At 39.6% G+C, this 51,502-nt stretch overlaps 1 protein-coding gene across 1 annotated transcript; it reads left to right on the forward strand.

Moving 5' to 3' along the window:
* Positions 1–21,971: 21,971 nt before the first annotated feature.
* On the forward strand, positions 21,972–38,987 carry LOC133458220 (peripheral myelin protein 22-like). Its single transcript, XM_061737926.1, has 5 exons — positions 21,972–22,088; positions 22,872–22,962; positions 25,038–25,152; positions 28,744–28,884; positions 35,632–38,987. The coding sequence occupies exons 2-5, from the start codon at positions 22,888–22,890 to the stop codon at positions 35,790–35,792; spliced, it is 492 nt and encodes a 163-aa protein (XP_061593910.1). The 5' UTR covers positions 21,972–22,088; positions 22,872–22,887; the 3' UTR covers positions 35,793–38,987.
* Positions 38,988–51,502: the final 12,515 nt, after the last annotated feature.

The following is a 51,502-nucleotide window of genomic DNA, read 5'->3' on the forward strand; positions in this document are numbered from 1 at the left end:
TTGTAAAATGACAGAAAATTGAGTTCCCTTTTAAACCTAAGATATTTTTTTAATGCATCTCTACTGCTCCAGATCAATGCATAAGCTATATAATTTAAAGAGAAACGTTTTAGTATTACACGCCTTAATTTCAAGATCGAATTTTGCCTACATTACTCATAATCCAACATTTAGGAGAACAGCTCTCAGCTCACGTTATATTTTAACACGCAAACAAAACTGAACCCAATTTATCATAGGCTATGAGAGGATTTTCCAAAGTTTTAAATCCCCTTTTACCTGTAAAGTCCGCCTGATACTCATCCTCAGAGTCCTTCCTTCCCGCAGTGACTTCTCCAACAATCCAAGGCGTCAAGTTGGCACCACTTTTATCGAGTTTCTGTTCCCTGAAGTTTTCTAATTGCTCTCCGTGTGAAGTGAACTCAGGCTGGGAACCTAAAAGAGCGGATCAGTGGGGATAAATTATATGATATGATATGCATACTTTATTACAGACTCAAAAGGTTCCATATAAAATACATAAAAATGACAGGTCACACATTAAAATACATGCAAACATCTGTTCCAATGTTTCCATAGTCCAGATGTATATACCTTGTATCACTCCATTTGATGTTAGTGAGTGCAGTTATTAGACAATTTTCTGACTCATGGAGTCGACACATACATTTAAACATAAAATTCCTCAGCAGAGCATGGAAGGTGGGGACATAACAATTAACAAATAAAGCGCTTGTATTTGTCCATGCTGGAAGCTTAAGGAGGATCCTGAACGCATCATTATATGCTACCTGCAACGTCTTTGCCTTCCAGGCTGGTGGTGGGCCGTTTCAACAGAAACTGCTCCTGCTCAGCTCTGTCCCGGTTAGTCGAGGCTGCTGACGGCTGAGCATCTCTGGCTGGTCCCAAACTCAGCGAACAGCACCGCTCCAGCGTATAAAAGTAAATAGTAGCTAGTAATAAAAAGAAACTTAGTTCTGACTTTGCCTTGTAAAACATCACCGTTGGGTGGATCTCTTCTGGCTGAAACGGGCGCGCTGAGGGAGCAGCTGAAGCTGGAGGTTAATTAAGAGACGTCGAGCAACAGCCAATTAAAAAGCCGCGCCTGCGCAGATGAGGGGGGGGGAAAGAAACACGATAAATTCACTCCTCCTATGGAAACCAATTTCCGCCAGTAAAAGAAAAAAATAAGATGAAAATGTAGCCTTAAAAATAAAAATATATTTAAACATAACATAAAACATAATTATGACTTTTTATCTCATAATTTCGACTTTATCTCATAATTTCGACTTTCTATCTCATAATTTCGACTTTCTATCTCATAATAAAGTCAGAATTCAGACTTTTCTGTAGAAATGTAAAAAAATCTCCTCTAAAAAATTAGTTGTTTTAGATTTCTGAAAAAAGTCATAATTCTGAGATTAAAGTCAGAATTCTACGACAGAGTATTAGGGCCAAACTAAGACAAAAAAAAATTGGAAATTACGAGAATAAAGTCATAATATAATGAGAATAAAGTCGTAAAATTACGAGAATAAAGTCGTAATGTTGCGAGAATAAAGTCGTAATAGAATAAAGTCGTAATATTACGAGAATAAAGTCGTAAAAATTACGAGAATAAAGTCGTAACATTACGAGAATAAAGTCGTAATGTTGCGAGAATAAAGTCGTAATATTATGAGAATATAATTCATGAGAACTCTAACAGGAAGAGCTTCTTCTCCCTGTGTTAAAATGAGGAATATTGAGCATCTTGTGAAGTTATATTTATATATTTATAATATATTACGACTTTATTCTCGTAATATTATGACTTTATTCTCGTAATTTTACGACTTTATTCTCGTAATATTATGACTTTATTCTCGTAATTTTACGACTTTATTCTCATTACATTATGACTTTATTCTCGTAATTTCCTTTTTTTTGTTTTTTTGTTTGGCCCTAATACTCCGTCGTAGAATTCTGACTTTTTTGTAGAATTTAAATAAAAATCCTCTCTCACAACAATAAACTTTTTTATCATAGTTTCCGTGGGAAACCATGTCAGAGATAAAAAAAATAAACAAATAACTGGTGTCTCTTTCTTTTGAGTTCCTTCCATCTGTAGACATATTGTACATGAGGATATACTCTATATATGTATATGACCAGATAATGAAGTCTAGACAGAGCCAATTAACTTTTTTTTTTACAGTCTATAACCTACAAAAGAGAATTAGGGCCACTGAAGAAAAACAAAATTGAATTTTGAGAAAAAAAGTCAGAATTCTGAGTTTTTTGTAGACATTTTTAAAAAATCCTATCAAAATTTCTTTTGATTTAGATTTCTGAAAAAAGGCAGAATTCGAGTTTGGGCGTGCACACAAATAAGAGTTGTGGGAAATACACAGGCAAATCATATTTGTGGCTTATCGTTTTGAACTTAACCACAACAATAAACTTTTTATCATAGTTTCATTGAGCAGCCATGTCAGAGACAAAAGATAACAAATAACTGGTATCTCTTTTTCTTTTGAGTTCCTTCTGTCTGGAGACATACTGTCCATATGAGGATATACTCTATATATGTATACACTGAAAAAAATAAATCTAAGCGCATGTAAATATAACATATTTAAACCTGTGATATTAACAATTAAAAATGAAGTTTGTTGCTTTACATGAATACATCTAGTTTTGAACTTAATCTGCATTTATTTTAAAAAACAAGACATTGAATTAACCAGCAGTATTTATGTGAATCCCAGGCAATCTCTTCATTTACACACAAACAACAAGCAATGATCTTGTTTGTATTTACCGTTCCTTTAACAATTTTAATCTATTGGGCAGATTGACCAACGTTTAGATGAAACATGCTTTATTAAGTAGAACAACCACAGTAAAAAAATATCTTGCTTGATCTACTTTAAAAAATTAAGGCTACTTTTTCGCATGAGATTTTTATGTAGATCAAGAAAGACTAGTCTTTGTATAAACTACTTAATTTTTAGTATGTACAAAATTCATTTGCAAGTAAAGTCAACTTAATTTTGATAAATAATAAGTAAACTTAACACAATTAAGTTGACTGTACTTGCAAAATGTATTATTTACATACAAAAAATTAAGTATTTTATACAAAGAATAGTCTTTCTTGATCTACATAATAATGCCATAATACTCGTGCAAAAAGTTGCCTTAATTTTTTTAAGTACATGTAGATCAAGCACAATATTTGTAACAGTGTAGGACCAGATAATGAAGTCTAGACAGAGCCGATGAACTCTCCGATGAATTTTCAACAGGTTCAGTTCAGAAACTCCCAGCCAATCAGACCTCCCATCCTGTCTTGACCCACAGCTTTGCCGTCCCACCTCAGCCGTCTCATCCTGGGCCTCAGTCATGGATCTTGCTGCTGCTCCATTGTTGTCTCCTATCACATCAGGAGATGCCGGGTCCCCCCCATCACCTCCCCCTCTGCCTGTCTGTCTCCACCTGTCAGGTGATGAGGCAACCGGAAAGACTGAGCAGTAACAATGCTGCAGGTCCGGATGGCGTCAGCCCCAGAGACCTGAAAACCTGCTCCAACCAGCCTCTTTTCAACCTTAGTCTGAGCCAGGAGAGAGACCCATTGGAGTGGAAGATGCCATCATGCACCTTCTGTAACGAAGCCACAGTCATCTGGAAAAAGCAGGTAGCCTTGTGAGGATCATGTTCTTCTATTTCTCCAAGGTGAGTAACACCATCAAGACTGCATTACTACATAAGAAACTCCAAAAGACACAGGTGGATGCCTCCACAATCGACCAGGTGGTCAGCAGCACAGGAGCAGCACAAGGGACTGTACTCTCACCCAGTACTGGAGTTGAGGGGGGATGAGGGGGGATGGCATCCCCCCCTGAAATAAAAACGGTCAAAATCATCCCCCCCTATAAAACTGCCATCCCTCCTTTCCATCCATTATGTCATTTCATCAATGAATGTGGTTTTACTGCTATTTCAACATTTAGAGTCATCACCAGAAAAATAACACCAGAAAAATAACTTATTTGACAATTTTCATCTGTTTCAAGTAAATTTTCACTTGAAATAAGTTTTTTCTCATTACAAGCAAAAAAATCTTGTTCCACTGGCAGATTTTTCTACTTATTTCAAGTGAAAATCTACTTGAAACAGGTGAATAGTTTTTTTTCCAGTGATGAGTCTTGTTTTAAGTGTAATGAGATTTTTTTTTACTAAAATGAGACATTTTAACTAGAAATAAGACAAATATTCTTATTAAGATTTTGAGTTTTTGCAGTGATCCAGTTTACTTATCCTGTGAAGGACAGAGTCATATTGATAAGTTCAGAAAACTGTTTTTTATTGTTGTGTTTTGATTTATTTGATGCAAGCCCAGTGGATATTTAAAGCTTACAGAAGGCTGCATTTAACTGCTGCTATGTCATTCCTGCAGTATTTCTGCAGGTGTTCTGGTCACTGCTATTATTTGTAATATATTATATTATTTGTAATCAGCACAAATTATCTGTCCCCATATGATAAAATGATTTATTTATTTTTTACAACTCCTCTTTACGCTGTCCACCTCCTCTCATCTGCAGAAATACTCAGATTACTCTGTAGTTGTGGGTGTATCAGTGAGGGTGGACCATTGTGTGGCATGGTGGGAACAATAATCTCCTCTCGAATGTGAAGAAGACAAAGCAGATGATTGTGTATTTTATGAGAGCCGGGACTAATATTCTTTCCATCCTGGAAGAGGAAGTGGAGGTGGTGGAGGAGTAAAATACCTTGGTGTTCACCTGGACAGCAGCCTGGACCGGAGAAATAACAGAGACGTAACTGTAATGTCCAAACTGTGTTTTCTAATTTCATAATTTTCAGGTTTATAAATCTGTCTGTTAAACTTCAATCTAGAAAACAACAGATTGTGGAATAACTTTTGATCAAATTGCAGAAGAAGTGACATAGATCAGTGTTCCCCAACCTTTTCTGTACCAGGACCGGTTCAATGTCTAACAATATTTTCACAGCCCAATCTAAAGGTGTAGCTGATGAAAACTAAATAAAATGACAACATCGGCATTAAAAACTGTGGTATTACTATTATAATAATAATAATAATAATGATGAATGAATAATAATAATAATAAAACATCATTTTCGAAAAAAATAAAAAAAATAATGGAAATTGTAAATTACCTTTAATATCAGTATTTCTATAAATGTGTTTTTATGTTTGTTTTCTCATTAACGTTATTTAAAGCCAGGCTTTTATTTTGTTATATATTAAGGAGACCGATATTTTGAAGGCGAGACCTTGTAAACATCCGGCGCTTCGGACTTTAACGGTAAAAGTTTAACGGCAGTAGAAAGTTTGTCTGAAAGACTAAACGAGTGTCGGGAATGCTAAAGTGGAGCCTAACTGACACAAAAAGCACCTGCTGATGAGGATTTGTGCAGATTGTATGCCGTATTTATGTCCAGCTTGAGTTTGGTCGCTCATGTATTGTGTTAAAGGAGCTTGAGGCAGGATTGAGGCAGGATTTATGAAAAAAATTCGTATACGTTTTAAGTTTTCTAGTAATAATGTCAGATGAAGCGTTACAAACCAAAAAGAATGAGCCCTCTAGTGTATCTCTCCTTTGCCTTGAACAGGCTGTGTGCTGCAAAATGTGCTGCAATTGTGACGGGAATTTCCCGCGCTGTCCTGCATCAAATGACGCTGCATGCGCGTTCTCCCCGTTCTCCCGTGCTGGCTGCAGTACCCCCGACGGCCGTCGTGGCGAATGGTGGCGCTAGAGAGTCTCATTTCTTAAAAGGAGCCTAAAGCTCCTTTTAAGGAGCTTGAGGCTCCTTTTAAGAAATGAGACTCTCTAGCGCCACCCTTCACCACGACGGCCGTCGGGGGTACTGCAGCCAACAGTGAAGCCGGCACGGGAGAACGGGGAGAACGTGCATGCAGCGTCATGTGACGTCACATCCGCAGGACAGCGTGGGAAATTCGGGACCGAATTGCAGCACATTTTGCAGCACACAGCTTGTTCAAGGCAAAGGAGAGATACACTAGAGGGCTCATTCTTTTGGGTTTGGAACGCTTCATCTGACATTATTACTAGAAAACTTAAAATGTATACGGATTTTTTTCATAAATCCTGCCACAATCCTGCCTCATGCTCCTTTAAACTTCAATCTAGAAAACAACAGATTGTGGAATAACTTTTGATCAAATTGCAGAAGAAGTGACATAGATGATCAACTGGTTTGATTGCAGCTGCAGAGACTGTTAAATGCCAACATGACTGTGGGGTCTGCAGCTTTTCTTTATTGTTTTGTCGTAGTTGTCAGGCTGAATCAATTTGATATTGGTTTTATTTGATGTATTTATTCAAAACTTCCTACTCTTCAACAACATTATAGATTTCTTGCCAGCCTTGAGGGCGTCCCCCAGGCTGAGGTCGGGGACCACATCGGACATGTAATGCATTTGGTTTCTGCAGCTTTGTTTGGGGAAATAATTAGCAGTTCTTGGTCTTTTATGGTAACAAACACACTTTTTCTTTTTTTTTTTGCTACTATTTTTACATAACAGATCAGTCGAAATCTTTATTTACATCCCCATTCTGAAAGGTTTACAAGCGGGAATGCAGTGATAGTATTAGAGCATTTGTTCCTGGAAGATAAAACAGTTTCAAATTAAGTCCCGTATAACGTCTCTCCACACGCCGCCAAACTGAGAAATGGATATTAGTCTATTCGTTTTGCACAGGCCCACATGTTGTGACTGGAATAGAAAAACGCAGCTGACTCAGAAAGGGCATAAAAAGGGGAACCAGCGCCGCTTAGCATCCATTCACAATTCGCTGTGAAATGAGAAACCATCAGGGGTCACACGTAATAGCTCTGAATTACTGCCAGGAGAAAATGCTTCCTCCAGTCCATTCCCACACTCTGACAATAATACAACTCTCAAATGATTTCATCTCGACACTCTGCTACTTCCAGCACTCAGTTAGTGTTGCACAAATTCATGTCAAATGGATTTTGTGGGAAATGTATTCACACTTTAAGAAAGTGGGTTCAGTGATCTACAGGAAATGCATAAATGCCAGACTCTATCAACATCAACCTGCGGTGTGTGTGCGTGTGTGTGTGTGTGTGTGTGTGTGTGTGTGTGTGTGTGTGTGTGTGTGTGTGTGTGTGTGTGTGTGTGTGTGTGTGTGTGTGTGTGTGTGTGTGTGTGTGTGTGTGTGTGTGTGTGTGTGTGCATCTAGTCCTGCACATAATGATTATTTTCATCACCAATTTGGCCACTGATGTTTTGCCAGTTAATCTAATCAAGTAATTTAACTGTACACAAAATGCCAGACTGTATGAAAACCATTACTGGAAATAATAAGATGACATTTTCAAAGGGCCGATTTTATTTGATCACGAAACTCAAAGAAATGCCATCTTCTGTTATTGATATCAAAGCAAAACTCTAACATGGAATTATTTAGTATTTTGCACAAACAATGACTAAGAGTGCATTAACACAACAACAGCTGACCTTTACATCTGATTTGCTTTGTTAAAGAAAGAAAAAGTATAGAGAACGGGGGATGCCTATGTTCAGAAGTGAACCTTTGTGTATGTATTTACATTCACACTAGGGATGGGCGGTATGGACTAAAACATTTATCACGATAATTTCTGGCATTTATCCCGATAACGATACCAATTCAACTCCATCTTTGTAACTATAAATCTATCTCGCTCTCAGATCCGCCGTGTTTGTTACACAAAAGCGTCAACGGGAATTTATCCTTTTTTCTTTCTTTCTTTCTTTCTTTCTTTCTTTCTTTCTTTCTTTCTTTCTTTCTTTCTTTCTTTCTTTCTTTCTTTCTTTCTTTCTTTCTTTCTTTCTTTCTTTCTTTCTTTCTTTCTTTCTTTCTGGCTCATTTCTTTCTTTCTTTCTTTCTTTCTTTCTTTCTTTCTGCCTCATTTCTTTCTTTCTTTCTTTCTTTCTTTCTTTCTTTCTTTCTTTCTTTCTTTCTTTCAGGCTCATTTCCTTCCTTCCTCCCTTCCTTCCTTCCTTCCTTCCTTCCTCCCTTTCTTTCTTCCTTTTTTTCCCTTCCTCCCTTCTTTCCTTGTTTTGTCCCTTCCTTCTCCCCTTTCCTTCCTTCCTTCCTTCCTTCCTTCCTTCCTTCCTTCCTTCCTTCCTTCCTTCCTTCCTTCCTTCCTTCCTTCCTTCCTTCTCCCCTTTCCTTCCTTCCTTCCTTCCTTCCTTCCTTCCTTCCTTCCTTCCTTCCTTCCTTCCTTCCTTCCTTCCTTCCTTCACGTACGTTGTGTGTGGATTTAACACAGAACTATAAATCAGCTTTACACAAAAACGTCATCAACAGGAATTTATCGTTTTTACCGCGAGATGACAAATTCTTACCGTGGACGTGAACGGTAAAATATCGCCCATTCCTAATTCACACATGTGATGTCTGCTTTTACCTCAAGAATCCAGAGGCTCCACTGTGTCTCTATCAACCCAAATCAACTCTCCAGCAGCATTTGGTTCATGACTGATATTACACCTCTCCTCAAAGTGGCTTACCCTGTTTCCCCGTAAGAGCTCATCAAACTGATGGCTGCAGCCATGTATGAATATTCCCGATTCCCCCGTCAATAAGTGAGCCGGCAGCCGGGAGGTTGAACGTAATTGCAGCTTCGCTGCCGCAGCTGAGCATCAGCACCTCCAACAGTACGCCCGTTGATAGGGCTATAAGTTAATAAAATACAATAAATCTCCATTATGCTTTACTTTAGCTTTTCCTTTCAAGTTAATTCAGTTTAATATCTGACAGAAACACATGAGATGTTTGAATTTTGCTCATCTATTATAGGAATAATAGCAGCCATTATTAGTAGAGAAATAAAAGTGAAATAGTTTTAGTTTCAATTTGGGAGAAAAGGACCAACTTGTGTACGTGTGCTCGTATCGACTCGTTTATACGGTGACGACTTGTTTGATTCCTGGAAATATGTTTAGTTCATGATTTACTGTCATCGGAGATCACATGCGGAAAACTGACACTAAAACGTGCACTTCATTGGTTGACCACTAGATGTCGCCTCCAAAACTGAGTAGATGTCCTTGTTTAAATATCCAACTTTACAGCAGGAATAACTATATATTCAGCTGGTTTTGACTGCTGCTGCTAGATTTGACATCCATGACCGATATGCAGAGTTTAAACTGAACAAATTCATTCAAAATTAGTGTTGTGGTTCCATAAATGAGCTTCCGCTGCTTTAGCTACTTAGCGCTTTCCCTCTTAAAGGGGACCTATTATGACATCTAATACCTATTTTAAACAGCCCTTGAATGTCTTAAAAACAAGCTTTTGATTGTTTTTGCTAAATAAATTAGAAATTCAGCTTCTGAGCCATGTCTTTATCTTCCCATTCTCTAACCTCATTATCTATGCAGGATTCTGAGTGGGTGGGGCTATGATAATGAGGCTCTGTGCTGATTGGCTGCCTGAATGACACGATACAGCGTTATTACACCGTGTCCTAACTGCATGCGATGCGAGCGTCAGCGACAAAATTAATTCCATTGCTTTATTTTTTATTGGACTGTCCTAACTGGCCGCAGCGACGCGGCGCGAAGTTTTGAGCTGAACATTTGTCGGACGCCCTGCTTCTATTTTCTTCCTGTCGCTCGCGTTGAAAGCCGGTTAAAAGCGCTGTAGGAAACAGTCATGGATGAGGAACGGCTGATCCAGTTAGTTGAAATGAGAAGTTATCTCTATGATTCCTCCTCATTTCACTACAAAAACCTCAATAAAGTGGCAGCTGCTGGAGGGAGATGGACAGAGAACGTCCGATGTCACACAGTGCTACGATAGTCGGACGCTCTCATGCAGTTACGATACAGTGTTTAGTTGTGGGCGTGGTTTGCATCTTGGTTACGTAACGAAAGGAAGCAGAATCTGAACGGCTCGTAGATCCACGTCACACTGGACGGCTCATTTGGGCGGCTGTACAGACACTGCAGAATTTGGTTGCTTTCCTCCTTCTCTGAGTTGGCAGGCTGAGGGGAGACCACTTTATATATGTTAAAGCAAGAAAAAACCTGTTTTTCATAATAGGTCCCCTTTAAATGAAACATTATGGGTTAGCATTACCAAGCTAAAAGAGCTATCTTGCCGTAACTATGGTAATGTGGGCAGGTACCACATATCGACTGTAAAAATGAGTGAACAGGTTATCCGTGACATCATCGGCAGGTTTTCTGAAGAGCAGTTTTGCTTCTTTCTCCTCATCCTGTGTGGCGCCATGACAGTGGGCAGAAACAAACAGGACCCCCCCCACAACTTATGTCAATCAAAGTTAACCATGATCCACCAGCTCCTTCAGCCGATCTACGCTGGCGCAGTTACAGAGCTGCCAGCGGACTTTTACAGTGGAACATCCCGTCTCGTATGTTGTCTCAGCCATAGCTGGGGGTCACTACGAACAATGACTGATAAGGAAGAGATAATGGAAAGCCATTTACTAAGATGACTGCCAATCAAAATGCTTCACTCCTTATTATACATTAATTTATTGCTTTTTTTTATAAATTCACTTCTTGCACAGTTGTCATGGGTGTGAAATCTAACAACGGAGACCAAAATGACCAGACTTGGACTTTCGGATTTGCATCAGAAGTGAAATTTTGAAGCAATGACAATGTAGCACAGCAGTGAATATGACATATTGTTAAGATAAAGAGATAAATATATTTACATAGTGCAGATGCAAAAATGTGATGTGATAGCATATAGTCCACGTGTAATGTATGTTTCACAGCACTATGGCAGAAAAAAAAAAAATAAAATAAAAAAAAAATCCTTCATACCAGGCTGTAAAAATGTTTATTTGTGCATTAAAGTTCAATGGAGACTGATTAGCTGTAGAAACCGGCCCCCTGGTGGTCAGATAATCAACTGCAATCTCCATTACTTCCCGGTTGACTTCAACCTTTTCTTTTTTTGTCATTAATTATTGTTAAATAATCAATGGCACTGCAGCAAAGAAAAGTCATGTTTTTGTTTATCTGAGTTTGTATTTGACTGATTCTAAGAGAATTTTAGCGAGAGGTTCTTACCTTTTGCGTCAACCCATGCATGTCGTCACACCAATATCACGGTTAGTTGCAGATCACGTGGGAAATGCTCCAGTTTTGGTAATTTCGTGTTAAATCTCAGCCAAATAAACCACATACCACTGGGAATTGTGCTTTTTTTTATTTGTATGAAACACTGTTGTGATCTCTCTGTTTTTGTTTTATAATTCAAAGCCCCCGGTGGTGAAAGAGCAGAGGATTGATGTGAATAAACCCACCGCCGTCGTGCTCAGAACAGAACCTGCTCAGCCCGTGTGATGTTCAGAGCGACCAGAGCGTGACTGATATTTATGCTCTTCTTAAGAGCTACTTTGTAGAAATGATAAAACCCATAATTACTCCAACAGTCTTTTATCCAAGACAGGCGACGCAACACTCCGCTTGAAGAGCGCAGTCTGCTGAGTAATCCCCGAATAACACCGTATTATTTGACCTCGACTGATAATAATAGCTCTCTGACAATTTCTGAAATGTGACAGCTGAAATATGATAGTTGACGATTATCTCTCTCCATCCTGTTTCGAAAGTCATTGATATTCATTCCTGACATTTATTATTCTACTCATTGCTACCTTTTTTCTTCCTCATCTCCCTGCGGCTGGTGTAACAGAGAAAAACCAAATGTTTTATAGCCTACTTATGAGGTGGCAAAGGCCAGAATATTGGAAACACATCTCCGGCAGAGGCTCCTGACCATACCCAGGATCTGGATGGCTGTGTGACGCTCATTTACATCCCATTCTTATGCAGACACATATATGTATATTTACTGGACAGTCAAGTATGCAGGAGATGAGGTGTGCACGCACATATTTGGAAAGCAAATGGAGAAATTACAGTTTTATGGAGAGAGTGGCTGTGATCCTGAAGGGATCTTATCCAGGTCAGACTTGTTGACATATACCGTATTTTCCGCACTATAAGGCGCACCTAAAAGCCTTTAATTTTCTCAAAAACCGGCAGTGCGCCTTATATATGATCATTATGGTAATTTCTGTTACTGTAGTCAGGGGGATTGTGGGTAATGTAGTTGGTGTCGCCAAAGTAATTGCGCTAAAATTGCAGAAATCGTCACAGACGTTCAAGACGACAGCAGCGACGCTGACTCGCATAATGGCGACTTTGACGAGACGGAGCAAAGCTGTTTTTTTATTTTGTTAATAAAGTTTGACATACGGTAGTTTTCTTCTTGTTTTTTTTTTGCATTTGCTGTAGGATTTTGTAGCATTTCCTGTAGCGCAGCTCCATCAGGTAGATACGTAACTCAACCCCAGCCACTATAGTACGGTATTTTACCATATATTTAGTGTGCCTTATAATGCGGTGCGTCTTATATATGGAAAAAGTTTTAAAATACGTCGTTCATTGAATGTGCGCCTTATAGTGCGGAAAATACTGTAAACCCAGATCATCAGCTAAAGTTTAGCTGAAAAGTCTCGTTCATGCCCGGTCTCTGTTTTCACATAAACTTTTGCGCTGTAGTAGAAGTGTGAAGAAGCAATTCACCAAAACGGCGGTAGCTACAAGTTCTGTAGGGACCTTTTTTATGATTACATGAAACTTGTTGGTTGAGCGTTTGCATTTCGGTTTCGGTGGGTCGGTCCGTTTGCACTTGAGCGGAGTCGGACTTACCATCTGGCAAAACTAGGCGGTTGCATAGGGCCCCAAGTTCCTGATGAGCCCCGTATAAATCCTCATACACTTATGGTTAATACAGTTTTTACTTATTTGTGCATATTAGTTATATTTATGATTAAAATCTTCACGCTAAAATGCCAGCAAAATGCGTATCGTATTATATGTGTTCCGGGCCTCCCTTCAGTGTCCACTACGTTGGATCAGTTTTAAATTTGAATTTGATGTATGTGATCCATCCTAATTATTCTATCAGAGAACCTGCTGCTAAAAAATACTACATGAGTATTCTGTTAAAATGTATATGGGTCAATGACGAATAAGGATTTTCAACAGGTCAATTTTGAAATAATAATAAAAAAAAAAATCTATTGCAGTAGTTCAAACATACAGAGTTTTTAAGTCAAGATGAATTGGCACCAGCCTTAAGAAAGATCATGTGGTGCAACCATGATTCATATTAAAATAAATTAATTTCCTTAACATCTTGACATCTTTTTTTACAAGTTTTCAGTATTATACAAAAATGGTTGTTTTTTTAATGGTCGCGCCACATGATATTTCATAAAATGGACATCAGTCAAATTTTGTTTGTATATTATGATGGAAATATAAATACAAATGTGTTGCAATCTTACACACTACAAGACAGTTCAGAAATCATGCCAGATCGGGCAGAAGATTGATTTAAAAACATTTAGAGTTTATTTCAAAAAAAGTTTTCAAAACAAGAGTCATGGTCGGACGGTCGCACCACATGACATTTAGACGCTTAAAACAACAACAAAATCACAAATAACTAGTATTTTTTGTAAAATTCAAGTGAGTCCATATGTGGGACAGGTAGGTCATATATCTGGTATTTTTTTATCCATTTAAACCTTTTTTGAATTGAAAAGAAAATAGAAAACATATGCGCTACGTCATTGACCCATATATCTGTATAATTGACCTGTTGCTTTGTGTGTTGTCTTTTCATTTCAGAGGGGCCCATGCCTCCCTTGTCCTTGGGCCCCGAATGTCTTAAATCTGCCACTGACTTGAGCAAGTCCAGCAGGAGAGACTCGGTGGAAAAGTGATACGGTACAGCGGACCAATCACAACTCTTGGGGACAAATATTTTGAAGAGGGTTGGTTCGATTGCGAAGCCGTCGATTTGACGGAGAAACATAAATTAAACTTTAGTCAAAGTGCAGACGTCAACCTGATTGAATCCTAATTCATACTTCTCTCTTGAATTCACGGTGTTGTGACACGGAGCCTCTTCCACTCAAACCCCCGTCCCCAGAGCGCTGCATCGCCTGGCATAGACTAACAATACTATCTACGTCTAATTTGCTGCCGCTATTTCTGCTTCATTGTTTTCAAGTCAGGTGGAACGATAGTTTGCTTCAATGTTGAGACAAAAAGTGGAATTACAAGCTATTTACTCATGGACATACTTAGGATTGCTCACTTTTTTACCGTATATTTAACATTTTTATCAGACAGGCTTAAAAAAAATGTTATTGTTTGTTTGATATAGTATTTTCCCGATAATAATAACACCTAATATGGGAAGATGGTTTTTCACACACAAAAAACAGGCATAAAAAGAGGTAAAATCAACTTTTGCATAAATGTAGAAAACTGAAACGTATTTAAGAAATTAAAGCAGTTTGAGTATAAACTCTTTGTTTCAGATGAAAACAGAAAAAAAAAAACAACCGCCAGTGTGTAGATCATAAAATCCTGATTAGATTATTCTCTATTAATCCCAAAACAGGGGAATTCCCTTTTCACGGTAGTGAAAAGATAAAAATAAGCAAAATATGCAATATACCCTTTACACAGAAGGATAAGCAATCAACTATATGTTTTTAATAATATACAATAAACCTTATGAGTGAAGTAAGAGATATGTATGCAAGACCCAGGAACTTGTAGTTCTCCACTACAGTGATGTCCAAATCTTCATCAAATCAATCACCGACTCGTCCGTCCTGCTGGTGTTCAGCTGCAGCTGGTGGAGCCTCGATGACCTGCTTGTACTCCGGCTCGTTCCCCTCGGATACTCAGCCAGCGATGGCGATGGCGGCGTCAGAGCACTTCTGGACGTGGCATTTTGTGGAGTTGTGTGTGAAGTCGGAGGTGTTAAAGTTGAAAAGGTTGAAAAGCCTGAAGGGGGGCCGGAGCCTCAGATACTCTGGTCTGTGGGCGAGGTGGTCTGATGCCCAGGCAGCCAGGCGTTGGTTTCCCCGCTCCTCCCATCTTCACCCTCAACGGATGGACGGCGTTGAAAGCACTGTGAAAAATCAAAGAACATGACCCTCACAGCATGGGCCTGAACGGGTCGGGCTCCCTGTGGCACGCAGTCTTTGGCCCCGTTTACACGGAGCAAAAACGGTGGTGTTTTCATGCGTTTTGGCCGTTCGTTTACACAAGAACGAAGCTCAAAGTCACCAAAAACGATCATTTCTGAAAACTCCGGCCAAAGTGGAGATGTGCAAAAACTCTGTCTTCAAGCGATTTAACTCAAACTCTGAGTCAGTTACTATGGCAACTGAGCCTCTGAACCTAACCTGCTCGCTAGCAGGTTTACTTCAATAAAGCCTGAGTTTCTCTCCGTCTCCTCCCTCAGTGGCGTCAATTCAGTCAATGGGCCTTTACACAATACGCATCCGTTTTCTGCACCACGGACAGCAAGCGGCAGAGTTAGAGAGCAAAAAAGGCGTATCTGACAAACGCAACGTATTTTATTCACTATGTCAGTGCAACAATATCACAGGGACATCCGAGTTTAACTTCAAACAGTTAAAGTCCAAATGCAAAAAGCAGAGGGAGGGAGCAGAAGAGAGAAAGAGAGAGAGAGTAAAAAAAAAGTCAAATATTTCTCTTAAACAGATTTATAAGAGGGTAGGGTGATTTGATATCTTACCTTAAGATGACCTTGCATAATTAATCCATCAGTGGCTACAGCCTCGTTAATATCTTCTGCTGCTGGAGCAACATTGGACCATCACTTGCCTTCTTACTTTTTTTTTTTTTTTTTTTTTTTTTTTAAATTGCGTGGTTGTCTGCTTCATTTTCATTTTTGTAAGTTAGTAACACTGCAGAGCGCGCTAAAAACCAGATTGATAGCGACCACTGTCGTCAGGGACGCTGGGACATCACATTTCAAGATATGAGGGGGGTACAAGTGTTGGGAAAGATAACTAGTGAAATCCATCATGTTGTTCTGATATGCATTTGTAGTTATTTTATATGTATTAAGTAATAGAATAAATCAATACAAATAGACACAGAGTAATTCCATAAATGTATGAAAAAAAACAAAACATTTACATTTTCCCCTGAAGCCGAGGTGTGGCGGCTGCCCCTGATCTAAATGACAATAAAATTTCATTCAATACCATTCCACCACTGGTTTCATCTGTAATATTATAAGACAGTGTGCTTAAATGTTAAATGAATACTGCATTCAAACTTACACATCGACTGCAGCAACTTTCTCCCACGCCAATTCTCTCCTCGTGTTTCGTGTTTTTTTCCTAAATATGCTCTCATACTCGCCATACGCACGTATTAACACTTCTAACTCCAGTGGCGTGAAGTATGTGGATCTTCAGATGCAAACTAATGTTTCCTCAAAGGGATTTTGTAAATTGAAATGTTAAATAAAGTTTAAAAAAGAAAAAGTATGTTGCTCTTTTGTTGTTGCCGGTTGCCATGGCGAATCGTTGTATCAGGGCTCTATTGACGATGGCTTTTTATATCCCTCACGCACGCGCTTAGCTCGAGCTTAACATACTCAGAGTTGATTGAACTAACTCATATCAGCTGTTCTGGAACCGAAAACTCTGACTTTCCTATCTCAGGTTAAGTCAACTCGGAGTTCAGGTTTAAACTCGGAATTTGTTGAACCTTCTTCCTGGAATACCCCTCTGGTGTAGAAAATGGTTGGATGCTTATGGAGCACAAAAACAGTTCAGCAGACCAGCCCACTGGGGTCGAAGGAATCAATGATAATCAACTAGAAATATCTCTTTACGTCTCAGAGAAGAAACTGTCACGGGTGTGGTGGATTTGGACCCAGATGCAGGAGACCACGGAGGCAGGATTTCCAAAACAATGTGATTTATCAATAAAAACAAACCAAAAGCGCTTGTTATGGCAATCTATCCACAAAAAATGCCATATGAGGGATTTTGAAGCCATTTCCAACTCATGCTGGTTCTGAAAGAAGTGGTCCGACAGGGAGCTGCGTTCAACACGTTATTTTGCATGTGAAGCCTCAAAAAACACCTACAAAAAACCTGGGTGCTGACGAGCCGGTGTAGTATCAAAAACAACAAACTAATAAGCTGCTGGTGATAGAACAACCATACGGACCCACACAAACTCTTTGTTCACGGTTGAAAAACTGTGTGGCTTCCAGCTCCTAATTCCCCATCTGATCACCTGTGTCTCCCTTACTTAACCTCTGATTGCCAATCACCTCCCATGCCCACAGGTGCGCAAGTGATGTAATGACAACCTCCACCCACACACACACACACACATAGCAGAACTCTAAATTGGTTACAACAGCGCTGCAGAGCAGGATTACAAAAACCAGAACATGAAAATGGAGGAAGGAAACCGTACGGACCAGCAGGGAGCAAGGGAAAGACAAGACAAGATATACACAGAAGGTCTAGCGAGACACATGTGCAAACAATCAGGGCAGATGGGAACCAGGGAAGTTAAATTGTACTTGAAATACAAAGACACGGGTTTCAAAATAAAACAGGAACTAAATACCAAAACTGTGACATCATCTAAAATGAGTGACAGAAACGATGTGGAAAACCGTGTTGATCAGGAAGAACGGCTCTGAAGTTCCTCTCGTGTTACTGCAAAACAAACTTAACATACAGTCGAGAAAAAAGGGCACTCTTTGAATATTAAGGTTTACATATCAGAACACGATTAAAAAATAATCTGGTCTTAACCGGCACTTAAACTCATTTATTTAACAAAAAACTGAGCCGAAATTTGGAGGCAGTGCGTGAAAAGCTAAGAAAGACAGACATTCTCATTCTCAGAGAAGCAATCTTTTTGTGCTCGTCAATCAAGGCAGAGTCACAGAGGCCATTTCCAGAGAAAATGCAGTCAATCATCTCGCAGCGAGAGATTATTCATGAGTGGAAAACATTCAGCGCTGTTTTCAGTCTTCACAAGTTCACAACAAGGTTAGAGAGGCTCCACGAAGGCCGGAAGCTCAATCCCAGACTCTCCAGACCTCAGTTAGTGTGAAAAGTGGCTTGTTTCATAAGTCTGAGCTCCTTCTCTCTAAGAAAACATAGCTGAGTGCAAAAAACTGCAACGATGTCTGGAACAAAGTCCTTCTGGGCATAACGCATGGTGACATGTTTGGAAAACCTCAAATGTGAAGCCTTCTCTCTGCCAGCGAGTGCTTGGGCAATATTAGGTCATGTAAGAAAACAATGATCCGTTGTAAAGCCCTCAGCAGTATTTAATAACAACAGAACCACTTTCTTCCGTCTGTATCATTACGAGATGAGAATATTGATTCACAACCACAGATAACAACCTCTTTGAATCATTCTAGTCTCTGTAAACTCTTTTCATTTTATTCTCTTGCGTCAGACTGAAAACATCATCTAGGGAGACCGACATTTCATTTCACAGTTTTGCTTGAAAAGCCCCATCAGTGTGAAAGTGCAGCCGAGGAGCAGATGAGCTCCCCCGGGGCCCCGAACGACGCTTCGTGCCCCGCCGTTTTTGGAGAAGTCATTCTATCCGCATAATGAAGCAGGAAGGAGTGTGAGGGTAAAAAAAAAAACACACTTTCACTGCAGGACATGTCACTTTGCTCGAAAGTTACATTTTGCCGCCATGTGGGAAAGTTTAATGAGGAAATCCAGAACACATGTGAGCTGAAGCTGATCAACGTGGAGCTCCTTTTAGAGAGCAAAAGCAGATCCAGATAAAACCTCTGACAACCAACGACATATATGTGTCATTACTGTGTTGTTATCATCCTTATTTGTTTAAAACAAAACAAAAAAACAAACGTGTGTGAGCAATACTAAGTACTTATTGTGTCATAAGATTGAAGAGGTTGGGTTGGAGCAGGTTCTGTTGATCATCAGCCCTTGTTGAGCCGGTCATCAGTACGTGTGTAAACCTCTATCTGTGCAACGTTTTTTGGAGTTTGCTGGTCTGTTTGTGCACAAGATGCCAAGAGGGAAGGACATCAGCAACTTTCCTCTAGGTCAGAGGTCGGCAACCTGCGGCTCTAGAGCCGCATGCGGCTCTTTAGCGCCGCCCTAGTGGCTCCCTGGAGCTTTTTCAAAAAGGTTTGACCTTCGTCTTCCTTTTTTTCTTCTTTTATTTCTTCTTTTTTTTCCTTTTTTTCTTTTTTTCTCTTTTTTTTCTTCTCTTTTTTCTTTTTTTCATCTTTTTTTCCTTTTTTCCCTTTTTTCCTCTTTTTTCTTCCTTTTTCCTTTCCTTTTTAATCTCGACATTTCGACTTTTTTCTCAAAATTTTGACTTTTTTCTCGACATTTCGACTTTTTTCTCAACATTTCGTCTTTTTTTTTTAACAAAATTTTGACTATTTCCTCGACATTTCGACTTTTTTCTTAACATTTCGACTTTTTTCTCGAAATTTTGACTTTTTTCTCGACAATTCGACTTTTTTCTCAACATTTCGACTTTTTTCTCGAAGTGCATAATGAATAAAAAAATCTTCCCCCAGTTATCGCTAATATAGAAACATCATGTGTTGCCTTCATTCTAAGGCTTATACAAGACTTTTCATTTTTTGCGGCTCCAGACATATTCGTTTTTTTGTGTTTTTGGTCCAATATGGCTCTTTCAACATTTTGGGTATCCGACCCCTGCTCTAGGTTAATCTGCAGTGTTTTGTCTGAGTGAACTGGATCAGCTTCAGGAACAACTCAAAAGGAAGTCCAGTCGCCTTGTTTCAAGGGTTTGGGGGTAACCGTAACCTGATAACGGAGTCTAAACAGCATGGCACGACCCGCCATGCCATGGAACCTGAAACAAACAAGTCGCCATAACAAAGCAGACAGTCGTGTGGATTTGACCCCTTTGGCAGTCTCCCTGTGAAACGTAGGTCCTAACACGACCCTGACATACTCGCCGTGTCTCGTGCCTGTATGTGAGAGCCGCTTTCTGCATAGACATAAATTGTCACCTCTTTTTTTCCACCTTCCAGGGTTGACAGAAAGGAGTAAAAACGGAGAGACCGCTTGTATAAGTAAGGACTATCACCCAAAAGAGGAAACCTTTGTCTCCACCAGGCATTATTATTCATATTCACTCACTTTAAATAACTGAAAAATGTTTAATTGGAAGAAAACTTCTTATTTTTTTAGGAGAAGATGAAATCAGGAGAAAAATGAAATATTATGGTCTGATTTTAGGATAACCTGAAAAGTTGAATGAACGCAGCTCGAACCTCATCCTTTCACATCAAGGAAATTATGACGTCACCATGTTGTGACATTTGATCGCAGTTATTCAGAATGACATCATAATAGTAAGAAAACAATGATAACGTTTACACACAGTGACATAAATATTTGTAACTGTCCCTGTTCGCCGGCAGGAGCCGCTCTTCCCTCCAGGGACGAGCTGCGCGCTCCCGACACTTTTACCTGGAGGATCCGCTGCGCGCCCCCGACAGCTCACTCTCTCGTGCGCATGCACGCTTACACGACGCTCCTACAGGACTGTCTCAGAAAATTAGAATATTGTGATAAAGTTCTTTATTTTATCTAATGCAATTAAAAAAAGCAAAAATGTCATACATTCTGGATTCATTACAAATCAACTGAAATATTGCAAGCCTTTTATTATTTTAATATTGCGGATTATGCCTTACAGTTTAAGATTAAGATTCCCAGAATATTCAAATTTTTTGAGATAGGATATTTGAGTTTTCTTAAGCTGTAAGCCATGATCAGCAATATTAAGATAATAAAAGGCTTGCAATATTTCAGTTGATTTGTAATGAATCCAGAAAGTATGACATATTTGTTTTTAAAATTGCATTACAGGAAATCACAATATTCTAATTTTCTGAGCAGTCCTGTATAACATGAAGAAAGCTGGTGGCATCTTTACACAAGTGAATCCCCAAAAACATGAATGAACTGAGAATGTTGAAAGAAAGAGGGACCAAAGTTACTCCTCAAGAAGGAGAGACTGATCAAGTCATAATGTAGGTCTCTAAAGTTGGATCTGTGCAGGTACTAAATGTTGCTCACCTGGTTTTATGTTTACCTTTTGGATTCATTGCTGTTAAATAAATAATGGTATGAATAATTTGGTTAAGTTACAGACACTCACAATCATGTACAGCTTAATGTAAAGCATTACCAGAAAACCTACAATACATGTTTACTTTTAGTTCAAATAATGAAGATAGTCGTAAAAAATTTAATTTTCAACATCTATTTGCCCGAACAACTTTAAAGCAGATGAGTTTTTCTGTTGTTGGAATTAAGTTATGGGATTCATTACATTATGATTTAAAGGGCTGTATAAACATATTTCAGTTTAAAAAGAAATTTAAAGAGAAAAAGATAGCAATATATAGATGAAATAGTTAAAATATATAATATATGCGTAGACAGACAATCTATCTTTGATTTTTTTTGTTATTCTTTCTTTATGATATTAACTAAGTAATTGTGCAGACCATCTGTTATTATTGTTCAATTTAGTTTTGAGGGAGGGGCAGGTATAATAAGATTTTCTTCTTCCTGCTCCTTTCTGGTTATGGAATATGCTTTTGATTGTGTTGTCATTTTCCTTGTTTGTTTTTTTTGTTTGCATATTTCCATGATCGGAATAAATAAAAATGAAATGAAAATGAAATAATTGTGAGAAGTTGTGTTGTTCCAAGACCAACCAGGGCACCAAACAAAGAAAACATATGCGTATAATTGGGAGAATTGCTTCTCCATGGTGACATAGGTAAAGTTTTATAGGAATAAAACCATAAAGAAAAGACTGTACACATCTCTGGAGCTGGTTGTTTTGGAGATGGACGCGCCTTTACGCGCAGACTCCAGCGGAGCCGCATCACGGAGGCGTTTCCTCATCCGGACCGAACTCTAAGTGGGGTAAAACAATATTTGAAACTTTCTGGGTGGGGCTTAGTGAGAGGAAAGAGAAGGACGGGGGTGAGAAAAAGGAGTTGGTAGTGTGTGTGGATCAGCAGAGGCTGGGTGGGTCCACAGAGAAGCGTTTCCACACAAACTCCCGTGCACGCCGCGCGTTAAAGGGCTTCCAGGTAACAATTACACACTTTCTTCACCTTATACAGTTATTTCACGGGCAGGTTAGTGTGTGCAAGTCTGATATGTTTTATTAGTGTATTAAAACTGCTTAAAAGTTAACTGAAGAAAATGAACTGAGCGCAAACAAAAACAAACCTAAAAAAGTTTTGAACGGACGCGCCTTCAGTTGGATGAAAAAAGTTGTGCTCTTTTTTTCTCTTAGTTTTCTTTTTCTTTTTTTCATTTCCAAGTAATTGACTAGAGTATTTGGCCAGTGTGTGTGTGTGTGTGTGTGTGTGTGTGTGTGTGTGTGTGTGTGTGTGTGTGTGTGTGTGTGTGTGTGTGTGTGTGTGTGAACAAACGCAACAAACGCGCCTTTCAGCGCGCCTTTCCCGACGACGGGGTAAAAATCGATGAAAACCCACCAGATAAATAACCAGAATCGCAATTTACTGGCGTTTCAACGACTTGGGATCCCGTCCGAGTCGCCCCACATGTATGAAAACACGTTTATAGCGATGTTTTGAAGCGGAACCACCGGTTTTGTGGACCGTGAAGCGTCTGGATCCAGATGTGCGTTATAGTCGGAGATCTGGCTCCGCAGGGACCAGTTTGGACTTGAATGCAACGGTTTCCCTCCTCTCCCTGTCCGCCTCCTCTCCTCTTTTCTGCAACCATTATATTTGGAAACTATAAACTGATATCCCCTCGTGTAAAATGCTTGTGTGTTACATAATTCTATGCGTGGAGAAATACAGTAGATGCCTCCGCGGATCCTTAATTCCTGTGGTTATCAGTTCTCACAGGGCCACAATGTTGGTGCTGGCAGGGATCGTCGTTCTGCACATTACTACCATCATCCTGCTTCTGGTGGCCACCATCGACAATGTAAGAGCACATTTCTTTATTTTCTTTCCTTATTTAAGCAATAAGTGTGGACTTAAGTGTGAACAAAGGGTTTTTTTTTTATCAGCTACAAGTGCCAATCAAGAGCTCCCACACGGAGCTGCAGTTGCAACACAAACATGTCAGGCAGCTCTGCCAGGCATGTGTGCAAAACCACAAGGAAATAACCAGGAGTTAAATGTCAAAATATGAGTTTGCCACCCACAATGCAGCAGTTCTCAGACCTCCACAAGAAAAGGTCCAGCAATGCCTAGAGGAACACCGACCCGGTCTGCCCACACCGGCACATGTTCATGTAGTTTATGTAGGGCCGGTTCTAGAATATGATGAGTAGGGAGTAGGAATGGGTGATATTTTACTGTTCACGATAAACCGTCAAAAAAATTCCCCACGGTAAGAATTTGTCATCTCGTGGTAAAAACGATAAATTCCTGTTGATGATGTTTTTGTGTAAAACTGATTTATGGTTCTGTGTTAAATCCATGCACAACGTACGTGAAGGAAGGAAGGAAGGAAGGAAGGAAGGAAGGAAGGAAGGAAGGAAGGAAGGAAGGAAGGAAGGAAGGAAGGAAGGAAGGAAGGAAGGAAGGAAGGAAGGAAGGAAGGAAGGAAAGAGGAAGGGAAGAAGGAAGGAGAGAGCAGGAGGAAAGAAGGAAGGAAGGGAAAAAAGTAGGAAGGAAGGAAGGAAGGAAGGAAGGAAGGAAGGAAGGAAGGAAGGAAGGAAGGAAGGAAGGAAGGAAGGAAAGAGGAAGGGAAGAAGGAAGGAGAGAGCAGGAGGAAAGAAGGAAGGAAGGGAAAAAAGTAGGAAGGAAGGAAGGAAGGAAGGAAGGAAGGAAGAAAAGAGGAAGGGAAGAAGGAAGGAGAGAGCAGGAAGAAAGAAGGAATGAAGGGAAAAAAGAAGGAAGGAAGGAAGGAAGGAAGGAAGGAAGGAAGGAAGGAAGGGGGAGAAGGAAGGGAGAAAAGAGGAAGGGAAGAAGGAAGGAGAGAGCAGGAGGAAAAAAGGAAGGAAGGGAAAAAAGAAGGAAGGAAGGAAATGAGCCTGAAAGAAAGAAAGAAAAAAGGATAAATTCCTGTTGATGATGTTTTTGTGTAACAAACATGGCGGATCTGAGAGCGAGATAGATTTATAGTTACAAAGGTGGAGTTGAATTGGTATTTTTTTATCGTAATTTTTATCGTTATCGGGATAAATGCCAGAAATTATCGTGATATATTTTTTAGTCCATACCGCCCATCCCTAGTAGGGATGCATCTCAGATCAGAGGGGGTGCTCATGCCTGGCACGTTATTCAACACTAAATTATGCATTTTCCCATAATTTCAAGCGGAATGATACTAGCAAAACAAGCATATTTAAAGTGTATTTCAAATGCTTTATTGCAGCAATATTGCTGCAGAACAAAGAAAATGCTACATTTAGTCTGGACTACCTCACCCATCAGACAATCTAGCAACAGATGTTTCTTACCCTGAAAATAAAACATAGAAATTCAAACTAATTTTATCTATACAGCTGAAAACCATCACTAAACATGACAGTCATTTCAAGTGGAATGATACCAGTCAAACAATAATATTTAAAGTGTCTTTCAAGTGCATTTTTGCAGCAATATCGCTGCAGAACGCTACCTCACCCATCAGACAATCTAGCAACAGAAAATAAAACATAGCAACAAAAATAAATATAACCATAAATAAACAGGACTGTCTCAGAAAATTAGAATATTGTGATAAAGTCCTTTATTTTTTCTGTAATGCGAAAAGGTCATACATTCTGGATTCGTCGATTTAACCCGGAACCATAAATCAGGCTTAACGCGCGCGCATTTGTCAGTTTTCTTTTCGTCTTTTCACCTGAGCATGCAAACACATAAACTGAGGGTTCAATGCTTATGCACCCTCATAGAACCGGGCCTGAGTTTATGCATGTAAGACATGACAAAGGGAGAAAAGAAGGACTTCTGACATCAAATCTGCAAAACTCTGACTAAATATTGCATTTACAATACATGCTTCTTGATATTGTTATATTTATCTGCCTTTATTCTTCCCTTCAGGCCTGGTGGATCACCAAGACTGTGTCAACAGAGCTGTGGGGCACGTGGGAGTTGAAAAGCTCAGACTGGCACTACTTCAGCCTGAGAGGCTACCCGGAGGGCTCAACGCAAGAAGGTCTGACTTATGGAGTTTAAAATACGTACGGTTGTGTGAAATAGAGAGAGCAGCCACTTCAAGACCCAAGGTTTCATGCACCAGGGCAAAATATAAATAATCTGGTTCTCGTGAGTTAGATAAATACGACCCAAGATGAACAAAAGTATCATGTTTTACAGAGTTTACGAAGCCGGCGAGCCTAAAAAAACTGAGCTCAGCGTTGCTGGTTTCCGAGGATTTACAGGTGAAGCAGCAGCCAGGTGCTACTTGTGAACACCTTTACAAAAGCAAAACATTTGGGAAGTATTCAGGTGTATATTAACACAACACCAAGCAGGAAAGACATAGCAAAGATCTTAAGAATTACATTTTCTTATTATTTTTGTCGGACTTTGGGACGTTTTTAGGTTTTTTATACCTGACCCGACACAAACACCATCTTGTGACTCTGATGAAGGCGAAAGGAATTGCCGAAACATGTCAGGTATTTAAAAAACAAAAGAAAAATTCTTGTCCAACAAAAGGAATTAGCAAATTAAATTGTAAAGCAATGGAAAAAATTCACTTTATTAAATCAAAGATGTTAAGAGTTTATCAGGTATTTTCATAAAGCGCTGGCAGGAGAAAGCCCCGTCTGACGGCAGAGCTGCGTCTGAACGAACCCCAGGACCTCTGGGAGGCCGTGCTTTGGACCAAAGTTGAGGTGTTTGGTCACAATGCACGATAGGAATGGGCAATATTTTACAGTTCACGATAAACCGTCAAAAAAATTCCCCACGGTAAGAATTTGTCATCTCGCGGTAAAAACGATAAATTCCCGTTGATGACGTTTTTGTGTGAAGCTGATTTATGGTTCTGCGTTAAATCCACGCAGAAGGAAGGAAGGAAGGAAGGAAGGAAGGAAGGAAGGAAGGAAGGAAGGAAGGAAGGAAGGAAGGAAGGAAGGAAGGAAGGAAGGAAGGAAGGAAGGAAGGAAATGAGCCTGAAAGAAAGAAAGAAAGAAAGAATGAAATGAGCCTGAAAAAAAAGAATGAAATGAGCCTGAAAAAAAAAATGAAAGAAAGAAAGAAAGAAATGAGGCAAAAAGAAAGAAAGAAAAAAGGAAATGAGCCAGAAAGAAAGAAAGAAGGATAAATTCCGATTGATGAGGTTTTTGTGTAACAAACATGGCGGATCTGAGAGCGAGATAGATTTATAATTCAAAAGATGGAGTTGAATTGGTATTTTTTTTATCGTCATTTTTATCGTTATCGGGATAAATGCCAGAAATTATCGTGATACATTTTTTTAGTCCATACCGCCCATCCCTAATGCACAACATCATTCACACCAGCTGTCAAGCACGGTGGTGAGGAGGAGTGATTGGGGCTCGTTTTGCAGCCACGGGACATGGACACCTAGTTACGGGTTCTAACAGCACTTATCACGGAGGAGCGTGATCAGGAAATGGAGTTGTGGGGGGATGGCATCCCTCCCTCAAATAAAAACGGTCCAAATCATCCCCCCTGTAAAACTGCCATCCTCCCTTTCCATCCCTTATGTCATTTCATCAATGAATGTGGTTTTACTGCTATTTCAACATTTAGAGTCATCACCAGAAAAATAACACCAGAAAAATAACTTATTTGACAATTTTCACCTGTTTCAAGTAAATTTTCACTTGAAATAAGTAGGAAAATCTGCCAGTGGGACAATATTTATCTTCTTATTACAATCAAAAAAATCTTGTTCCACTGGCAGATTTTTCTACTTATTTCAAGTGAAAATACTTGAAACAGGTGAAAATTGTTGGTTTGTCCAGTGATGAGTCTTGTTTTAAGTCTAATGAGATTTTTTTTTACTAAAATGAGACATTTTAACTAGAAATAAGACAAATATTCTCGTTAAGATTTTGAGTTTTTGCAGTGATCCATTTTACTTATCCTGTGAAGGACAGAGTCATATTGATAAGTTCAGAAAACTGTTTTTATTGTTGTGTTTTGATGTATTTGATGTAAGCCCAGTGGATATTTAAAGCTTACAGAAGGCTGCATTTAACTGCTGCTATGTCATTCCTGCAGTATTTCTGCAGGTGTTTTGGTCACTGCTATTATTTGTAATATATTATATTATTTATAATCAGCACAAATTATCTGTCCCCATTTGATAAAATCCACCATCCCCCCTTTTTTTTTACTGAGCGTGATGTACTTTAGTAAATCAATTCCTTTCGCAGGTAAACTTGGACAAAATCCTTCTTTTCGAAAGTCAAAAGCGTTGGCTGAAATAGTTGGACAATGATTTCAAAAATCCAGCAAAACCACAACAGAAATGCTAGAAAAAGAAAAGAATCAAGGCGTTGCAACGGTCCAGTCCAGTGGTGAACCTTAGGACGGCTTTACCCGCCAGAATCTCTGCAAAACAGCAACGAAACATGTAAAACAAGGTTCTGAGAAACTGATTCCGGCAACAGTAACCACGAGTCACATCAGCAAGCGACTGAAATGATTTACTGTAGTTCTCCTAAAGCTGTGTTTGATCTTAAACTTGCTCTGCGTCTTTAAGATCGTCTGATATGTGAAAACTTCATAATTGAAGCGATATGTGAACGATGCCACATGTCCTGATAATGAAACAAAACATCAATGAAACACGGAGATCTAGCCCCTCCCTCCCACGAAACAGCCAATCACAGGCCTGGACCCTCCCACCGGTTCTGATTGGCTGAAAAACATTTGTTTTGGTTTGGTGCAGTCGGCCCCCCCTCTATTTGTTTGGCTTGTTTTGTTTTTTACAGTCTACTCAAGATGGGGAATTACCAAGTTGTTAGGAGATACTGGCTAACCTGGAACCGCTTACCCCACCTTTAAGAGGGAGCGGTGTCATTAATACAGATATTAGTGGGTTTAATGGATTAAATATGCAGAATTAATTATGTGAAAATGATATAGAGATCCAACAAATCCATTATTCCTTCAGTTGCAATTGTTGAAATTTCATGAATTAGTAGACTATAGTATTCTGCAAATTATGTTTAAAGCTCATAAAAAAACGTTACCAATCAACATTCAGAAAAGATTTAAAAAAAGAGAAAGCAAGTATAACTTAAAAGGAACAGAAATCTTTAAAAAAAACAAGATTCAGGACTAAATTGATGGAATGTTGTGTTTTTGTGAAAGGAATCAGTTTATGGAACAATCTGAATAAAGAAAACAAAGAATCCAAATCAAACATTATATTCAAAAGAACAATTAAAGCCTGTACGTTAAGGAAATATAATGAAAAATGTTAGTTAAGTTTGATTAACATACCCATAGCCGGCGGTAATTTTATTTTATTTTTTTATTTATTTAGTTGTTTTTAAAAATTTTAATTTATGTTATTTGTAAATTTATTTCTTGGGAAAAAAGGGCAGATTAGATAACATTCTTCTTCTTTCTGCTCCCTTTTCATTCACAATTTAGAAACATTTGTGTTTGTATTGTATTGAATTGTTTGTTTTATTTTTGAATGAAATAAAGAATAAAATGAAATGAATGAAAATGTGTTATGACCCTAAACGTGTTTCTGTGCTGTAGCTGAACAGATTAACATGTTTCTCACCGTGTGTGTTGTATTTTCCTGCTGCAGAGTTCCTCCAGACCGTGCAGGCCACTTCAGTGCTGGCCTGTATCTTCACCATCCTGGCCCTGTTTGTGTTCGTGGCTCAGCTGTTTACGCTGCCCAAATGCCAGCGGTTCACCCTGACCGGTATTTTCCAGCTGATCGGCTGTAAGTAACCTGGAGTCACAGGAAAAAACACATTCTTGTTTGTTTGTTTTCTCAGACTGTTGTAGTTTTGATGGATCGGGTCCATCCGGGGATGGAAATGCTCGACCGACTGACGACTCAATCCTCTATCCAAACATAATGTGAAGAGTTCAGACAAATAGAGCACTTGATATGACTGAAATAATAATAAAATACAGCAAAGTTGACATCTAGGTGATGCAGTGTCAGACAATTAGTTCAGCGCTGGGAACTTAGTGACTTTGGTGCTATATTTAGTGAGTATTCAGACTGAAAAATAGTAACTAGTTACCGTTATTAGTTACTTCATTAAAAAGTAACTCAGTTAGTAACTCAGTTACTTTGACCAAAAAGTAATGCGTTACTATGAAAAGTAACTTTTTAGTTACTTAAAAAAACAACATTATTTTAAATGCTCCCATTAATGCCCCTCTAGCCTTCATTTCAGCAGGTACTGTATGGATTTACATTGTGCATCGTGTTCTGCATTCTAAACAGTCTCCCCGCTTCTTCACTTCCTGTGTCAATAACGTTGGTCGCTTAGCAACAAGCTGAGAACGGCCAATGAGCTTCAGCAGCAGCTCAAGAATGGGAGCCTTTGAAGAATCATTAATTACAGGGTCAAATATAACCAATGGTGGCATGTCGGTTTATAAGAATCTTTTTGCCCAGAAGAAAAAAGAGCGACAACAACGACCTATAACTATTTTCTTCTCTGGTAAAAACACACTGCACCGCGGCTTTAGGAGAAAAAGACGCTACAGAGCGAGTCGGGATGCAGCGGATCAGAAGAGCGGGGAAATATGTGCGAGGCGGTGCTGATCCCTGCAATTTGAAGTAGAGTTGTCCCGATCCGATCACGTGATCGGAAATCGGGGCCGATCACGTGATTGCAGACTCGATCCGGACTCGGACGTTATGAGCCGATCAGGAATCGGATATATATATATATATCAGGGTTTCTGTTGTCCAGTAATTGCCGGATTTTGTCCGGTAAAATATGCCGAAGTCCGGTATTTTATAATCTCTCCGGTCAAAATGTCCGGTGAAAATACTCACTGGCGCCGACATCCACGTGTGCGTTGATTTATGGTTCCGCGTCGCACCGACGCAGAGTCTACAGCGTAGGGTTCGCAGCGACGCGCACCCTACGCCAGACCCTACGGCGTAGGCTCTGCGTTGGTGTGACGCAGAACCATAATTCCGGCTTAAAAGTAAACATGCGCCCAAGTACCCGTGCATGACAGGCAGACACACACGGGGAGAAGAGACAATTTCTTTAATTTTTATTTTTTTTTAAAACTTTATCCTTATGAACGCAATTGTTATATACGGTAGTCCAACTTTCCTTATTTTAATCAGAACACTTTCTTTTTTCCTCTTCGGCGTGGAGTAGTGGGCTTGGAGCGGCAGCCATCGGTTAGTTTTTTCTTTTTAGATCCGAGGCTTTACATAGATGGTGGCTTCCGCAACTTTCAGGCGCTTTTTCTGCGCAAGCAAGCTTTATAGATGAGACCCCAGGACTGAAGCGGAGCTGCGGCGCCGACATTATGGTTCCGCGTCGCGGAAGGCTCTGCGTTGGTGTGACGCGGGACCATAAATCAACGCACACGTGGAGTAGTGGGCTCGGAGCGGCAGCCATACACCGCATGCGCGCAGAGCACGCCTGTTTGTTTTGAAGCTGAAGCAGCCCTATGCTAAAAAAAAAAAAAAAAAGAAAATAATTTTTTTTTATACTGACTTAAGAATGTTCAAGCTGCCTACCTCCTATGTGCTCAGTTTACAGTACACATGTTAAAATATAATAAAAGGGTCATCCTGCATAATTTTCTTTTCTCTTCTTCATTTTTTATTGTTTTATAAAAGTATCGGATCGGGACTCGGTATCGGCAAGTCCTCAAAATCAAAGGACTCGGACTCGGACTCGGGGGCAAAAAAACCTGATCGGGACATCCCTAATTTGAAGCCTTCTATAATAATTATAAAAAGAATTTCACTTATCACAGGTTCTTTTTGGAATGTAACCGCTGCGAAAAACCAGGGATTACTGTAATGACAATATCTCCACATTGCGAAACTCGCCTTCTCTTGGCTCATGACCGTCATGTTTTTGAATGTTCACACACTACGTTTCCTCCGGTCTCCGCGTGTGGGAAAAAAAGCTTCACTATAGCCAGAAATAACGGAGTAACGCACCGTTTGGTAGCGGTAATTGAGCAATAGAGTATTAAGGCTGAAATATGCTTCTGCGTCACACCAACGCAGAGCACACGCCGCAGCCGTGACGCCATGCTGAACCCTTCAGACTTCTCCGTCACTCCATTTGGTCGTGGTGCAGTACCCCCCGCGGCCACTAGTTAGCGATCTTTTTCTGAATGGTTTATCCGACTTTTTCCGGTCACTGTAAATCAAAGAGATAAGGACAACTATTGTGCAAAAAACAAAAACAAAAAAAATCACATATAAACGAAGAAAAGGGCTAACAGTCAGGGCCCGGGCAAGTGCCGCCATCTAACTTCTGGATTGAGGTCAACCCGGAAGTAACAAAAATTGCCGTTCCTCAGCTGGCCACCGGAGGCTGGCTGCTGCCCAATTTAAAATGCTCAACATTACAGCAAAAATAAACATATTTAGTCAGCTCAATTTATATAAAGCCTCACATTTATATCTAATTTAAGGCGTAGCCTTTTGATTGACAGTTTGTTCAGCCAGCGGTGAGTCATTATCACTTCCTCATCAGTCGTCGTCATGCTACACAACCAAGCGTCGGGTAAAAGCAGCCGTAATTCCTGATTTTGCCTCAGAAGCATGATCTAAAATGAAATGTTCTGCTGTAAACATCTGTCAGCTGCTCTGCCGCTCCTTCGGTGGGGATCGGCTGAGGTAGCTGGTAGCCACAGCTTGTAGCCACAGCTGTCTTTGATTGACATGCGGCAGCACCAGTCGGCTTCCCAGGCAACTCGGCGCCCTACGAGCAAAAAGAGGCTTCAAAGTGGCTCCTCAGGACCTTTGGGTCACATGAGCGATGCTTCGTCGTTTGCGTTTTACAGCCTATGGGGTCGACTTAAAAGAAGAAAAAGGAGATAGTTTAAAGAAGATAAAATAAACTATGAACATTAATGCGACTGAAAATGGGGCGTGGCCTCCTCTGATAAAAGTGTTTCAATGATCCATTCACACGACGTGTTCTCTAATAAAGTTTGTATTTCGGATGTTAGAATAACAAAATGAAAATTAAAGCCGCAAGCAGCGATGAACGGACCCTCGTGCGTGCAATTTTCTCCAATAAAGGTCACGGACTCAAAACTCAAAACTAAGGCCGATGACACCACCCACGACTCTTTATTTCAAACCATTCAAAAGTTATGGCAGAAAGTAGGAACTATCAAATATGGACCAATCAGATAAAGGGGGGGCGCGTTTTTTGGCATCTATCGTGGCCACGGTAACGCTTTTGACTGAGAAAAGTAATGCCCATCGTCGCAGGATCGAGACGCACATTTTGATGTATAAAATATATTTAAAACATTTATAAAAAAGATATATGTACACACCTGGGTGGACATTACGGTTCAGGCCGTATTAACGGCCGAAGAAATGGCATAAATTGCGCCAAAATTACACGATTAATTCAAAATGGCCGACTTCCTGTTCGGCTTCAGCCATGGCGCCAAGAGACTTTTCTTTAAGTTGCGACATGATTTTTTTATTTATGTTTATTTGATATGGACATAGCAATTACATTGGACAAACCAGATGCATTGTTTAAGTGTTCTAGCACAAGTGCTAATTCGCAACACTTGTCCATAGGAAGCTTTTGAAAAGAATAAAGAGCAATACAATATTAAGATAAGAATGGGGGAAAAAAAAAGAAAATAAATAAAAATAATAAAATAAATAAATGAAAAAAACAAACAAACAACAAAACAATTAGGGAATCAACGAAATACAAACAATTTTCAATTAGAAACATAAAAAGACAACAAAGCAAGCAGTCAACAAGTTAAGAACTATTCATGTGTACACTGCTGATTGGATTTCAACCACTGATTGAGTCCTTTGTTAAAAGCTTTTGTATTGGTCTCTAATTTGAACTCAGTGGGTAGAGTTCCAAAGTTTTGCCCCCTTTACAGAGAGAGCAGACTGGCAGAAAGAAGTGTTGCATTGTGGGATGAGACAGTCACCACTAGTGGATGCTCGTGTGGTCGCTCTGCGAGAGCTGTGACGCCTAATGGCTACGTCAGAGAACAGTGTTGACACATGATTATTTAAACATTTAAAGAAAAATGTTAAAATACTGAGGTTAATACAATTTTCAAAAGTGAGGAGGTTGTGTTTCCTTAAGATGCGGCAATGATGCCATTTCATTGGTTTTTGGTCCATGATTTTTATTGCTTGCTTGTATATAGAGACTAGGTTTCATAGTGGTTGTGGAAGCCTGTGACCATGATGTGATGCAGTATGATAAATGAGAAAGAATCATAGCATGCATGTATAGTTTTGCAGCTTGGTGAGACAGGTTCCTTCTGATAAAACGAAAACAGTTAAGATTTGGTTTGACCTTGTTATAGATGTACTTAACCTGACTGTCAAATTTCAAATGTTTTTCTAGGATAATACATGATACAGGTGTGTACCGATTTTCGTGCATGTACGTCAAACCGTATTGTGGGGCTTTAGGCACGATGTTTTCTAGGGGGCGCTGTTGAGCCATTAGGCCACGCCCATTAATGCAAACCATTAAATATCACATTTTTCGCCAGGCCAGGCTTGCGTGCAAAATTTGGTGACTTTTGGTGCACGTTTAGGGGGAAAAAAGGCCCTCATTTCGTCGGAAGAAGGAAAATAAAAACATAGTAAAACAAAACCTCTGCCCTTTGATGTGAAATGCATTCTGGGAATGCTGTCACAAGACTCCACTGGATGCGTCCTTGATAAAAGGAGCGGAGCAGGAACCCGTCCAGGGGTGACGAGCGTACTTGTCTCGATAGGAACTGTTCTTCTACTTCAGAAGAGCACAAGTCCAGACAAGTCAGTGCGGAGAAATCAAACTCTGCCGTTAACAGTCGATGAGGTTGATGGTTATCAGCGCCGTTATAATGAAAACAAAACACAATACAGACGTGATGGTTTTTTTTTTTCTCAACTAATTGAGTTGAAGAAGCCTTTTCCAGTCGAGCCAGCTGTCCTGCCTCACCAAAAAAGAAGAAAAGTAAATAAAGTCACCTTAGATGATACTCAACTCCAAGCTTCAGGCATATTTAGAGGTGACGACAGCAGGACTCTGAGAAAGAGTCGCTCGGGGAGCGGGTATTGTGCAGCAGCCTGGTCCTGTCCTCTATGACTGCACACATCACCTGGACAATATGATGGAGACTTTCAGCAGCTCTGCAACTCTTGTTGTGTTAGTAGAAAAACAAAATTAATGCGACTCAGGAAGAAGATGCATGTTTTGTCAATACAGGACTGTCTCAGAAAATTAGAATATTGTGATAAAGTCCTTTATTTTCTGTAATGCAAAAATGTCATACATTCTGGATTCATTACAAATCAACTGAAATATTGCAAGCCTTTTATTATTTTAATATTGCTGATCATGGCTTACAGCTGAAGAAAACTCAAATATCCTATCTAAAAAAATTTGAATATTCTGGGAATCTTAATCTTAAACTGTAAGCCATAATCAGCAATATTAAAATAATAAAAGGCTTGCAATATTTCAGTTGATTTGTAATGAATCCAGAATGTATGACATTTTTGTTTTTTTAATTGCATTGCAGAACTTTATCACAATATTCTAATTTTCTGAGACAGTCCTATACGTGTGAATGTGAAGCCTAACGAGAGCTACAGTTAAGGCGACTAGTGATGTTCCATACCACCGATTTCCTTTCCGATCCGATAGAGTAAAATTCAGGCTGGTATCGGCGATACCGATTCGATACCGATACATTGTGCAAATACACCTAATATTCCCGGTACATCTAAAAAAATTGGTGTATTTTAGATAGTTTAAGACATCAGAGTCACTTATTTAGCTATTTATTTTAAAGTATACTGAGGTAGAGGCCTCAGTATACTTTATATTTATACTTATATAATTATAGTATATATTTATATAATATATTTATAAATACTTTGAATTTAAAATAATAAAGATACACACAATTATCGACTTGAAATTGCATGATTTATAATTATAGTAGCCAGATAACACCGTACAGTATATCAGCATCACTGAAATAAACCTGATGCTTAATCAATCACAACGATATGCAAATATTATTCATATATTTATTCAAACAAGGCCGTTATAAACACAAAACTGTAATTAAATACAGACACACATGCAGATGCACCAAAACATTAAATCAAATGCAAAATACAAATAGTTTGCAAAACTGTACATTAACAAGAGGAAGAACTGGACCAGATTCTGTCACCTTGGTGCAACGGCATCTCAATTATCTGAGTCCGAGACCAAAGACTGTCAAGACCGGTCTCGTCTTTTTAAGATTTTTTTGGGCTCCAGTGGCCCTTTATTCAAGCTGCAGATATGAAAGGGGTAGAGAGAGATCGGGGATGACATGCAGCAAAGGTGCGCAGGCCGGGATTCAAACCTGCGACCGCTGCAGGAGGACTGTAGCCTCAGTATATGAGCCGCTGCTTAACCCACTTCGCCACCGAGCGGCCCTGTGAAAAACCTTACCAGATCTTTCCTCTCCCCAGGCTTGTGTATAATGATAGCTGCCTCCATCTACACAGCTGAGCTGCACACCGACGACGCGTCAGGAGGGTACGGGCACTGCTACGTCCTGGCGTGGGTTTCCTTCGTCCTCAGCTTCATCTTAGCCATCACCTACCTCATCCTGAAGAAGACGAACGAGTGAGACGAAAAAAAACGGGCTGCTCCATCAGTGGGAAGTGAAAGTGCAGGATTTAATCTTTAAACATCCTAACGCCACCTGCCGCCATAAATGTGTGAAATATTCAAATGCTAAGAAGAGCCATTTTTTTTTTTTTTTTTTGTAAGTTTTATATAAAAAGTTCAGGAATGGGTTTGAAACAGACGTGGAGATGCAGCGGCATTAAAACACAAACATTTATTTGTGTTTTTCTAGTTACATTTAGGATTCAAGACATACTTCTAGCAACATCATTTTGCTAAAAGTTTAACATCTTGAGATCATTTACTTGCCATTTCGTCTCCCTCGCGTCTGCTCCGACCAGCAGATTATTATTTTAAAGGAACATTCTGGAGTTAAAACAAACTTTTAGAAGGAAATGAGCGTTCACTCTCGTTAGGGACCAAAACAATTTGGTCAGAAGTAGTTTTGAGTTAAAGCGGATTTTATTTACAACAAAATGGCTAATAATGTTAGTTTTTAAGGTAATGGATCCAAGAATAAATATTGTACCTTTTTAGGCCTCTGACCCTTCATTCATTCATCCATTAACTTCCACTTGTCCCAGTTTGGGTCGTAGAAGCAGCATCCTCGTCTCGTCTCGGCTCACCACACGAGACCAGCAGAGAGTTTGTCTCACTGTATTTGCATGCATCAATCTACCTTCTGATCGGCCGTTCCTTCCTTCCTTCGCTCGGGAAGAAGACCCTCAAGATACTTCAAGTATTCCACTTGAGGCAGCGCCTCAGTTCAGACCTGGGGACGATGTTTCACCCTTTTCCGCCTGGAACAGTGTGGATGGAGCCCCTGCAGACGAGCTGAAGTCATTTTAAATGTGCACGTGTGCACAAAAATCAATCAGAAGGACCGCTTGTGCTTCCCTGTCCGGCCTTGTCCGTAGAAGCTTATGGAGCTAGAACAGTCTCATAATTCGCAAATGCACACACCGTTTCACAAATGCACAGGACAAAATTCACAAATGCAACACACCGATCCGCAAATGTACACACCGTTTCACAAATGCACAGAACAAGTTTCACAAATGCAACACACCGATCCGCAAATGCACAGGACAAGTTTCACAAATACACAGAACAATTCACACGTGCGTACGACAAGATACACAAATTTATTTTTGATGCACACACAAATATAACCTGATTTAAAAACTTTTTTTTTTGTCTGTGAGCTGCGCTGGATTTGCGTGTGATTTTTGAGACTCCCCTGACGTGACTCGATCCACAAATACGTTTTTTTTAACACGGAAGGATCTGCAACCAATCAGATGTCTTCCTTTGTTTCAGCCAATCATAAGAGTGCACCCCACGTAGGGGACGCAGAGCAGTGGATAAAACATGATTTACTCTAAACCAATCAGATTAAAGGGGCGGATACACCTGCTGTTTGAACTGCGTTCGCTTAGAAAAGTGATATTTCGAGTTGGTGGAGTAAAGATAAATAAACAAGACAGCAACATGGGATGGAGAGGAGACCACTGCTCTGCTTTTCTTGTGATCTCGGTAAAGAAAACAGCGCGATCGGAGATGGTTTGTCAGGCCGTTCAACCAGAGCCGTCAGGAGACTGGAGAGCTCTAGTCCTGCCGATGCAGGTAATTGATGATGCATGCACGGTGTGTGCATTTGCGAATTATGAGACTGTTCTAGCTCCATACAAGCTGACGATCGATGTGAAGAGACGCTGAAGGAGACGAGTTCGGGGCCTCTGCTTTCACTAAACTGACTCAGTACTTGTATATTTATGGAAGAAGAGCTCATGAACACTCCTGCGTTTCCGTCCGCTGACCGGTTCCTGTGACCCGGGTGGGCGACAGGGCAGCGTCCTGTACAAACAGTCGTTTTGCTTTACCGCCTGTACACATACACACCTAAAATGACCTTGCCTGTCCCCCGGGAACCCAAACACCTCAAATACAAGTCGAGTCCAAAGCAGGAATGTATTTCGACGTGTCTACCGCCTCCTGTAACAAGATTACAGTATTTTCTGGACTATAAGCCGCTACTTTTTTCATAGGTTTTGAACCGTGAGGCTTATACAAAGGTGCGGCTATTCTGTGGATTTTTCTTCCACCACTCCGGGGGCTCTAACCGGAATTAGAAACTAAGACAAAATAAATGCAAAGAAGAATACGCTACTTCTTCTTTAGCAGATAGAAGCAGATTTCAAACAGATAAATAAATACCGGTTATTTTCTCTTGGTTCTGTCCCGTTTTAATCAGCAAAGTTGCTGCCGTGTTAAAAGACACTGTTAGGAAAGGATCTATTTAGGTACATGTACATCATTTACAGTTCAAAATCCTTCTGTTCATGTAGTAAATATCTAATCTAACAACATAAATATCTGTGGCTTGCATATCTTTTCTTAATTATTTTTTTAAAAATAGAGAAGATGCGGTTTATATGCAGGTGCGGCTTATAGTCCAGAAAATACGGTATTTACTATTTAGTTGCCAACACGTTCAGTTCTCACTCAAAACAGCTTTGACTCTCATTGTTTTGGACTCCAACTAAAAGGTTAGGCTTGTTTTAACTCCAGAATATTCCTTTAATCTCAAAGCTGAACTTACATGTCTCCTTATTCACTGAAAACGGTCAGATTTGGAGGTTTGCAGTCAGGAAGAGGAGCGTGAGGAGCTGGGGGTGTTTATAACCCGTTTCCAGATGTGTCACGGACCTGACTGGCAGCTGGCTGTGACATCACAGTCCACTCACGCAGCACTTCATCCGCGAGCTGCGAGGAAAAGCATCAGTTCATTCCCGAACGGTCTCAGTTGGAGGATTTGATGGGTTTAAGAAAGTATAACTGAGAGAAACTGCAGTTAAAAAGTTCCTGAGATGAACGTCTGGATGCCACAGGCCGTGATCAGTGTTTAACATTTATCTTTATTTTACATCTCAAGTATACTGTATGCATTTCTATTTTATCGACATTTTAACCATTATACCCTGTATCTTTATGCGTGTTTCGTAACCATGTATTACTCTGCGTCGGTGTCTGGCTGCTATGAGGACAAATGTACAAGTGAACACTAAGATGATCCCGGGACGGGAGAAAATGCTGTTTCCTTTCACGACGTGACAGAACTTTGCATTCAAAACCTTTGTTTGTAATTACGCTGGAACTTAATGTCATTTATTAATAAAAATTAATTAAGACTCAGCTCATGTTTGATATAATTAAGTAATATGGTTCAGTCTTACAGCTTTCAGTCAAGACGAAGGATATAAATTGTTGTCTTTTTAAACGAGGTAGAGTTGCGTGAAGCACAGGGGGGGGGGTATAGTTAGAAATGAACCCCCAGCTGTGTCAGTCTGGGTAATTATAAAGATTTACTGATTTAAACCAAGCAAAGAGCAGGTTGTGTACTACCTAAAAACAACTTTTTACCCAGCATCCCGTCTGCTCCAGTTGTAACCCTGACGGTAAAATAATAATCTGGGATTACATTTAAAACAAGCCCACATCTGTTATAAAAGTTTAAACTTTTTAGGGACCAAAACAATGTGAATAAAAGCAGTTTTGAGTTACAACTCATCCGTTTGAGGCAAAACGGTTCACAAGTAGTGCAGATAGAGGCGATTTTAACTGTGCAAGTAACTGTGTATAAAGGCTGTTAGTAGCAGCATCTACGTCTGCTCACCTTAATCACACAAACCGTCAATAGACGACTAACGCCTGAAACAGAAGCCATTAACTCTTTTATTTTGATTTGATTTGATTTGATTTATTTATTTATTTTTGTACATGTAAAAAAAAAAAGAAACAACACTTCATGAGAACTTTAAGAAAACAAAACAACAAAACAAAGAATTTAATCCTTTAAAACTTGTTATCTTGATTTACGTGTGCCAAAAAAGAAGTAGGAAGAAGTGTAAACTTATTTAGTCCTACCCCATTCACTGATCATTTAACGTGTATTTAAAAATATTCACACACTGTACTCACACTGCTAAATAACATTATTATTATTATTAATATTATTATTATTATATACTGTAATTATACTCACACATATACTTATACATACATACATACACATAGTTGAATATTTCTATATATTTGTACCACATGCCCATATAAATATTTATATAAATATACTTATTTACACTATACTGTATCTGCTCTAGATCTATGTATGTATATATATATATATATATATATATATATATATATATATATATATATATATATTATTTATATTGACAGTAGTTTGTCCAAAACGGCAGCTAACTTGTACGACTGCATAACAAGGCGTTGAACAGAGGATGTACTCTTTACACATCTACAAAAAGGTATAATTACTTCAGTTTGTCTGGACACACTCTCACATAATTATATGAGTGCAGTGACCTTTTTAAGTGGAGTCAGAGGCTTGAGATCGAGTCCCAGAGGGCCTGAAAGTGTTGAAGCGGCAGCTAGTGGCGGTGGATCATCACATCACAGCACTTCTAATCAATGTAAACGATGTTTACAATCGACCGTCCACTCTGCCTCAATGGAGATAGGCATCAAGTCTAAAATAGCAGCTTATTGTGCCCCAAATGGTAAAAATCGTCATTTTACTGCAATATTCTGTTCCGTTTTCACTCAGAACTGCTTCAAATCACATCATTTTGGGGTTTTGACTCTGCAGTGTAAAAAAACCCACCAACATCTGAATTAGGTTAGAAACATGACAACCTTGCATCACTAGTACTTGGCACAATATTCGTAAAACAAAGATGAATTTTCCAGAACCGCACGACTCAATAAAGACTCCATTTTTTGCATTACTTGCATTTTTGAGTGAGTTAAAACATCTAAATGTTGAAAGCAGCCTCTTCAGGCCTTCCCCAGGCTCGGAAACAGGAATGTTCCCTTATAAAAAAGACTCGACCTGAGGTTCACTATGATATTTATAAAGAGAGAGACTTCACAGGCAAAATTTACAACTGAGGAAGGGAGGATTTCTTTCCTGAAATCATCTACAAAAACACAGATAACAGTCTGCTATTGTTTGTTTGCTGCTGTGAACCAAAGAACAAACCCTCCCGTGTCAGCGGCGTCTGAACTCCACCCTACGAAAGGCTGCAATAAACGTCTTCACTGAGAAAATCCAGAAGGTAAGAAAAGCAGTCAGTGCATCCATATCACGTCCAGCAACAGTGCTGTCTCCAATTAAAACCAATCTGGACAAAATGACACAATCAACTACAAACACCTGGAGGAAATTATGGATCAGCTAAACTCAGCATCCTGTTGTCTCCACATTTCCCCCACAGCTTTCTTCCAGAAGGTTTTACCCATAATGGCATCTGATCTGACTCAAATAGTGAACTCATCCCTTTTGTCAGGGGTTTTGCCCCCAGACCTTGAAGACCTTGAAGACATTGAAGACCTTGAAGACATTGAAGACATTGAAGACAGCAGTCATCAAACCACCGCTGAAAAATAACAATTTTTAGATTTTAGATTTATTTATTTGCACATTCAAACATTACACAAATAAAAGTACCAACTTTACAAATTAAAGTGCAGGAAGAGGCAATAACTCAAAGAGCTTATCAGGTGCCTCCACCTATAATTTAACATAACATTTAATATCATACTTATAAAAACAAAATATACAAATGAGCAGTTAGAAATCTATAGATGATAGAAATAAATGAAAATTACAAAGAATTTACACAAAAGAAAAATGATCGGATATATGAATAACGATAAAGAGTACAATTTAATAATTAAGAAACAAACATCCATTAATTATGCCAGAGCAGTTCCATTTACAAAACAAAAATTAAGTGGTGTTTCAGACATCCTTTAAAGGAGCTTGAGGCAGGATTTATGAAAAAAATTCGTATACGTTTTAAGTTTTCTAGTAATAATGTCAGATGAAGCGTTCCAAACCAAAAAGAATGATTCCTCTAGTGTATCTCTCCTTTGCCTTGAACAGGCTGTGTGCTGCAAAATGTGCTGCAATTCGGTCCCGAGTTTCCCGCGCTGGGCTGTGGATGTGACGTCACATGACGCTGCATGCGCGTTCTCCCCGTTCTCCCGTGCCGGCTTCGCTGTTGGCTGCAGTACCCCCGACGGCCGTCGTGGTGAAGGGTGGCGCTATAGAGTCTCATTTCTTAAAAGGAGCCTCATGCTCCTTTAAAACCTTGTACAGAGAAGCATTTTTTTGCTAAATGGGAATATGTATTCCATAGTTTGACCCCCCTGTACCGTATCGCATATTTACCCCTGGTTGTAACACATTTTGGAGGATGCAGATCGACGGGTTGCATAAGTCTGGACCTGAGAGTTTGTAGTAAAATAGTCTTTGAGGTGAGCAGGAATGCTTTCCTCCTTTAAGACCTTATAAATAAAAACACATGTCTGATAAATATTTATGTTATAAATGTTGAGAATATAAAGACAATCAAGACAAGTTGCTAATGGAAAATAGCAGACCCATATCAAATCTTCCGTTCATCAGTAAGGTTATTGAAAAAGCTGATTCAACAGTTAAATACCTTCTTAACTCTGACCAACCGCTTTGACGTATTCCAGTCCGGTTTCCGTGCTCACCACAGCAGAAACTGCCCTTAGTCAAGGAGTTCAATGACATCCACATAAATACAGAGTGTGGAAGAACCACAGTTCTGGTGTTACTGGACCTCAGCATTTCACACCGTTAACCATGGTATGATGCTAGAGTGGCTGGAGAATTGGGTCGGACTTTCTGGCACAGTACTTGACTGGTGTAGTTTGTTGTGTTGGTCTGTCCCCTCCTTTTCTCGTCTGTGCATGTTTGCAGGCCAGAGCCTCAGGAGTTGCATGCTGAACTGCAGTCCCCCTCTGACCACCTCAGTGTCTGCTGTCTACATCTGCTTATACAGCCATCCCTGTAGTGCACCAGTTAGCCATTGTGTCTGCTTTCCTACTTTCTCTGTTCTTCATTCTCTCTGTCTGATCTCTCTTTTCCTGCTCTGTCCAGCTGGCCTTCGGCAGGAGGGTCCCCCCTTTTGAACCTGGTCCTGCTCAAGGTTCCTTCCCTCGCTAAAGGGGAGTTTTTCCTTGCCACTGTTTTGCATAAAGGGGACCTATTCTGAAAAACAGGTTTTCTCTTGCTTTAACATATATAAAGTGGTCTCCCCTCAGCCTGCCAACTCAGAGAAGGAGTAAAGCAACCAAATTCTGCAGTGTCTGTACAGCCGCCCGGATGAGCCATCCAGTGTGATGTGGATCTACGAGCCGTTCAGATTCTGCTCCCATCGGTACGTAACGACGGGCGCAATTTACATAGGTTGGCCTCCGATGCGTGAAACCACGCCCACAACTAACTCCGCCAGCCGGAGCTTCCGCCATTTTTCGTAGCGGTGTATCGAGTCATTCAGGCAGCCAATCAGCACAGTGCCTCATTATTATAGCCCCGCCCACTCAGAATCCTGCATAGATAATGAGGTTAGAGACAGGGATGATAAAGACATGGTTTAGAAGCTGAAATTCTAACTTATTTAGCAAAAACAATCAAAAACTTGTTTTTAAGACATTCAAAGCCTGTTTAAAATAGGTATTAGATGCCATAATAGTTTTTACCTGCCATTGTTTATCTTTATGTAAATAATTGCTCGGGGGTCATGTTCTGGGTCTGTGGAAAGGGCCTAGAGAACACTTGTGTTGTAATAGATGCTGTACGAATAAAAATAGAATTGAATATGAGTCTTACTTAAAGGACAGGGTCTACTTTCATCAGAATTGACAAAAATGACATGTGGAGTTCCCCAAGGTTCTATCCTAGGACCCGTCCTATTTAATATCTACATGCTTCCGCTAGATCAGATAGTAATTAACAACAAAAACAAGTTATCATAACAAAACAGATGACCACTTGACATTACAATGTCAACAGGTGACAATGGGGCCACACAAGCGCTGAGTAGATGCATAAAACAGATCGGTCTTTGGACCAAAAGAAAACAATATAAAAGTCAGCACACAACTTAACTTATTACAGCAGGAAACCAATAATAAGGCCCGAAATCTGGGTGTGGTCATGGACTCAGACCGGAACCTTTAGAGACACATTAAAACAATTACAAAGGCCGTGTTCTATCACCTGAAGAACATTTCCAGGATCAAATGACTAATGTCTCAGCGGGATCTTGAATAACTCATCCATGCATTTATCTTCAGTCAAATTAATTACTGCAACAGCGTCTTGACAGGTCTGCCTAAAATGTCAATCAGACACCTACAGCTGATCCAGAATGTTGCTAGAACTATAAAAGTGGTCCATATCCCCCCAGTTCTGAGGTCTTTACACTGGTTCCCTGAATCTCAGAATAGACTTTAAAGTACTTCTGTTAGTGTATAGATCGCTGAATGGTTTAGGGCAGTGTCTCCCAACCTGGGGTCCCAGAGATCTCTGGGGGGGCGCAAAACTTTGTCTGCTTTGAGGATATGCAGTTGTAAAAATTATATTTACACATGTTAAATAAATAAAAAATCATAATAACACACCTAATGGAGTACTTTAATCCAAGCCTGTATAGTTTAGTTTAGTTTAGTTTTATTCAGCACATAACCTAAAAAAATAACATTACACAAATAAGTTCAGTTAAAAGAAACTGTGCAGGGAGGAGCGAACAAGCCAGTAGGCTTATGAGGAGCCCCCACCTAATAACATTTAACAAAATACTTATGAGGATACAAAATCATAAAAATAAAAATATATCATAAAAATTGCATGTGATGTGGGTATAAACCCACTTGAAAATATATTTTGGTCATTTTAAAGTTATTTATCAGAATAAAAACTTAAAAACGTATTATTATATCATTATTCAACATTTAATCATACTACTACTCCGACAGGTTGTTAAAGGAAAAATGTTAAAAAATGTTGCTCTCATATTAAAAGAGACATTTTTCAGAAATATTTTTATGTCCTTGCAATTATCTTTGGTGTGTATTTTATACATTGGTGACATAAAAGGAAGGTGAGAAAAACAAAGTAAAGGGTAAACCAAAGAGAAATGTATCAAAAAAACATAATTAATGTTCATTTTTTCAATTAAAGACTATTTTGGTGCTAGCACGTACGGGTCGGGGGGCCCGGCTGGTCTTAGACACAAGAAGGGGGGCTCCATTGAAAAAAGGTTGGGAACCACTGGTTTAGGGCGTGGTTTTCTTCACTTAACTGTCTTGCCTTGGTACTGAAATGTGCTATACAAATACACTTGCCTTGCCTATAAAAACAAGGTATTGTTCCCAGAGGAAGTGAGCAGAAAATGGACTGTAACGAAACACCTTGACCCCGGTCAAGGTCTTGGTGTGATCAGCTCCCGAACCACCAGGTGGAGGAGATGACTCTGCTCAGCCGACAAGAACGGCCTGCGCGAAGGAAAAATCCTCCAAACATGGAAAATCAATCAGAAACAATGAAATATTTTTCCATCACATGACGGAGATGAATATTTCCGATTTCTCACCGCAGTTCGGTCTGCGGAGACTTTCTCCTGACACGCCATCTGAAAACACATCACCCGCTGTAAACTCAACTAAATACAAACACGTATACACTCATGAGCTTTTCAAAGTGTCAGTCCTCTGTGTGTTTTTTCCCCTTTTTCCTTTTCTTTTTTGCATGTGTATTCAGGCCAGATACAGAGAAAAGCCAGACAACACCAACACCACGGCAAATACTGCAAATGGAAACTGCAGAAGTACTCATACACATTTATCACCATCCTGTGGAAACTAGGAAACAACCACTCTGTTGTGCATGAGGAAGGATGGATCCATTAAAGCTCTGAAATAAAATCCAGTATTATAAAACTCACCACTACTACATGGACGTGTCTAGAAGACGTGGCAGTAGAGTTTTTGCCGATGACGTTCAACAGGATCTTAGAGACCGGGCGGATGCTGGAGGAATGGAGGAGAAGTGTGCTGGTGATGGTTTTTAAATGAAGGGAGACATACAGAGTTGTGGCAACTTCAGAAGGTTAAAGGTGATGCGCCACACAATGATGTTATGGCAAAGAGTCGAAGAAGCTAGACCAGGGGTCTGCAACCCAAAATGTTGAAAGAGCCATATTGGACCAAAAACACAAAAAAAAAATATGTCTAGAGCCGCAAAAAATGAAAAGTCTTGTATGTATAAGCCTTAGAATGAAGGCAAATGGCGAAAGGCGAAATTTCGAGAAAAAAGTCGAAACGTTGAGAAAAAAGTCGTAATGTCGAGGAAATAGTCAAAATGTCGAGAAAAAAGTCAAAATGTCGAGATTAATGTTGAAGTAGAATCTCGAGAAAAAAGTCAAAATGTTGAGAAAAAAGTCGAAATGTTGAGAAAAAAGTAAAAATTTCGAGAAAAAAGTCGAAATGTCGAGAAAAAAGTCGAAATGTCGAGATTAAAAAGGAAAGGAAAAAGGAAGAAAAAAAGGAAAAAAAGAAGAAAAAAGAAAAAAAAGAGGAAAAAAAAAAGAGAAAAAATATTTAAAAAAAGGTCAAACATTTTTGAAAAAGCTCCAGAAGCCACTAGGGCGGCGCTAAAGAGCCGCATGCAGCTCTGGAGCCGCGGGTTGCCGACCCCTGAGCTAGACTGAAGGCACTACTGAGTATTTGTGGACAGCAGTATCGTTTCATGGCAAAAATACAAGGTTGGGGAGTGGTAGTCTAGTGGCTACAGAGGTGCTTGGGTCTGCAGGTTCAACCCCAGAATGGCAACCAAGATGAACCACCTTGGGCCCCTGAGCAAGGCCTAACCCTAATGCTCCATGGTGTGTGTGTCTCAGATGTAAGTCGCTTTGGATAAAAGCATCTGCTAAATGACAGTAGTAGTAGTAGTAAGCAGAGCAGTACAGATTAGTGGTGGGCAAAAATATCAACATTGCAATACTTTGCCAGACGATTCGATACCGATATTCAACATTTGAATATGGATTTTTTTCTTTTCTTCAAATAATAAATGTTTCAGACGGGTTGTAAATCCAGTACGACTTTATTGTGTACATGGGCTTAAATAATATTGATAATGTTAAATTCATATTATGTAAATAATATGAAAAACATAAAGTATGTTGTAACTTTAGCTGGTATAGTTACAATAAAACGGCATGGATAATGTAAATTACATTGTTTTGACTCAGTTTGTATGAATTATCACCATAATCTGATGTATGTGCAACTCAGATTTTAAGATTCATAATGCCTTTTACAGTTTTCAGCGACATCACAATATATCACAAAATTTGCATATCACAATATCGTATCGTGACTCAAGTATCATGATGTGTATCGTATCGTGAGGTCCTTGGCAATACCCACCCGTAGTACGGATGCAATATTTGGTTTGATGTTGAAAGAGAAGTATAGAGCTCAGAAGGAGCTGCATAGTGTCGTGTAGACTTTGAGAAAGCTTATGACAGGGTGCCGAGAGAGGAGCTGTGTTATTGTCTGAGGAAGTCTGGAATAGCGAAGTTAGAAGTTAGAGTGGTTCAGGACATGTAGGGGAGCTAAGTGTGCTGTAGATGTGACCAGTACTCGAGTTGTAAAAAAGAAAATCAGGGGGGATGGTGGATTTTATCATATGGGGACAGATAATTTGTGCTGATTACAAATAATATAATATATTACAAATAATAGCACTGACCAAAACAGCTGCAGAAATACTGCAGGAATGACATAGCAGCAGTTAAATGCAGCCTTCTGTAAGCTTTAAATATCCACTGGGCTTACATCAAATACATCAAAACACAACAATAAAAACAGTTTTCTGAACTTATCAATATGACTCTGTCCTTCACAGGATAAGTAAAATGGATCACTGCAAAAACTCCAAATCTTAACAAGAATATTTGTCTTATTTCTAGTTAAAATGTCTCATTTTAGTAAAAAAAAAAATCTCATTACACTTAAAACAAGACTCATCACTGGAAAAAAAAATGTTCATCTGTTTCAAGTAGATCTTCACTTGAAATAAGTAGAAAAATCTGCCAGTGGAACAAGATTTTTTTGCTTGTTTTAAGAAGATAAATCTGGCAAATTTTCCTACTAAGTTCAAGTGAAAATGTACTGGAAACAGGTGAAAATTGTCAAATAAGTTATTTTTCTGGTGTTATTTTTCTGGTGATGACTCTAAATGTTGAAATAGAAATAAAACCACATTCATTGATGAAATGACATAAGGGATGGAAAGGGGGGATGGCAGTTTTACAGGGGGGATGATTTTGAGCGTTTTTATTTCAGGGGGGGATTCCATCCCCCCTCATCCCCCCTCAACTCCAGTACTGGATGTGACAGAGCGGTTCAAGGTGGAGGTGGGACTTCATCAAGGATCGGGTCTGAGCTGAAACCAGAGCTGGAAGTAACAGAGGTTAAATGTTAAGGGTTCTTTTTGGGAGTGACGGGGATGTGCAGGATCAGGAATGAGCACATCAGAGGGAAGGCGCACATTAGTAGATTTGGAGAGAAAGTCAGAGCGACCAGGCTGAGAGGGTTTGCACATGTACAGAGGAAGGATAGTGAATATATCAGAAAAACGATGATGAGGTGGGAACTGCCAGAAGTGAAGCCTTGAAGAAGACCAGGGAGGAGATTTATGGATGTAGTAAAGGAGGACCTGACGTTAGTTTAAAGTGTAAAAGAAGAGGATGTGGAGGACAGGGCATCTCCTGAAGGAAAAGGGCGGAAGGAAAAGAAGAATGAAGAGTCACCAGTCTGGTCCACTTCACGATGTGTTGGAGAAAAATTAAACCAGCTTTTTATATACTGTTATTATCGATACCAGACTACAATAAGAGGTTCTTAAGGAAGCACCTGCTTTTACAGTTTTCATGCAGTATGATGGTAGACATCTGGGTAAACCCGGGAATCTGGTTCACAGTCAGCTCCTCAACTCAAAATAAATGGTTAAATACTTTACGTTTGTCAGTAAGTTAACATTAGCAACCACTAGGGATGGGCGGTATGGACAAAAAAATGTATCACGATAATTTCTGGCATTTATCCCGATAAAGATAAAAATGACGATAAAAAAAATACCAATTCAACTCCACTTTTGTAACTATAAATCTATCTCGCTCTCAGATCCGCCATGTTTGTTACACAAAAACGTCATCAACGGGAATTTATCCTTCTTTCTTTCTTTCTTTCTTTCTTTCTTTCTTTCTTTCTTTCTTTCTTTCTTTCTTTCTTTCTTTCTTTCTTTCTTTCTTTCTTTCTTTCTTTCTTTCTTTCTTTCTTTCTTTCTTTCTTTCTTTCTTTCTTTCTTTCTTTCTTTCAGGCTCATTTCCTTCCTTCCTTCCTTCCTTCCTTCCTTCCTTCCTTCCTTCCTTCCTTCCTTCCTTCACGTACGTTGTGCATGGATTTAACGCAGAACCATAAATCAGCTTTACACAAAAACGTCATCAACAGGAATTTATCGTTTTTACCGTGAGATACAAATTCTTACCGTGGGGAATTTTTTTGACGGTAAATCGTGAACGGTAAAATATCGCCCATTCCTAGCAACCACTGGACGGGATATGAGGGACTCATATAAGCAAAAGTTAATGCCATCGGCCCACAACAACCTTGTGGGTAACAGTTATTTGACTCGCGTTGTCACAAGTTTGCATCATTTTAGAGATGAAGAATGTGAATCTAATGTATTAGACGTACTAATATAAACGCTGGAGAAACATCTGCATTGTTCAAGAGTCACAAGCTTTTTTAATAAACTGCAAACAATTACTTTAATTTAATTGTAATTGGTTTATAAGGATTATCAATCCTTCCTCTCCCCCAGGCTTGTGTGTAATGACAGCTGCTGATACGGGCACTGCTATGTCCTGGCATCCACCTCGTTTGACCTCAGTTTCATCGTAGTGATCACCTACCTCATTCTGAACACATGAGCGGGTGATGTGATTAAAACAATGACTACTTAATTCCAGCATCCTAATTATAACAAACTAATCATTTAAGATTCAAGACATACTTCGAGAAACATTATTTTGCTAAAAGTTTGACATCTTGAGGGACATTTACTTGCCGTTCTGTCCCCCCACACGTCTGTTCTGACCAGCAGATTATTATTTTAAAGGAACATTCTGGAGTTAAAACAAACATTAGACGCTGTTATTAGACGGATATGAGAGTTAACTCTCGTTAGGAACCAAAACAATGTGGTCAGAAGTAGTTTTGAGTTCAAAACTGAATTTATTTAAACCAAAATGGCTAATAATGTTAGTTTTTAAGGGAATGGATCCAAGTCTAAATAAATTAACTTTTTAGGCCTCTGACCCTTCATTCATTCATCTATTAACTTCCACTTATCCCAGTTTGGGTCGTAGTAGCAGCATCCATAGCAAAGAGACCCACCCACCTCCTGCAGCTCCTCTGAGAGAGTTCCCAGTTGAAGGAGGCAATTAATCCACCAGTAAACCAGCTCGTATTACTGTGTTTGCTGCACCAATCTACCTTTTAATCTGCCCTTCCTTCCTTCCTTCCTTCCTTCCTTCCTTCCTTCCTTCCTTCCTTCCTTCCTTCCTTCCTTCCTTCCTTCCTTCTTTTTTCCCTTCTTTCCTCCGTTCTTTCCTTCCTTCCTTCCTCACTTCCTTCTTTCCTCCCTTCTTTTTTCCCTTCTTTCCTCCGTTCTTTCCTCTGTTCTTTCCTTCCTTCCTTCCTTCCTTCCTTCCTTCCTTCCTTCCTTCCTTCCTTCCTTCCTTCCTTCTTTCCTCCATTCCTCCCTTCCTTCCTTCTTTCCTCCCTTCCTTCCTCACTTCTTTTTTCCCTTCTTTCCTCCGTTCTTTCCTCTGTTCTTTCCTTCCTTCCTCCCTTCCTCCCTTCCTTCCTTCCTTCCTTCCTTCCTTCCTTCCTTCCTTCCTTCCTTCTTTTTTCCCTTCTTTCCTCCGTTCTTTCCTTCCTTCCTTCCTCACTTCCTTCTTTCCTCCCTTCTTTTTTCCCTTATTTTTTCCCTTCTTTCCTCCGTTCTTTCCTCTGTTCTTTCCTTCCTTCCTTCCTTCCTTCCTTCCTTCCTTCCTTCCTTCCTTCCTTCCTTCCTTCCTTCCTTCCTTCCTTCTTTCCTCCATTCCTCCCTTCCTTCCTTCTTTCCTCCCTTCCTTCCTCACTTCTTTTTTCCCTTCTTTCCTCCGTTCTTTCCTCTGTTCTTTCCTTCCTTCCTCCCTTCTTTCCTCCGTTCTTTCCTTCCTTCCTTCCTTCCTTCCGTCTTTCCTCCCTTCCTCCCTTCTTTTTTCCCTTCTTTCCTCCGTTCTTTCCTTCCTTCCTTCCTTAAGAAGACCCTCAAGATTTTTTATTTTTTTATTTCAGCTTTATTTAACCAGATAAAAAAGACCCATTGAGGTCAAGACCTCTTTTCCAAGGGTGACCTGGCCAAGGAAGGAGCAGCACACGTCCACACACAAATAACAGCAATCACGAAATAAACATTAAAATGAGAGTGCAAACTGTTTAGCAAATAAAGTGCAATAGTGGTGACTTCAATAATATGTAAAAAAACAACAACTTCAGAAATAATTGTAAATTTAAGAACACGGGCACATGTAGTTTAAAAACACGGGCACTGCTGAAAGGATTCTCGTTGTCGGTTTTTAAGAAGTGAGCGAAAGGCTTCAAATGAAACAAGTTCAGGCATTTTCAGTTCAAGTTGGAGGTTATTCCACGCAGAGGGTGCAGAGAAACTAAAAGGCTTTTCCCCCAAGTTAGTCC

Source organism: Cololabis saira, chromosome 1 (assembly GCF_033807715.1).
Source record: "Cololabis saira isolate AMF1-May2022 chromosome 1, fColSai1.1, whole genome shotgun sequence".
Lineage (NCBI taxonomy): Eukaryota > Metazoa > Chordata > Actinopteri > Beloniformes > Belonidae > Cololabis > Cololabis saira.

Excerpts from the sequence above, each read along its gene's own strand:
- LOC133458220 (XM_061737926.1), top strand. The coding sequence starts at position 22,888 with ATGTTGGTGCTGGCAGGGATCGTCGTTCTGCACATTACTACCATCATC. Across the intron at positions 25,153-28,743 it reads GGAGGGCTCAACGCAAGAAG|AGTTCCTCCAGACCGTGCAG; the intron begins GTCTGACTTATG and ends TTCCTGCTGCAG. Across the intron at positions 28,885-35,631 it reads TATTTTCCAGCTGATCGGCT|GCTTGTGTATAATGATAGCT; the intron begins GTAAGTAACCTG and ends TCCTCTCCCCAG.